General features: G+C 43.3%; 1 protein-coding gene across 1 annotated transcript; it reads left to right on the forward strand.

The window, feature by feature from the left end:
* The first annotated feature begins 6,107 nt into the window (after window positions 1–6,107).
* Window positions 6,108–49,420, forward strand: OPTN (optineurin). The gene is made up of 14 exons (XM_077474107.1): window positions 6,108–6,269; window positions 13,405–13,542; window positions 14,773–14,957; window positions 15,357–15,503; window positions 19,514–19,590; window positions 24,758–24,892; window positions 27,438–27,540; window positions 30,087–30,202; window positions 37,103–37,252; window positions 37,469–37,541; window positions 43,029–43,187; window positions 44,321–44,445; window positions 46,651–46,718; window positions 47,843–49,420. The coding sequence occupies exons 2-14, from the start codon at window positions 13,407–13,409 to the stop codon at window positions 47,953–47,955; spliced, it is 1,587 nt and encodes a 528-aa protein (XP_077330233.1). The 5' UTR covers window positions 6,108–6,269; window positions 13,405–13,406; the 3' UTR covers window positions 47,956–49,420.
* The last annotated feature ends 22,669 nt before the right edge of the window (window positions 49,421–72,089 follow it).

The raw sequence follows: 72,089 nt of genomic DNA on the forward strand, positions 1-72,089 counted from the left end.
AGATGTAAAGGAGGGCTCCGCTGCTGGGGGACACCAGATGAAAAGGAGGGCTCCGCTGATGGGTGACACCAGATGTAAAGGAGGGCTCCACTGCTGGGGACACCAGATGTAAAGGAGGGCTCCGCTGCTGGGGACACCAGATGTAAATGAGGGCTCCACTGATGGGGAGACAGATGTAAAAGGAGGGCTCCGCTGCCGGGGACACCAGATGTAAAGGAGGGCTCCGCTGCCAGGGACACCAGTTGTAAAAGGGGCTCCGCTGCCAGGGACACCAGATGAAAATGAGGGCTCCGCTGCCGGGGACACCAGATGTAAATGAGGGCTCCGCTGCTGGGGATACCAGATGTAAAGGAGGGCTTCACTGCCGTGGACACCAAATTTAAAGGATGGCTCCGCTGCCAGGGACACCAGATGTAAAGGAGTGCCCGACTGCCCCAGTTGAAGCAAGTTTATTGCGAAACATTTCGGGTACATAGCCTGCAGACTTTCTACGCTTTTTTTATTTATATCTGTATTTTTGTACCCTTCTTCATTGAGGGTTTGTACATACATGTATCTTGTTTTTTTAAATTTGTTTTAATAAAACATTTCCTATCGGATTAATCTGCTCTATGAAGAGGCTTTTTGTTTTTTTCCCTCTTTTTCTGTTTGCATTTTTTACGCACCTATTTGGGGTGTGATTGTCCTTTTTATCACCTTGGAGCCGAAAAAACGGATTGGATACCCCGAGATTGGATGGTGTATTGGCATAGCTGAGGTTTACATCACCTGGATGGAGGAATTGCTGTCTATCACAATTTGATGTCTGAATGACTCACCACCAAGGTGTGTGGGTCCACACCTTCGGGTAAGCGTATCCATTACCTTTCCTGTTTATAACGTGGTATCTGTATGAAGGGTGACATCCAGCTGCTGTCTTCACCTCTGGGGTATTTTGACGTGTGGCATTGCAACAGATCCTGACTACTCTCTACCGTGAAGTGATCATTTAGGATTATAGAGACTATTATCTTTTCTTATGTAGGGTCTTGGTATAGTCCCAGGCCACTTAGTACATCCATTATTTGAACTTTTTTTGTTTTTTCATGTCACGAGTCACAAAGACTTTTTCACACTTGTGTAGTTATACTAAGTGCACTTGCCTTTATTTGGTGTAGCTTGGCTACGCTATCTATTACATTTATATTTTTTGTGTGTTTTAATAACACATGTAAATGAGGGCTCCGCTGCTGGGGACACCAGATGTAAAGGAGGGCTCCACTGCCGGGGACACCAAATTTAAAGGATGTAAATGAGGGCTCTGCTGCCGGGAACACATATGTAAAGGAGGGCTCCGCTGCCGGGGACACCAGATGTAAAGGAGGGCTCCGCTGCCGGGAACACCAGATGTAAAGGAGGGCTCCACTGCCGGGGAACCAGATGTATATGAGGGCTCCACTGCCGGGGACACAGATGTAAAGGAGGGTTCTGCTGTCAGGGACACCAGATGTAAAGGAGGGCTGCGCTGCCAGGGACGCCAGATGTAAAGGAGGGCTCCGCTGCCGGGGATACCATATGTAAAGGAGGCCTCCGCTTCTGGGGACACCAGATGTAAAGGAGGGCTACGCTGCTGGGGACACCAGATGTAAAGGAGTGCTCCACTGCCGGGGACACCAAATTTAAAGGATGGCTCCACTTCTGGGGAACCAGATGTACAGGAGGGCTCCACTGCCGGGGACACCAGATGTATTGGAATCCTCCACTGCTGGGGACAACAAATTTAAAGGATGGCTCCACCGCCGGGGACACCAGATGTAAAGGAGGGCTCCGCTGCTGGAGACACCAGATGTAAAGGAGGGCTCCCCTGCTGGGAACAACAGATGTAAGGAGGGGCTCTTCTGCCGGGGACACCAGATGTAAATGAGGGCTCTGCTGCCGGGGACACCAGATGTAAGTGAGGACTCCACTGCCAGGGACACCAGATGTAAATGAGGGCTCCGCTGCCAGGGACACAGATGTAAAGGAAGGCTCAGCTGCTGGGGACACCAGATGTAAAGGAGGGCTCTGCTGCTGGGGACACCAGATGTAAACGAGTGCTACACTGCCGGGAACACCAAATTTAAAGGATGGCTCTGCTGCTGGAGACACCAGATGTAAAGGAGGGCTCCGCTGCCGGGGACACCAGATATAAAGGAGTGCTCCACTGCCGGGGACACCAAATTTAAAGGATAGCTCCGCTGCTGGGGACACCAGATGTAAAGGAGGGCTCTGCTGCTGGAGATACCAGATGTAAAGGAGGGGCTCTGCTGCCAGGGACACCAGATGTAAATGAGGGCTCCGCTGCCGGGGACACCAGATGTAAACGAGGGCTCCGCTGCTGGGGACAACAGATGTAAAGGAGGGCTCCGCTGCCGGGGACATCAGATGTAAATGAGTGCTCCACTGTCGGGGACACCAAATGTAAAGGAAGGCTCTGCTGCCTTGGGACACCAGATGTAAAGGAGGGTTCTGCTGCTGGGGACACCAGATGTAAAGGAGGGCTCCGCTGCTGGGGACACCATATGTAAAGGAGGCCTCCGCTTCTGGGGACACCAGATGTAAAGGAGGGCTACGCTGCTGGGGACACCAGATGTAAAGGAGTGCTCCACTGCCGGGGACACCAAATTTAAAGGATGGCTCCACTTCTGGGGAACCAGATGTACAGGAGGGCTCCCCTGCCGGGGACTCCAGATGTATTGGAATCCTCCACTGCTGGGGACAACAAATTTAAAAGATGGCTCCACCGCCGGGGACACCAGATGTAAAGGAGGGCTCCGCTGCTGGAGACACCAGATGTAAAGGAGGGCTCCCCTGCTGGGAACAACAGATGTAAGGAGGGGCTCTGCTGCCGGGGACACCAGATGTAAATGAGGGCTCTGCTGCCGGGGACACCAGATGTAAGTGAGGACTCCACTGCCAGGGACACCATATGTAAATGAGGGCTCCGCTGCCAGGGACACAGATGTAAAGGAAGGCTCAGCTGCTGGGGACACCAGATGTAAAGGAGGGCTCTGCTGCTGGGGACACCAGATGTAAACGAGTGCTACACTGCCGGGAACACCAAATTTAAAGGATGGCTCTGCTGCTGGAGACACCAGATGTAAAGGAGGGCTCCGCTGCCGGGGACACCAGATATAAAGGAGTGCTCCACTGCCGGGGACACCAAATTTAAAGGATAGCTCCGCTTCTGGGGACACCAGATGTAAAGGAGGGCTCTGCTGCTGGAGATACCAGATGTAAATGAGGGCTCCGCTGCCGGGGACACCAGATGTAAACGAGGGCTCCGCTGCTGGGGACAACAGATGTAAAGGAGGGCTCTGCTGCCGGGGACATCAGATGTAAATGAGTGCTCCACTGCCAGGGACACCAAATGTAAAGGAAGGCTCCGCTGCCTTGGGACACCAGATGTAAAGGAGGGCTCCGCTGCTGGGAACACTGGATGTAAAGGAGTGCTCCACTGCCGGGGACACCAAATTTAAAGGATGGCTCCGCTGCCAGGGACAGCAGATGTAAAGGAGGGCTCCACTACCGGGGACACCAGATGTAAACGAGTGCTCCACTGCCGGGGACACCAAATTTAAAGGATGGCTCCGCTGCCGGGGACACCAGATGTAAAGGAGGGCTCCGCTGCTGGGTACACCAGATGTAAAGGAGGGCTGCGTGCTGAGGACACCAGATGAAAAGGAGGGCTCCCCTGCCAGGAGACACCAGATGTAAAGGAGGGCTCCGCTGTCGGGAGACACCAGATGTAAAGGAGGGCTCAGCTGCTGGGTGACACCAGATGTAAAGGAGGGTTCCACTGCTGGGGATACCAGATGTAAAGGAGGGCTCCGCTGCCAGGGACACCAGATGTAAATAAGGGCTCTGCTGCCGGGGACACCAGATGTAAAGGAGGGGTCCGCTGTTGGGAACACTGGATGTAAAGGAGTGCTCCACTGCCGGGGACACCAGATGTAAATAATTGCTCTGGTGCCGGGAACACAGATGTAAAGGAGGGCTCCGCTGCCAGGGACACCAAATGTAAAGGAGGGCTCTGCTCCCGGGGACACCAGATGTAAAGGAGGGCTCCGCTGCCGGGTAACCAGATGTATATGAGGGCCCCGCTGCCGGGGACACAGATGTAAAGGAGGGCTCTGCTGCTGGGGACACCAGATGTAAAGGAGAGCTGCGCTGCTGGGGACACCAGATGTAAAGGAGGGCTCCACTGCCGGTGACACTAAATTTAAAGGATGGCTCCGCTGCCAGGGACACCAGATATAAAGGAGTGCTCCACTGCCAGGGACACCAAATTTAAAGGATGTCTCCACTGCTGAGGACACCAGATGTAAAGAATGGGCTCCGCTGCTGGAGACACCAGATGTAAAGGAAGGCTCCACTGCCGGGAACACCAGATGTAAGGAGGGGCTCTGCTGCCAGGGACACAGACCTGTAAGGAGAGCCTCTGCTTCTGGGGGCACCTGATGTAAGGACAGACTCTGCTGGGGGCACCTGATGTAAAGACAGACTCTGCTGGGGGCACCAGATGCAAGGACAAACTGTGCTGGGGGCACCTTATGGCATCTGGTGGGAGGCGACATGGCAGGTGACACGCTCAGGGGTCCCACTGATTCTAGATTATGGTGAGTTGAATTATTTCATTCTATATTACAATGTAATAATAGTAATAAAGTGCTTCAATCATCCTGTCACCATAACAACCATGGTGCCAGGATGATTGAAGCTCTAACACCAGGTGTTTGGAGTATCTTTATCTGCTGAAAACTTAAACTCTGGAATACACATTTCTATTGTAGTGTAGGATCAGGGCCTGCTGACCCTCCATTCCTCTTTCCTTCCCTCCTTCTTTCTCACTCCCTCCCAACCTCTTTCCCCCCTTTCTTTTGCCATCTCTCATTCATCTCAGACTCTAACCACACCCCCACTTGAACCACGCACATATAAGTCATGCCCACTATGTCATGTAAACCATGCCCATTTTTTGACATGCCACTTTTTTATGCCTACAAACACATGCCCCACCCCCTAATTATAATAAGACTCCGCTTACAGCCAAAAACATGTCCCTACACATTTTATTACAATGCTGGCAACTATGCATTAGTAGCTATAACTTCAGGTGTGTGCAGGACTCAAGTCCTGCGGGAACGCATGGGAATGGAGTTCCTGTTCTTTTTCCACAACAGGAACTCAGTTCCCGTTAGCAGCCCTGTCCTGCAAGACTTTGATGTATGCGAGCTGTGTGGCAGGTGCTACACCACCAGCTGCCAACAGAGCTTGCAATAGTAAGTGCCGCACACCTGACCATCCAGGCATTGCCAGTAGGGGGCCCCATGACAGCTTCCGGTTTGATCTATCTGTCAATCACAGCTAGCTGACGGGTAGATCAGGTCTAGCTGATGGGTAGATCAGCTATTCTGCTCACAGGACATGCAGGGAGAGAGGTGAGCTGAGGGAGGAACATCAGTTTGGGGTGGTAAGCTGAGCACAATACCTGGCAAAGTTTCATGCCAGGAGGGAAGTTTATATGGAAATATGTGAAGGGTTGGAATAGCAGCGAGTGTGTGTTGGAGCCCTGCAGAGTTTGCAGCCCCCCCAAGCTAACATACATCTCCTAAGCAGGAACACATCACTATCTCCCCAAGCATTCTGTCCAGATAATGTGCAGTTAGTTTATGACCTTTCCGTTTAACCCTGTGTTATCCAAACTCTGTTCAATGAAAAGTGTAAACTCACCACATAAACACTCTATATACAAAATAACATTCCCCAATAAATATCAGAACATGGTGTTCACATTTGCATGGAAGCACAATTGAATGAATGCGGATTATTCAGAGAATTGAGAATTGCCGTATTTATGTTTATTTAGGATTGTTTTTTTTTTTTTTATGTACTAACAGTTAGCTTCATACACACAATAATGGAGTGAAGTTCTCCCTCCTCAAGCCACCACCTGACTTGTGGCAACTCCCACCCTTGTGTTATCATTATCCAGCCTGCACTATGACTCAGTAAAACAAGCCTCGCCCGTCACTGGCATAGCCCATTCTACCCCCGCCCGCACCATCTCCGAGAACTAGAAAGTAGAAACTGGCAGCCAGTCACATGACCGAACAGCCGCGTCACATGGTCTGCCTGGGAATTACCCTTCGTCTTGACGGTGAAGTCAGATGACCCGGGGGGCGTGTCCTGAGCTGTAACCTGCGTGGTGTACAGAGAGAGGCGGAGAGTCTTAGGAAGGTGGGCAGCAGGTAAGTGTCCGGCAGGTGATGGGCTCTTCTTCGTCCTCCATAGGAATCAGCAGAAGTATGACAGCGCTGACCTTTACCACGTGATCGCGCACTATGCTCCGCTGTAGTGTTGTCATGCCCGGCCCTTCGTGGTTTATTTATATTTCCTCTACTAGACTCCTATACATCATGTGTGATACATGTGTACATGAGGGCTGTGCTCGGTGTGAGTGCTGCATGTCACTGATGACTGGAACCATGTATAGAGGTCACCTAACCTTCCCAGTACCTGGAAATTGTCCTGTCCCTCCAACATTGTCCTGTCCCTGTGTGTCCCCCCCAACATTGTCCTGTCCCTGTGTGTCCCCCCCAACATTGTCCTGTCCCTGTGCGTCCCCCCAACATTGTCCTGTCCCTGTGTGTGCGTCCCCCCCAACATTGTCCTGTCCCTGTGTGTGCGTCCCCCCCAACATTGTCCTGTCCCTGTGTGTGCGTCCCCCCAACATTGTCCTGTCCCTGTGTGTGTCCCCCCCCAACATTGTCCTGTCCCTGTGTGTGTCCCCCCCCAACATTGTCCTGTCCCTGTGTGTGTCCCCCCCCAACATTGTCCTGTCCCTGTGTGTGCCCCCCCCAACATTGTCCTGTCCCTGTGTGTGTCCCCCCCCAACATTGTCCTGTCCCTGTGTGTGTCCCCCCCCAACATTGTCCTGTCCCTGTGTGTGTCCCCCCCCAACATTGTCCTGTCCCTGTGTGTGTCCCCCCCCAACATTGTCCTGTCCCTGTGTGTGTCCCCCCCCAACATTGTCCTGTCCCTGTGTGTGTCCCCCCCCAACATTGTCCTGTCCCTGTGTGTGTCCCCCCCAACATTGTCCTGTCCCTGTGTGTGTCCCCCCCCCAACATTGTCCTGTCCCTGTGTGTGTCCCCCCCCAACATTGTCCTGTCCCTGTGTGTGTCCCCCCCCCCAACATTGTCCTGTCCCTGTGTGTGTCCCCCCCCAACATTGTCCTGTCCCTGTGTGTGTCCCCCCCCAACATTGTCCTGTCCCTGTGTGTGTCCCCCCCCAACATTGTCCTGTCCCTGTGTGTGTCCCCCCCCCAACATTGTCCTGTCCCTGTGTGTGCGTCCCCCCAACATTGTCCTGTCCCTGTGTGTGCGTCCCCCCAACATTGTCCTGTCCCTGTGTGTGCGTCCCCCCAACATTGTCCTGTCCCTGTGTGTGCGTCCCCCCAACATTGTCCTGTCCCTGTGTGTGCGTCCCCCCAACATTGTCCTGTCCCTGTGTGTGCGTCCCCCCAACATTGTCCTGTACCCCTGTGTTTCCCCCCAACATTGTCCTGTACCCCTGTGTTTCCCCCCAACATTGTCCTGTCCCCGCAACATTATCCTGTACCCCGTGTGTCCCTCCCCCAACATTGTCCTGTACCCCTGTGTTTCCCCCCAACATTGTCCTGTCCCCACAACATTATCCTGTACCCCCTGTGTGTCCCTGTCCCCGCAACATTATCCTGTACCCCCTGTGTGTCCCCCCCAACATTATCCTGTACCCCGTGTTTCCCCCCCAACATTGTCCTGTGTCCCCTCAACATTGTCCTGTACCCTTGTGTTTCCCCCCAACATTGTCCTGTACCCCCGTGTGTCCCCCGAACTTTGTCCTGTACCCCCAACATTGTCCTGTACCCCCGTGTGTCCCCCGAACTTTGTCCTGTACCCCCAACATTGTCCTGTAACCCCGTGTGTCCCCCAACATTGTCCTTGTCCCCCCAACATTGTCTTGTCCCCCTAACATTGTCCTGTACCCCGTGTGTCCCTCTAACATTGTCTTGTCCCCACAACCTTGTCCCATCCGTCTCCCCAACATTTTCTAGGGTCACGTCACCCCTAACATTGTCCGGTACCCCCCCCTGCATGTCACCCCCTAACATTGTCTGGTACCCCAGCGTGTCAACCAGACCATGGCACCAATTTGGGAGATCTCCCCTCACTTCCTGTATTGGTGAGGTGACATAGTCCCCATTAGGGAGATCTCCCCTCACTTCCTGTATTGGTGACATGGTCCCCCTCTGAGAGTTGGGCCGAGTGATGGGAACAAACCTCTGCGAGGGTTCCATTACTGTCCTCATGTTTGGTAGCTCTCACTTCTCAGGGTGTTGTCATTGCAAGGCTTAGCACTTCTGCTGTGATTGCTGTGTCTCTATCCTGGAAACACCCATAGCCCTCCCTATAGGGACACAGATAGCAAGAAAAACCCACCAGAAGTTCTACTTCTTCCTCACTCTATCCAGGTGAAAACAAAATGCTTTGGCGGGAGTTGGGCTTTAAAAATAGATGATGTGGACAGGCAGGGCTATTTAAAATTGTTATGAGACCTGAATCCCTATTTATATTTTGCACGGCACCGCTTGGCATTTTCCTAGCACATGAGAGCAGGGTGATATTACCAGAAGGTACTTGTGGACCAGCTGGGTGACGTGGAAGGACAGCACAGCACCCAAACAGCCCAAGAACGCGGCATCCTTCTCTTCCTGGGATAGCTTCTGTTTGGTCTAATGGCAGCTCTGATGGCATGTAATCTGGTTGGCAGCGGGTGAAGGCTTTCCAAGACAATGCCAATGATGTTCTTCTAGGCAGGATTAGCTCTAAATACTTCATCAATGTAACCATTTAGTGGATTCTGCTAACACTTCTATTGCAGTCACTTTGTTCTGATTAATAATTGACAAACTGAACTTGTACTATATGTCGTTTCCTGATTGCTGACTATAACATTACCACACCCTTCCTTAGCCAGCACGCTCTACCTGAATTACTTTGTATTTATTTGCAGAACTTTACTGCTCTTTCCTATTGCCTGATCACGCCCAAATAGAAGTTGCACTTCTCGCATGTACCTGGTGGACAGGTGCCCTGTAGTGATTGCTACGGATGGATGTTTTGTGGCCTTGCAGGTTCCATTCCTTAAACGGCACTGCAATGAATGTGTGAAATGTATTTATCTGGCATGCCAGTGGCTTGGTATCATCTTATTGTATGTCATCGTGAGCAGGAATGCTCTCTTGGCAAAGTGATCGTGTTTGTTTTTTCTCTTTTATAAGTAATCCTGCTTTCACTTTCAAGTACAACTCCAGTCTGGATTTTTTTTTTCTTCGCTTTTCTGCAGAGGGGTCCTGAGCCCACTTCTTCTTTCCTTTTTTTTTTTTTTTTTTTTCCCCTATTCATCACAACTCCATGATCTAGCAGGGCACCTTTTGTGTACCCTCCTTCACCAATAGCTTTGTTGAAACTTTTCTGGGATAAGCCCAACTAATTATAAAAATGCTTCCTCTCAACACCTATTCTGAGTAACCTGTGTAAGAAAGGCCTGTAGACTTACCTATTTTCAGACCCTTTAACCCCGGTCACGTGATCCAGCGGAAGTCCCGCCAACAGATAGGCCGTTAAAGCCTACAGGTGATGTCACCGATCCCAGGCATTGCCAGCTATTGTCAAGAGCACTCTCCTCTCCCCTGCAGCTGGCACTGGCTGACATAAGAGATCACGTGACCTAACTGAAGCAGCCTGATAATAAATAAGTATATATACATTTTTCTTACACAGATTAGTCTGCATAGGTGTTAGAGCTGCACAATTCTGGCTAAAATGAGAATCACTATTTTTTTGCTTAGAAGATACATCATGATATTCTCATGATTCTCGCAGTGTAACATCATCTTTCACATTTAAAACAAAAAATAAATTGGGCTAACTTTACTGTTTTTTTCTTTTTTTTTTTTTTAGTGTATTTTTTCCCAAAAATTGTGTTTGAAAGACCGCTTGGCAAATACAGTGTGACATAAAATATTGTAGCAATTGACATTTTATTCCCTAGGGTCTCTGCTAAAATATATATAATGTTTGGGAGTTCCAAGTAATTTTCTAGCAAAAAATATTGATTTTAGCTTAAACAAGTGTCAGAAAAAGATTTAGACTTTAAGTGGTTACACTTCCTGCATTTACACTTGTTTAAAAACTTGGCAGACTGCCTGGATTTTTTCTTTACACACAGAAGTTTCCCTTTGATCTAAGAAGGAAGTTAGTTACAATGTTTCATTTTAAAAACTTGACAGCCTGCCCAGATGTTTTCTTTTTGACAGCTCAGTGAGCAGGTAAGTCTCTTCACTTATTATATCAAAGAAGGCAAACCTGCAATAGAGGTCATCGGGGGGGGGGTAGACTCGAGATCACAATTTTTTTTTAACAATTAATTGTGCAGCTCTAATAGGTGTGAAGAGTATAACCTTTGTTTTATCGAATAGTGCATCCCCATCGTATAATGCTTCTGACGATCAGCGCAGGACGCAACTTCACTCCAGCTGATATGTTGATCAGCTGGCGTAACGTCAACAATGCACAGATCGTGGGAGGCATTACCCAACGATCTGCAAAGGGTGACTGTAATCATCAGATTCCGCCTGCCTCTGCTCATGTGGGATAATTCACCGATCACATGACAGACGGACGTCTGTGTGTTGCTCGATTACATTGTCCCTTTGCAGATCTTCATATAATGCCTCCGACAATCTTCGCATGAGCAGTGTTGACATCCTGCCAGCTGGTCACCATATCAACTGAAGTGATGTTGTGTTATGCACAGGTCATTGGAGGCATTATCCAATGGGATGCTCTTTTTCGATAGAACACCGGTAACACATCATTCAAAGGGTATACATTTATTGATACAGGTGCAGTACAGATGTACAACGGCTTGCGTGTTTCAGCTACAGAGCATTAATCATAGGTTAAAAAAATAAAAATGAAAGACAAAAATTTTTTGTGTATGTGTGAATATATTACAGTAAAACATAAAAAATAACTTTTTTCCATTTATTTTTTTTAAGTGATCACATTCCCTCTGTTTTCAGCTGCATAACAGTTAGGGGAGGAGACATGACAGCACGCTGTGCTTCCCAGTGGAAGGCTGTGCTTGAGGGACATGTTAGGACAAGTCTGATCATTGGAAGAGAGCAGGCTGAGTGCCCAGCACAGCTAGAGAATCGACCATGGTGTGCTTTCCTGCTTAATGTGGTCAGTTATTAATAGGAAAGCAGAGGGACTGGCAGAACACCAGCGATTTCACATAAAGGAAGCAATACAAAAGAGTAGACTTTCTCATACAAGTACATGGTACAGCAGACACGTATCAGGAATATGACATTTTGGGGCCACAGCATCCACTTCCAGCTGTAATTTTAAAGGAGTTGCAAACGCAGAAGGTTTTTTATTTTAATACATTAAGATAAAAAGCCTTCTGTGTGTATCAGCTTCCCCAGCAGACCCTAATTGCTTACCTGAGCCCTCTTTCTCCAACGATGTCCACGAGTGTCTAAGCCATCTGGAACACTCCTCTTGATTGGCTGAAACACAGAAGCGGCACCATTGGCTCCTGCAGCTGTCAATCAAAGTCAGTCGGCCACTCAGGGGAGAGAGGGTTGAGGCTGAGAACGGCCGAGAGCTACCAAGCACCGCCAAGATACAGGACATCCGCTCTGTATCTAGTCAGCACCATTTTTAAACGGCAAGCCAGCAAAGACACTGACAAGGCTGCAAATGACTGATGCCACATACACGCGATCGGAATTCCGGCCTGAAAAAGACAGATGAGAGCTTTTCATCGGAAAATGCGACCGTGTGTATGCTCCATCAGAATTTAGCTGTCCAAATTTCCGCCAGCCAAAAATTGATAGCATGTTCTCAATTTTCCCAACGGAAAAACTTTCTATCGGTAATTCCGATTGTGTGTATGCAATTCCGACACACCAAAAATCACGCATGCTCAGATTCAACTACGAGACGCAAGCTATTGGCTACTGGCTATTGAACTTCCTTTTTCTAGTCACGTCGTGTTGTATGTCACCGCGTTATAAATGATCGGAATTTGATGTGACTGGTTTGTGTGTATCCTGCAGATGCAGACAGATTTGTGCTTCGTGTATACATCATACTTGTGTACTAATATACTTGTCAGTCTTGTTTTCTGTATTAAGTTGAATATGGCTAGCGGTCATATAAACATGAATACTTGTCCTTGAGCACAAAGGCGTGTGTATGGTTTCCAGGCTGTCATCTGTTGTGATTAGAGGCTGTGGCCATCCCTGCACAATTCATCTCACATAAGTAAAAACTACTACCCTGTGTTCCCGAAAATAAGACCTAGCATGATTGTCGGTGATGGCTGCAATATAAGCCCTACCCCCCCAAATAAGCCCTAGGTAAAATCCTTGTAGGTCTTCTTTTCAGGGTAGGGCTTATATTTGGGGGAGCAGGGTATAGCTGTGCCAGCCATTCCTGCACAGGCTGCCTTCTTTCTTTTGAATTATTATTTATTTATTTTTTTTCCCTCACATGTAACTTTTTTTTTAACCCAAATATAATTTTATATCTAGACCCCGTAGAATCCTCAATGATATTGAAGACTGGGATTAGAAACTAGATAGGTCTTCTATTTATATAGTAGATCATATACCTTTTTTGCATTCCATATACAATCTTTATTTATAATTTTATTAAGGTAGCCATACATGTAAAGAGAGTAATCCAGGGGCACAGAATGTGGAAACATATTAAATAAATGGCACACCTACATCAAGGGAACCTGGAGTACAGCGTGAGGGCAAGAGGGCATATGCCGTGTCACTGGCAAATACACAGGGGGCCAATGCTGTCAGCTCAGGAGACCAAGGCCACCGAGTGGATGGTAACACGCACCGTCCTGGCTGCTACTCGTGCACCTTGCTCCACTACCATTAACATGGGGGGGGCTGCTATGCATTTCTAGGGTTACACCCACTTTGTCAGCCTGGATCAATGAGGATGAACACGGTGGTAAATAGGTAGCCATACATGGCTAACAGCGAATCGGATTCAATTGCTGCAACTGATGAATATAATAGATGGGAACGGAGATTTCTTCATCCACGTGTTTTAGGGAATCCTGTGAATTTTTTTTCACTGGAGGCTGAATGAGAGAAAATCATGTGTATGGCTAGCATTAGTTTTAGATGCTGTACTAGAATTTTGAAATGGGATTACCTTGTTGGTACTGCATGTGCTTATTATATTCTGGCTTTTGACAATGCATAAAAAAAATTATTTAATTTATTTTTAATTTTGTGATTGCAGAAATGGCCAACCAGGCTCTTGGGAATGAAATGGTGAATGGACACCTGGATCTCTCTCAGTATAGTCTGATAATTAAAAATGAAGCAGAGATGCTGGAACAGATTAAACAATTGCTTGTGGAAAACAACATACTGAAAGGTAACAAATTATTTATGCTTCTTGCTAATGACTCACTGATATCTACTAGTAATATACAGTACTCACCTCTGAAGCTAGGCTGAGTAATATTTTGTATAGAAATTTACATTTTATCATGTGGTCTTTGTCATTTTGGTTATCTGTATTTTAAATAAAAAAAAAAAAAAAAAATGCATTTTTTTTTAGATGAGAAAATCCAAAAGGGTGAGGATTTATTTATTAAAACTTTATCCTTTTAGGCCCCTTTCACACAGGTGGACTTCACCAGCGGATCCACCTACTCAGCAGGGGATCGGTCCGCTGATCCCTGCTGAGAAGCTGAATGACAGATCTGTCTCCTCTCCGCTTATGCAGAGCAGACACAGCCCGTTTTTCCTCTGAGCGGTCAGATATAAACAGACCCGCTTGTCTGTCTACAACCAATCTGATCTGCTAGAGGGATGGGGGGAACGTTCATCTGTTTGATCAGATTGGATCCGATGCAGGTGGGTGTAAACACACATGTTTGTTTACTTTTGCCGTTCCATAGCAGGCAATGGATGGTCCTATCGGGTCTGCCTGAAAGACTGACAGGCGGACCTCTTCGGGCCACCCTTGTATTTAAAAGTATGTCCACATCCCCCCCCTTTTTTTATTTATTTTTTTGACTGTAAATAGTTTCCAAAGTTTTAGGAAAGGGAACCTCTGCCGGGTGTTTATTACTATCTGGGTCTCTTCTGGGGATAGTTCACCTCATTTCTTATCTCAGTGACCAGCATTCCTACCATAGGAAGGAATGGTGAGGAAACTACTCTCCAAAGAGGAAAAAGATGGCAGCACAAACCTAACCGAGATTCCTCTTTACTCTGTCCAAAAAAAGGGTCTGGAGTTCTGCTTGCACACATGCAGTCCAGTGTATTTTTTATTTATTTTTTTCAGCATCAAAAATGCATAGATAGTAGATTTACATGGTTTCCAATGGCATAGTTCAAACCAGTGCGTTCCAGTTTCAGGAAAAAAAAAAAAAAAAACAGTATAACATACTACGTTTTTTCTGTACTGAAACATGGTAAAATGCACCTTATTTATGGTGAAGAAAAAAGAGGGGGAAAAACGCATTGCGCCAAGGAAACTCATCTGGAATGCGTTTCTATTGTGTGAACCTGTCCTAAGAACATTGTAGATTCCTGATAGGTTTCTGATGTCTAATGCAAGATTACACAAACGAATAAATGTGTATCTTCTGTTTAGAAACCATGAAACATAAAAATTTGGAAATGAAGGAGCGTCTTGAGGAGCTCTTAAAGAGGGAGGAGCAAGGACGGAGTGAGCCTGGAACTCCAGAATTTAAACAGCGTGCATTAGATCTTAGTAAAGAAAACGAATTACTGAAGAATGAAATCCAGCATTTAAAAGAGAAACATCTGCATGGACAGGTACTTGTCTTTTTGGTATTAATATTCGATATGTCGATGGGGTCCTGAGCCCAATATTAGGAAAAGCCTTCCATTTCATTTATTCGGGGGGGAAAAAAAATCCCTAGAGAGAATTTACATGGAAACCAATCAGCTTCTAGCTTTCATTTTCAATGCTTAGCTGAGCAAGCTGAAGATAGAAGCTGATTGGTTGCTATGCACAGCTACCTCCAAGATTCTGTTTTGGTTTGCTCAAGGTTTAGTAATTCCTCCCACACGTTCGATATTATTGATAGATTCCAAATTCAGAGGTCATTGCACAGCAGGTATAGTTTTATATGAATCTGCTTTAAGCCGTGTAATGTCTGCATATGTTCGCATTTGTGTCTTTTTTATTTAAGAATACATTTTGCCCCTTAGAGTGAAGATGAGAGCCTGAAACAGATGAAGGCACAGATTGTACGTCTTCAGACAGAGAAGGCCGATCTTCTTGGAATTATTTCGGAGCTGCAAGTGAAACTTAGTAGCTGTGCATCCGAAGACTCATTTGTTGAAATCAGAATTGCAGTAAGTTGACCTTTATTTCATTGAGAATTTCATGTATTTAAGCAACTTTATTCTTTCTCTGCAATAACATGTTCAGTGGTTTTGTTTTAGGCTGGATTCACACTAGAGATCACAGTGGCTGCCAGCAGGAGTCCGTTGCTTCTCCGTTCACCGCTCCAGGTCCAATTTCAGCCTGAAATTTTTGGCTGAATTTGGACCTGAAACGGACCAAAAGATGCACAGGACTCCTGTGCAATTTTCTCCAGAGCCGCTGTGGAGATGTGTGAGACGATCACAATCTCCTGACGTGTGAATTGGATGCTGGGAAACCCTCATCCAATTCCCATAAGTGTGAATGCAAACCCTAAGGCACACAGGACATTTTTGCTAACTCTCCTAGACTCCTTTCCTCCTGGCAGCAGCATCTTGGCAGAAAACTCTTGTAAAGGTGTAATGCATTTAGGCGCATCAAGTGATTGGGCTTTAATGCATATCAATGGCCAGAATAATAAATAATTCTGGCCTTTAAAATGAATTAATGCTCAAGATGCATTTAGACTCATTTACACTTGTCAAGCACCAGGGGTTGGACATAATTATGGAAACACAGTATGGTAAAAGATCAAAATCGTTACCTAAAAATGGTGTTGGACTGCCTTTGGCATCCAAGACCACCTGAGTCCTCGTAGGAATTGACAAATTTTGAGTCTTAAGGGAGATAATGGAATCTGATACCTCTTTAATATCTCCTTTTGAAACTGTACCTCGCGACACCATAAATAAATTGGCAACTTCAGTCACAGAGGCAATGGCTAAGTGAGCACCAACAACGATCGTATTGTTGGTCAACAAAACCATGGAATTTTGTCCAAAGGGTGTTGGCTCAAACTTGTCTTGCATACACACAGTCACACAAATGTTGGCCAACAATTACGAATGTAGTGACGTACTACGTGGTTTTTCAGCTATTTAGCGCCACCCTTTGGGCTCCTTCTGCTAATTTCGTATCAGTAGATGTTTGGCGAGTGAGCGGTTTTCTTTTCGCGTTTTTTCAGTTTGCACTTTTCATTTTGTGCTTTTCAGTTTTTCTGAACGGCCGTTCGTCAACTAGACATGTTGCGGAATCGGAGGAGATAACGCGTTATTTATTATTGACCTTGGAGTTATTGCTTTTGATATTATATTTTTTGGTCGAATAATGATTTGATTTGGTATATTTTTGGATGCATAAAATGCACTTTTTGGTTAAATTCTATTGGCAGATAGCCTGTCTAATTTTCTTTTCTTTTTTTAATGCACAATAAAAAAAATTGTGGAGAATAATACTTGGCTATGCGTTTTACTTCAAATGACAGTTTGGGAGTAGGCAGTAAAAATACAATGTAAAATTGACAAGGGACATCAACATAGTTGTATCTTTTGATCTTAAAAACTACGGGATAATGGTGTTGTGGTAACTTGCACAAATAAAAAAAAAAAAAAAAAAAAAAGCATATTATTCTTCTTGCCTTTGAAAATTAGTTTGCAATAACTCCATCAGTATCACCAGCAAAGCAGCTTCATTATTATCCCATTAAAGAAGAGAATGTGCGCTGCGTTTGGAGATTTCATAATTTACCACGTCACAAATGTTAATTCTCCATTACAAACGCTAGTTTATAAGAACGACTGCTTCTGCTTTCGAGCATGCCTGTTTGTACTTTGGATTTTTGTCTGGTGGACTTGTGTACACACGATCGGAAAATCCGACAACACACATTTGTTGGCGGAAAATGTGAAAACCTGCTAGCCAACATTTGTTGGCGGAAAGTCCAACAACAATTGTCCGATGGAGTGTACAGTCTTGCTTCCCTTTACTTCTGGTGGACACAGGAAAGAGTTAACAGTGGACCATACAGTCTTCAGCCAGTCCGTTAGCTTGGAGAAGGGTAGGGTGGAGTGGAGGGAAGAGCAGGGGGAGTGCCTTGCCATCCTAGGTACCAGGCTGTGTGTTTCAATTGAGGCGCACTGTGTAGGAAGGGGGGGGGGGGGGGCAGAATTCTAGTTCCTGCATGGCTCCCTAGGATACAGCAAGAGAGAGGGGCAACCTTGAAACATGAAACCTGGGGCAGCAGTAATGGCACTGGCTTAAACAGGAACATAAATAAGGATTACGAGATAAAGACGCTACATACACTCCATGATTAAATCTGCTAGTAAAAGTGTTTATAAAAATTATCAATCTAAAGCCGCGTACACACGGGCGGACTGTATGGCCAACTTAGTCCGTCGGACAATCCGACGGACAGTCCATCCTACTTTTGAATGAACGGACTTGACCACACAAGATGAACAAACAGTCCGTCGAAAGCTTGCGCGATGACGTGTACAGCACGTACGACTGGACTAGAAATAGGACGTCCAATACACAGCAATGCAACCTTTGGCCGTGTAAATCCTTTCTGAGCATGCGCCATACTTAGTCCGTCGAACTAGCCTACTCACGAGCGGACTGTCCGCTGAAACCAAAGTTGGACGGACAATATTACGGAAATTCCGAAATACTTAGTCCGCCAGACTGCACGCTGAAAAAGTCCGCTGAAGCCCACACACGAGCGGACTGTCCGCTGAAATGTGTTTCGACGGACTAAGTTGGCCAGACAGTCCACCCGTGTGTACGCGGCTTAAGTTGTATTTTCTGATGATACCAAATGGTAAAGTCACTGTGGGATAGCCTGGAATGGGGCTTTTATATGCTATTCACTACAATGATGCTACTGCAACTCTTAGGTCTGTAGCATGTATCGCTACCTGGAAAATGTAACCAAATGATAAAAAAAACCTTCAGCCTTTAGAACCATTTTAAATAATGATTTAAATAAAAAAAAAAAAAAGATATACCTCTAGGCTCACGTTTCACATATATTACATGTATTTCTACAAGGATACACATAATTGGCATAACAGATGGTCTTATGCCGTATACACATGATCGGAATTCCGGCCAGAAAAAGACAGATGAGAGCTTTTCATCGGAAAATGCGACCGTGTGTATGCTCCATCGGAATTCAGCTGTCCGAATTTCCGCCAGCCAAAAATTGATAGCATGTTCTCAATATTCCCGGCGGAAAAACTTTCTATCGGTAATTACGATCGTGTGTATGCAATTCCGACAAGCCAAAAATCACGCATGCTCAGATTCAACTAAGAGACAGAAGCTATTGGATACTGGCTATTGAACTTCCCTTTTCTAGTCACGTCGTACGTGTTGTACGTCACCGTGTTGTACGTCACCGTGTTTATAAATGATCGGAATTTGAAGTGACCGTGTGTAGGCAAGACCGCTTGAGCTGAATTCCGTTGGAGACATAATAACCAATGCAACAATAAAACAGAACTTTTATGTGTGTAGTTTAGTGACGCAATGTTGTAAATATTAGGCGACATCTGTGTAGTAAAGGTAGCTCTTTCAAGTGATGAAAAGCCTGCTCACTTTTAGTTGCTAGCTAAAAACATTGAACATCTTTGTAATGAATCCTGAGGTTCAAATTATCACATGTATTTTTTGCTTTTCCTTCTTTTAATGTACTGAGTTATTAGCAAGGAAAAAGTAGGCCCAAACTTGTCTAAAGAGGTTTCACGTGTTTTGCCCCCATCATAAAGACATTTGAGTATAGAAGAACTGCACACAGTCCAGCACCAGATATAGTAAATGTTACTACTGTGTGCTGGGTTTCTTTTATTATGCCTGCAGCAAGCACTGTTCACCTTACTCGGAGGATAGTTCTGGGCAAAGCATGAATCTTCTTGACCAGTGTGGCTCTCAATTAGAAAATCTCTGATGGCTCTACAGACCTAAAGTAAAAAGCCTAGAATAATGAAACAAAAGTATGCTTAAATTTGAGCATTCACATGGAATAATGACATGCAAAAAAAATATTCTTAATAAGTAAAATGTTTAATGTGGATACGTGTTGCCTTTTCATTTTTGGAAGCAGATGGGGGAAAAAAAATGCTTTTAGTAATTCTGGGTTTTTCTTTCAATGCTTTAGGGAAAGAGCCCTGAAAGCGAGGTGAAGGAGAGCAGGGCAGAGGATGACGCATCACATCCGGAAATGATTACATACAGGTGTGTATGTATTATGCTGCAGCCACATATGGAAATGCAAATCCTCCTCAATCCAAGTGGTGGAAACTATAAATATACACAATTCAACGTCTATCATTTACATTACTTTTCACTTTGTTCTCCTAAAATGTTTTATCTCTCATCTATGTCTTTAATTTCAATGTGAACATGTGGGACCAGTTTTTAATTTTTTTTATTTTTTTTTTTTTCCACATGTAATTATACAGTTGAGTATATCCACTGTATTGAGTGCGCCTACAATATTTCACTGCCATAAGGGTCCTTTCACACAGGGCGGACTCTGCCTGCAGTGCGCTTGCTCATCAGGGAATCAGTCCACTGAGCAGGCGGATGACAGGTCCTTGTCCATTCCACTTATGCAGAGGAGACATGGACATAACCCACTCTCATCTATGGGCGGTTGGATGTAAACAAACTGTAGGTCCATTTATACCCAACTGCTAAGGGGAAAGGATTCCCATCTGTCTGTTTTTATCGGATCAGATTGTATGTAGGCAGGTGTAAACGGACACGTCTGTTTACACCCACTGCTCCATAGAGGAGAATGGAGGTACTGATCGGGTCTGCCTGAAAAACAGCCAGGCAAACCTCGGAGCGTTTGTGTGAAAGGGGCCTAAAACTGAGCCTTAGTGCAGCAGAGGCAACATTAGTTGGGAAACAAGTAGAAGCATTCTTATAGCCTATCTCTGCTGAATATATCGGATGCAACTGAATGTTTTCAAAATGTTTGCAGTTGTATATTGATACATACATTGATGGATTTCGATAAGGCTGCCCGAAAACAAAAATTACCATATTTCCCCATCCACACAAACTAATAAAATGGGAGAATAGGAGCTGCTAATTTACGAGGAGGATTTAGATTTTGTGGAAATTTCAGCTCGCATGACTGGCTGGCAACTGTCCAGGGGTATTCCCTATATCGTAGGGACAGGGAGGTTAGGAAAGGGGGAGGAGTATGCCTGTACATTAAGAATGATTTGCAAGTGAATGTGAGACGGCATTACTTATGGAGCAAGGGAGGAAGTGGAATGCTTGTGGTTGGAGCTCCAAAGGGATGGGAAAATAATAGTGGGCGTATGCTACAGGACCCCTAACCTGAGGGATGAGTTGGAGTCTGACCTTCTATCACCGGCTGCTTTCACGCTGGGGCAGGGGGGCGCTAGCAGGAAAGCGCCGCTAATTTTAGCGGTGCTTTACCGCTGTTATAGCAGCGCTTTTCATGGCGCTAGTGAGGCGCTTTTAACCCCCTCTAGCGCCCACAAGCGCTTTCGGCAGCTGTGCCCATTGATTTCAATGGCAGGGGCGGTTTAGAAGCGGTGTATACAACGCTCCCACCCTGCCCTAAACATGCTGCATGGAGGACTTTTTTTTTTTTTTTTCCATGTCCTGCAAGCGCACTGCCCAAGTGTGAAAGCACTCAGGCTTTCACACTGGGGCTGCAGAAGAGGGAGTTTACAGGCGCTATTTTTATCGCAAAAAATGCCTGCAAAATGCCTCAGTGTGAAAGTAGCCTTAGGGATGGCGGCAAGGCAGGCCAATGTTATGATGGGGGATTTCAGTTATCTAGACCGCTCATCTAAAGCTCACCATTTCCTAAATGTCTTGCAGGATAATTTCATGAGTCAGTTGTTGAATGCACCAACAAGAGAGAATGCATTATTGGATCTACATCGTAACATAGTAAATAAAGTTTTTGGCTAGTGAATTCCAATGGGCAATAAATATAAAAGAGCTAAACTTAAAGCTGGGTGGTTAAACTATAGCATAAACATGCATATAAAAGAGAAAAAAAAGTATACAGTGGTGTGAAAAAGTGTTTGCCCCCTTCCTCATTTCCTGTTCCTTTGCATGTTTGTCACACTTAAGTGTTTCGGAACATCAAACCAATTTAAACAATAGTCAAGGACAACACAAGTAAACACAAAATGCAATTTGTAAATGAAGGTGTTTATTATTAAAGGGGAAAAAAAAATCCAAACCATCATGGCCCTGTGTGAAAAAGTGATTGCCCCCTAAACCTAATAACTGGTTGGGCCACCCTTAGCAGCAACAACTGCAACCAAGCGTTTGCGATAACGTGCAATGAGGCTTTTACAGCATCCTGGAGGAATTTTGGCCCACTCATCTTTGCAGAATTGTCCTAATTCAGTTACATTAGAGGGTTTTCGAGCATGAACGGCCTTTTTAAGGTCATACCACAACATCTCAATAGGATTCAGGTCAGGACTTTGGCTAGGCCACTCCAAAGTCTTCATTTTGTTTTTCTTCAGCCATTCGGTGGTGGACTTGCTGGTGTGTTTAGGATCATTGTCCTGCTGCAGAACCCAAGTTCGTTTCAGCTTGAGTATACGAACAGATGGTCGGACATTCTCCTTCAGGATCTCTTGGTAGACAGCAGAATTCATAGTTCCTTTTTATCACGGCAAGTCTTCCAGGTCCTGAAGCAGCAAAACAGCCCCAGACCATCACACTACCACCACCATATTTTACTGTTGGTATAATGTTCTTTTTATGAAATGCAGTGTTCCTTCTACGCCAGATATACTTGGACACACACCTTCCAAAGAGTTCCACTTTTGTCTCATCGGTCCACAGAATGTTGTCCCAAAAGTCTTGGGGATCATCAAGATGTGTTGTGGAGAAATTGAGACGAGCTTTGATGTTCTTTTTGCTCAGCAGTGGTTTTCTCCTTGGAACTCTGCCATGCAGACCATTTTTGCCCAGTCTTTTCCTGATGGTGGAGGCATGAACGCTGACCTAACTGAGGCAAGTGAGGCCTGCAGTTCCTTGGACGTTGTTGTGGGGTCTTTTGTGACCTCTTAGATGAGTCGTCGCTGCGCTCTTGGGGTAATTTTGGGCGGCCGGCCACTCCTGGGAAGGTTCACCACTGTTCCATGTCTTCGCCATTTGTGGATAATGGCTCTCACTGTGGTTCGCTGGATTCCCAAAGCTTTGGAAATGGCTTTATAACCCTTTCCAGACTGATAGATCTCAATTACTTTCTTTCTCAATTGTTCCTGAATTTCTTTGGGTCTCGGCATGATGTGTAGCTTTTAAGGATCTTCTGGTGGACCTTACTGTGTCAAGCAGCTCCTATTTAAGTGATGCCTTGATTGTGAACAGGTGTGGAAATAATCAGGCCTGGGTGTGGCTATAGAAATTGAACTCAGGTGTGGACAACCACAGTTATAGTATGTTTTAACAAGGGGGGCAATCACTTTTTCACACAGGGCCATGATGGTTTGGATTTTTTTTCACCTTTAATAATAAACACCTTCATTTACAAATTGCATTTTGTGTTTACTTGTGTTGTCCTTGACTATTGTTTAAATTGGTTTGATGTTCCGAAACACTTAAGTGTGACAAACATGCAAAGGAACAGGAAATGAGGAAGGGGGCAAACACTTTTTCACACCACTGTAAGTCTGTATAAGTAAAAGTGTAATGCTCACAAAATATAAGGATGATGGGTTGTCAGCATTTCAACAATACAAGGAAAGCAATATAAAGTGTAAGAACGCAATTGGGGCAGTTAAGATAGGCTATGAAAGGCACATTGCGGAGTAAAAATCCCAAGAAATGTTTTATATATATTAACAGTAAGAAAGTGAGGCCAGAGCATATTGGCTCCATAAAGGATGATGAAGGAAATTTGGTTACAAAAGACAAAGAGAAGGCAACGGTTTTAAATTCATTCTTTCACAAAGGAAAAGGGGGATATAGTAACCAAGACTGTAATGTTAATAACGCATCACAGAATGTACCCTTGTGGCGAACAGAAGCCAATGCTTTAGTAAGATAACAAACAGGAGGTGTCCGACATCTGGGACTGAGGACAGAAATTCTCCAGTCCCTTTCTCTGCAGCCTCAGAAAATGAATGAACAGGAGACAGAGGCTCCTCTCCATTCATAAACTGAAGCATCATAAACAGAGGTTACAATGTTTCAGTTATGACTAGACATGTTCATTTGGACAAGGAAGGAGCCGGTAAATGGCCGATTTATCGGCTCCTTCCTCCGCTCTCCATCCTGACAGATCCGGGGGGTACATAGGGGGAATGGAGGAGGAGCCGGAGAGACAGGAAGGATGCAGGGGGACCCAGAGGATGACACAGCAGGGGACCCAGAGGATAAAATAGATCGGGACACAGAACCAGGGAGGGGGACCCGGATGATAAAATGGATTGGTTCCCAGAGAGCCAGGGAGGGGGACCCGGATGATCGTATGGATTGGTTTCCAGAGAGCCAGGGAGGGGGACCCAGAGGATGACACGGGGAGCACAGAGGGGGACAGCCAGAGGTGATCCGTCCGTGGGGGGGGGGGGGGGGAGTTACAAACGCCGATCTCCCTGACAGCTGTGGGAGGGAGAAGAGGAGAATTGGCTGTCAGAAAAACCATTGGAGTATTGCAAATGTTTATTGCTGTGTAATGATTACCAGTGTCTGGTGAGCGATGGGAACTGTAAATTTTATCTTAGCTTAATGTTACAATATTAAATATCCATTGCATTGTTCAGTTTTTACAATAATGCAGTGCACTTAAAACTTTGCTTGAGTTGGTTGACTTAAATATCAGTTTTATTTAATAAGTGACAGTAGGGAATTATATAAGACAGCTGGTTAGTTTTACTAATCTTTACCCATGTAAAAGGAAGCTGGAAATGCCATATTTCATACAAGCATCATGTCATTGACTTGGGGCTATTTGTGTAATTCTGTATGTGAGGTGTGGCAATTACATGTGTAGTGTTGTGTGGATTCTAGAAATTCTTGACTTTAAAGGTATAGTTGGCTGCAGTCGTGCAGAGATGAGGAATCTTAATGTAATTCGTCAGTCACAGAATATCATGGATGGCCGCAGACTGAAGTAGAAAGCCAATTTTAAAATGTACTTTCCAAAATAATGTCAGGGTTTTTTTTTTTTTGTTTGTTTTTATATATATATATATATATATATATATATATATATATATATATATATATATATATATATATATATATATATATATATATATATATATATATATATATATATATATATATATATATATATACATATATACATATATACATTTTTCATAAAACTGAAATACTAGCAGCTATTGTATTTGGATATCTGAGTAGTTGTATTTTACTGTAATAGGACAACATCCTCCAATGAAGACAACTGTGGAAAGGAATCGGAAGAACTGGCAGTCAGCAACCTTCTCCATAGCTTGCGTGAGGAAACTGAAAAGTTTGATCGATTGCAGAGAGAGCTTGCAAGTGCAAATGAGAAGTGAGTCATTGTATTACCTTTTTGATTTTTTTAAGGGACTTCTGCAATTGGATAATGTTGTCTTTTTTCTTTCTTCTCCTTCTCCTCCTTTATTTTTTTTTTATAATTGTAAATCACATCACATCAGCAGTCAGTCCCTGCTCTACCAGAATTTAAAGTGCAAATGTTTATTCCTGTGTAATGATTACCAGTGTCTGGTGAGCTATGGGAGTATTACACTGGAACTGTAAATTTTTTGCTTTGCTTAACGTTGGGTAACAACAAAATTTAAATATGCATTGCATTGTTCAGTTTTTGCAACAATGCAGTGCACTTCAAATTGTATGCTTGTATTGGTTGTAGCTATCCGTTTTATTTAATAGGTGACCGTAGAGAATTGTATAACACAGCTGGTTAGTTTTACTAATTCTACTAGTTCTACCAATAGTTACTATTATGATTGCAGGAGAAGAAAAATTCAGTCACTAGACCAGCCTTTCTCAACCTTTTCAACACAGAGGAACTCTTGAAATAGTTCTCCGGTCTCGGGGGGAACCCCTGCTAAAAATTAGAAATCTACAATTCATGATACATTTAGTGTGATGGCTGTTGGGAAGAATGGTCCTTACACTTGTGCTCATTAGGAAGAATTGCCCCCTTACAGATAGCTAAAAAGGATCAATGGGATCTTGGGAACAGCGGGAACTTATCTGAGAGGCAGAAATTGCCCAATGCTGAAGGAACCCCTAGCAACCTCTGGAGGAACCCTGGTTGAGAATCGCTGCACTAGACATTAACATACATAAGTAGATTTAAAGTGAATGCATGAGGGCAAAAGTATGAAAGCGGCTTTTGCTAACTCACTTTTATGGTACTTGCACACAGTACTCATGTTTTGAACATCAGTATCCCTGCCCAAATGTTTGTGCGTATTTGCACAGAAAATAAATTCTACCTACCAGGATGCAATGTTATATTGAGGGGTGTATTGTATGTGACAAACTACTCGTATTTCTTTTTTTTTTTTCTCTGATTTATACACCGTGTATGTTTATGCATCTTATGCACAGGTACATTGAAAACAATAGTCTGCATTTACATCAGTTAAAAAAAAGACCTTTATACCTAAAAATGCTAAGTTTTGAGGCAGCAGTGTGCAAGAGAGCTGCTGATCTGAATCTGGTATGAAGTTGGCAAAATCTAAAACGCCAGAATCTGAATCTGGACTTAGAGCCTGCAAGTCAATTGATACATATACCAATGCTTCTTCGAAATTACCAGTAACCAGCAGGAAGCTATCAAGCTGGATCTCTCATTGAAGTGTTGGGCTATATTCACAGAGGCGATTTGGCCTGGTGTGATTAGTAGTGTCAGGAATCGGAGATTCCAGCTGCAGTTCTAAGTGGCTAGGTGTGGCCTGCCAGCCCCGTTAACTATAATGACAAGTCACCGGTGGCTGCAGCTATTCGCTGCTCTTTATACAGCCAGCAATTACCTGCTAAAATTTTTGTCCTACGTGAACTCAGCGTCTGATTTTTGTTTAATTACGGTTTTCGTATGAAAAGAATTGTAAGCGCAAGACTACGCATGCTCAGAAACAAAAGAATACATACAAAAATTAATCGACACATTACGTCACTTCTGAGGTTTTATTCAGTCGTACAAGAATTGTCGTATGGCGAGTAACCTCTTCATTTTCGACATGAGACTAGCATGCAACAAAAAACGGATGTTTGGTTGTCCGAAAATCTGATTGTGTGTACGAGGCTTTAGGGCTTGTTCAGACTATCATTCTTGCTTGATGGGGCGATAAGGAGGTGATATGACACCTCCGCCCTTCCTGTTTTAACTCTGAAAATGCTGACCCACTGCGCAATGGGGGTGTAGTAAAACCGCAGCTTAAGTGCCTGCATTTACCACCCCCTGGCCACCCATGTGAATGAACCATTAAGATTGCCAGGAATATTTACTTTAGCATTAAGATAACAATAATATTCTTATTCAAATAGTTTTTTGATAACTGGGGATATCCTATACACATATAACCCTAGCAAATCTAAAACGCCCTCTTTTGTAATGTAATTGTGAATTGTTTAAACTATTGTTCAGTAAAGCCAGCCATAGACCATTTTGAATCTTGGACAGTTCAGTAGGGACCGGGCAAGATTCAAACCATGTATGAGATTGCTGATTGCACCCAAGTTGATTTATCAATCAATTTGGGTACAGCCAGCATGTCACATTTTTCATGGGATTATTGCCAGTGCATATCAATAATCACTGTGTTCTCCCAGCAGAAACGGCTCCCCGTGCCCCCCGCCGGGGATAGCTCACCAGAAGGGATTTCCCTGTCAGCACTGTGTTGATGGGGAAATTGAGCGATTCCCATGGTTGCAGAAAAAAATCGCATCATCTATGGCCTAGAGTCTGATTTGTGTAAAAGTCACAGTACCAATCAGCTGGAGTAAAACGTAGTCACAGAAAATGAATATCTGCTTTTAAAGTATGGGCCTAGTTATGTATGCCTCCTCTAAAGAATGTTATTTAAATATCTTTTGTTTATTAGACTGTCGGATCTTGAAAAAAAAACAATACAGTACATGCATAAAGAAACGGAAACCGAGCCAATAGTGGAGCAAACTGATGAAGAGAGACAGGCTGCAGAACTTGTAAGTAAACTGGAAATAACTGGCCTTGTGTGTCAAAATATCAGAACTATAAAGTGTGTATTATCCATTGCAACTAATCAAATGCACGTCTTTACTGCAAGCATGATTGTAACTCATAACAACCATTTTTCCATGTATCCCCATGCCAGTGTTGTAAATGTGCGGTGTGATTTGTCAACCTTTTTTAATTGTAGGAATATCTGTTTTAATACTTTTCACCCAGCTATGAAGTCCCTCATTCAGAGACCTCCCTCATGTGCAAACAATTTTTTGATTTAGTAAATTAAGAAAAAAAGTTGTAAATTATTGTCGCTACAGACAATTTTTTTTTTTTTTGTACTATTAACCCTTTCATAGGGGGGCAAAACGAATCCTAATGCGTGAACACAGTTTTGCAACTTTGACATGTGTAAGACCCCTTTCACACTACAGCGCGCGCTAAAGCGCCAGTCGTTTTTGCCGTGCTTTAGCAGTGCTTTTCACCCACTAGCGGGGTGGATTTTAACTTTAAAAAAAAAAGTCCAGTTTTGCGGCGCTGCCCATTTATTGCAATGGGCAGGGGTGTTTTGGGAGCTCTATTTACAGCGCTCCCAACCCGCCCCAAAGATGCTGCTTGCAGGACTTTTTATAACGTCCTGCAAGCGCACCGCCCCAGTGTGAAAGCACACATTGCAAAGAATGAGAGGCAATTCAGGTCCTTTGTTAAAGTCTATTTCTAGTGCTAAAACGCCTGAAAAATGCCTCAGTGTAAAAGGGGTGTTAGAAAAACTGTACATCACAACTACTTTGAGTTTTCAGATGGATTATATCTTGTTTTCAGTACAAATTGGGCTTTCATTTGGTGGTAAATGGTAATGAATATCTCTCTGATTTTTATTTTTTGTTCTGTTTTTCTTTCTTGCTGTTATATCCTACTGCCAAAGAACAAACGAAAATGACTTCTCCTGATGTTTAAAAAATGCCAGCACTACGTTTTTGAATGGCGTGTATACACTATTTTTGGCATTTGTTCAGTAAAAACACCCCCTATAATGTAAAAAAGCTAAATGCTTGTTATTGTTTAGCAGTGTTTTTTGTTTTTATAGCTCAACAGCTTTTGCTCCTGGATGCACAGGCTGTCATTTTTTTTTTTCTATTGCCCCTAAACGCTTATGCCTCCAAATGCCTCTGAAAGTTTGTGTACATGGACACAAAGGCTAACAAAAAAATAAATAAAAATGTCAGACACCCCTAACAGCAGCTGTAAAAACATCCTGTATGTATGAGCCCTAAAAGTGCACAAAATATGTAAACGGCACCAGAAAACACAACTAATGTCCAATGTATCAATGAGCCCTGTTGAAATAATAGTTGCTTAAGATACAAAAGGCAGGTGAACAATCGCTGGTGCCACTAGTAAGGCTGGCTATAGACGTTTCGAATATCAGCCAGTTCCGTAGGAACCAGCCAAGATTTGAACAGTATATAGGCAGGATGAATATACCAAGTCGGTCGATCAACTTTGCGTACAACCAGTCTGACGGATTTCACATGCGTGTTTTTTTTTTTTTTCACTAGCGGCTGGCATAATTGCTAGCAATAATCACTATATTATATCACAGCCCCCCCCAATTGAAGAATACAATGTCTCAGAAAGGAGAGATTTCCCTTTCAGTGCAGTCTGTGTTGAAGGGGGAACCGTGCAAATTTATTTCCTGCAAAATATGCACCATCTATGGCCTGCCTAACAGATTAACACATGACCCCCACATGGATGTACACGCACCACAATGGATGAACCTTCGATTACTAGATCGGTCTCGCTGCTTTTTTTTTTTTTTTGGTTGGACCCACTGTGTATCTCACCAACTTGACCATTCACATGTACAGTACCAGGATGTGAGTTCTTCCAATGCAATCCACTGCCACTGAAAAAAATGTATCGGGGGGGGGAGGTTAATTGCGCAAAGCAGCTGCCTTTTATTAAACCATCTAAAACCTTACAATTACACCGCACTCACGTGTGTGTGCCTAGGGGGTGGCACTTGGTACATACACCGCTTTTTGTCAAGATGACCATCACCGCCCCCAAGACCAGAAGCCGATGTGATGTCGTCAGAAGTGTGATCATTTATAAAGAGAACTCTAACTTTTATGTTAAAAAAAAAATAAATAAAAAAAAAAAGTTGCCTAGATGCCTACCAGACCTTTTTGCAACCATAACTAAATTTTTTTTTTTTTTTTTGTGTATTTTCAAGGCAATTCCTTTTAGCAAGTAAACGGTTACCTGGGTTGGTTTGGAACTGAGCTCAGGTAGCCCATAAAAACTCTTCCTTTGTGCGCTGAAGATATTGTTCATACTTCTCAAATTAAATCAAATCCAATTTTAGGTCTGATGTTCCAAACAAAAAAAAAACCACGAACTGGAAAAGTCAATTTTGCGCTCATTCTGGACATTAGACCCCATACCTTGATTGCATAGTCACAGTTGAATGTATATGGTTATATTGTGTTCATGGTGGTAAAGATTACTACTATATCTGAATGATGTGAATTCTGTTTTCCAGCTATCTGGGGAAGTAGAGATGCTTAAACAAAAGGTGGAAGTCCTCAATAAAGAACTTTATGAGACAAATGAGAAGTTAAATGGGGCTCAGCTGATTAAGAATAAGCTGGAAGACAGGTAAACCTAATGATGCTCATTTTATAGGCAAGAGATAATTGAGAGTGAGGTTTGAGATGGGTTAATGGACTTTGGCGCCCAAGCCATCCCATTAAGTGAATGTTTATACACATGGAGGACCAACACTATCCAGCATGTAGGAACATTTAACTCTGTGTTATTAAAACTGAAAATTTATATCAAATACTTACCGTAATTTTCCTTTCCTGATGGACTCCATGGCAGCCTACGTATGGGTTAATCCCGCCTCTCCTACCTCATAGGACCCCACTCCCATAAATCTTTGCTTCTGTACAGAGACTGTGTTCCGTAATCTAGCCTACTCCAGCAAATGGGAGGGAACTCCTGCTGCCATGGAGTCCATCAGGAAAGGAAAATTACGGTAAGTATTTGATATAAATTTTCCGTTTTCCTGACAGACTCCATGGCAGCCTACGTATGGGAAATAACTAGCCATACACACCCGGTGGGAAATTGCTGGTTAACAGAAAAAGGTTTAATTGGCACCGTCAACAGATAAGAAGACATGTAAACCAAAATTAACCGAAGATAAAGAAGCCAGCTCAACACAATAATGTGTCATAAAGGTATTAATTGATGACCATGAGGCCGCTTTACAGATCACTTCCAGAGAAACATGACGAGCAGCCGCCCATGATGTTGAAACGCTCCTGGTAGAATGAGCCGTCACCGCCTCTGGAGGAGCCAAACCCTTAGCTTTATAAGCCCCTTTAATAGCCTGAACAATCCAAGCTGCAATGGTTCTTGGAAAAAGCAGGCAATCCCTTACTCTTTCCATGAAAGTAAACAAAAAGATGATCAGAAATCCGAAAGGGAGCTGTGGTTTCTAAGTATTGTTTTAGAACTTCTCCAACATCTAAAGGATGAATTTTCGAATCTCTGGAAGTCCGAAAAGTTGGAAGAACAATCTCCTGGTTCTCATGAAATACAGATGTGACCTTAGGATTTGACCCTAACATGGGAACCAAGACCACACGATCCGGAAAGAACGTCAGAAAGGGTCCTTTGCAACCCAGAGAGCTGATCTCTGAGACCCTCTTGGTCGATGTTATGGCCACCAGGAAGGCAGCTTTGAGAGAGAGAGCCTTAATAGATAATTGAACCATATGCTCAGGCCTTTCCTCTGAAAAGAAATCCAGGACAAAAGGAAGATCCCACTTGGAGAAGCTTGGTTTTTTCTGGGGTCTGAGTCTTATTGCTCCCCTGAAAAACTGTCTGATAAGACGGTGTTTGGCCCAGGAGACGCCAGTAAATGCCGAAATTGCTGAAATTTGAACTCGTAAGTAACTCACTGATAGTGATAGGTCTAGTCCTGTCTGTAGGAAACCCAAAATGTCTTGAATCTTTGGATCACTACAGGAACCGCCAGTGGAAGAAATATAATCAGCAAACTTTGCCCAAATTCTTTTATAGACCTTATTAGTACCTGGCCTTCTAGCGTTCAGTAAAGTAGTGATAGCGGTACTTGGACACCCTAATGCTTCCAACCATCCCCTTTCAAGAACTAGACCATCAGATGAAGATGGGACGGGCATGGGTGAAGAGATGTTCCCTGTAGCAGGAGATCTGTCCTGGAAGGGAGAGGAACTGGATCCCAAAAACTCAGCTGCATTAGGAGCGGAAACCACGGCCTGTTGGGCCAAAATGGAGCAACTGTCACCACCTCTACTTTCTCCCACCTGAGTCTTGAAAGGAATCGCAGGATGACCGGAACTGGGGGAAAGGCATAAGCTGTGCGAAACCTCCATTGATCCGTCAGTGCATCCATACCGAAGGCCTGGGGACAATGACACCTCGTATAATATTTCTCCAGCTTGAAATTGCATGGGGAGGCAAACAGGTCCACTTCTGGCAAGATCCCCAGAGACGGAATCCATGTGAATACCTCGGGATGGAGAGACCACTCGTTGTCCAGGGAGAACCTTGAGAGGAAGTCCGCCTGGACATTCTGAATTCCGGGGAGGTAAACCGCCGTCAGATTTGCCAAGTTCATCTGAGCCCAGGACATGATCGGGCTTACTTCCTTCAGCAGAGAGAGACTGCGGGTGCCCCCTTGTCTCTTGATATAAGATACTGCTGTCGTGTTGTCCAGCCTTAGGAGAACCGAGGTCCCCGAAATCGGGTGAGAAAAAGCTTAAAGAGCACAGAGAACAGCACGAAGCTCTAGAACATTCGAAACTACGTCTCAGGCTGGAAACTCCCATACGCCTTGGGCTATTTCTGACAGACACAGGGCGCCCCAGCCCCTGTTGCTGGCGTCCGTCGTTACCGTGATCCAAGAGACGGGAGCTATGGAATGGCAATTGAGGAGGTTCTTTCGTTGAAGAGACTCTCCCGCATGGAGGGGGTTATCCTGACAAGATGGTCTCGAGACCCTTGGTCCCATTGTAGAAGAAAACTCTTCTGAAAGGGACGCATCCTCCATTGTGCCCACTTTATCATGGGGGCTGTGGATACCATAGTGCCAATTATCTTGAGGCACTGCGAGGCTCTGAGAAGAGGAGAATGCAATGCAAGCTGAATCCTGCCTCGGATCACTGGAATTTTCTCCAACAGCAGGGAAATGGTATTCTTTACCGTGTTGAACTGGGCTCTGAGAAAAATCCGAGACTGAGTTGGATCCAAATGACTTTTTCCCCCGTTCAACAGCCAACCGAATTCCGTGAGTGTAGAGATGACTTGAGTCCGATGTATAAGCAACAGTAGATCGTCTAGGTAATGGTGTAATCGTATACCTTTGATCCTGATTAGTGCTACTACAGCCAGTAAGAGCTTCGAAAACACTTGAGGCGATGTTGTAAGCCCGAACGGGAGACATACAAATTGAAGATGTAATTGGCCCACTGCGAACCGAAGGTACTTCTGAAACTCTTTTGTGATCGGAACATGGAAATCAACCAGTCGCCTGGTTGTATTGACTGACGTATTGTTAGTAATGTCTCTATCTTGAATTTTTCCTTCTTGATGAAGGAGTTCAGATGCGTTAAGTCGATGACTGGTCTCAAAGAGCCATTCTTTTTGAGGACCATAAAAAGTGGGGAGTAGACCCCTTGAAATCTCTCCTTGGTTGGGACCGGAATGGCAGCACCTTGGGCCAACAGGGAGTCTGTGTAAGACAGGAGTACTTTCTTTTTTCTTCCACAAGTGGTAAGATTGTAGGAACAAACTGATAAATGGGCGGACTGTTGAACACCCAAGAATGACCTGAGTAGACCGCCTTGACAGTCCAATAGTCTTGAATCGAGGCTGCCCAGACGTGCCGGAAATGAAGTAGCCGAGCCCCTACTTGCTCCGTCTGGACAGGCCCCATATCAAAAGGACTTAGAAGCCTCTCGTCCCCCTGATGTAGTTGACTTAGAGGATTTTTGGCCTGAAGACTGACTTCTTCTCCAGTTCTTCCTAAATTCCCAACCAGGCCTGTACCGACGAGCATCTCTAGCACGCTCCTGTTCTTGTCTAGGCTGGACTTTCCTCTGATTCAAAAGGCGACGATCCTGGGGTAAGAACCCTGATTTACACCATGCCTGCTTAGAGGCAGGATCTGCAACCCACGGACGAAGCCACAAAGCGTGCTTCGCAGTAACTGAGGAGAGCATGACACGTGCCACTAGACGGATAATATCAAGGGATGCTTCTCCCAAAAAGACTGATGCTAACTTCAGTTCATGTACTGGTGAACTCCGGATAAGTTCTTCCGAAAAGCTTCCCAAAGCTGCACCAACATCATCCGACCAAGACTCCATGGCTTTAGACACTGCCGCAAGAGCCAGAGCTGGCTTACAGGCCATGCCTGCAGTGATATAGATACGTTTTAGGTCGGTGTCAATCTTCCTCTCTAGACCATCCTTGAACGAAACTGTATCTTCAAGAGGGAGTGTAACATGCCTGACCAGACGCATTAGTGCCGCATCAATAAGAGGGGCTGAATCCAGATATTTAACGTCTTCACTTTTAAACTGGTACATTTTGGCAATCTTGGAAATCAAGGAGTTCTTCCTCTCCACTTTTCCCCATTCGTCTGAAATCTCCCCGAGCTCACCCAAGAAGGGGAAATTCGGGCGATCCTTCTTAAGGTGTTTAAAGTACTTCCTCTGTTTAGAGGGTGCTTCAACTGGATCTTCCCATTTTAGAGCATCCTTGACCGCTCTGACCAGCTGCGGAACAAGAGAAAAATCGAAACCTGCAGTCGATTCATCAATCTCACTATCCGAAGATTCACTTGGGGAGACACTGTGTCTGGAGGGACCCGGAATTACAGGGTCTGCGTCTACATCGACTAGAGCTGTAACAGAAGGAGGATTAAACATCCGATCAGACTCTGCTTTGTTCAGAGACTCTTGAACCACCTTCCTGACCAATGCTTCCACTTGCTGGTCTCCGGCTCCTCTTTCCTTCATAGCTCTAGAATAACAAGACTCGCAGAGAGATTTACCCTCTGGAACGTGAGTTTTACAACCCCAGCAGGCTTTCTCTGAGTGGCTGGAACGGTGGGTTGAATGATGACCAGATCCAGATCTTGACCTATCTTTACGGTGTCTGGAGAGTGACCTAGAGCGTCTAGAACTTGACGTAGAATGACGATGTTGTAACCTAGACTGGTCAGTATCTTTGCGTGCTGACAAATAACGTTCAGACCTAGAAGGGCTAAATAGAAAATAAAAATACTACAGCAAGAGAAAATAAAGTAGTTACCCAAAATAAAACCAGCAGAAGGAAATTATAATCCTACCTGCAGCGTAAGGGTTGGCCACTGGGGGGGCGATGATACGTCCATAATGAAAATGTCTGTATGCTGTAGAGATTTGAAAACACCATAAGCATCCAAAACGAATCAATAGTAGAGCTTACTGGCAAACAGAACATACCTCCAAGCAAGACACACAGCACACCGGGAAGCCGCCGTTCTCCCGCAGAGCAATCCCAACCATAGCTGTATCTGACAGCTTTTTGAATGTTGGCGCCGATGGTGACGTCACGACGCCCCCCCGGCATCGGCCAGCGGAGTTCGCGCGCATGCGCGACCACCGCCGTCTTCCGAAAACCGCGTACGTTCGAACCAAGCCTCGATCCGAACGAGGCCTGCGCAGAATGAACGTAAGAGGCGGCGGACTGGAACGCAGATGCGCTCCAGCCACCATACATACAAGGAAATGGCACGGAAAAGACAAACACACAAAAACAGGCTGCCATAATGAGAAATAATTAAACCAATACGATACCACCACAGCACGATCCCGATCCATCGTGCAGTGGGTGGAGTACCCCCAGTCAGGAACGGGACATCAAAACAGAGGCCTCCTGCTAATAGCAAAGGATGTATGGCCAGATTGCCGCTTGCCTGCCAATGGCAGGTTAGTAAGCTCTTCATGGCATCGCATATATCGCCCGTCTCCACCCGGCTAATAGCTGGGACTGCTGGAATCCATAACCACCATCAGGATCTTCGTGCAAACAGGACTGGACCGGAACTCTTCATAAGGTAAGCAAACACCTTGGTCCTAGGAGGAGGACCAAAAAAGGAACAGTCTCTGTACAGAAGCAAAGATTTATGGGAGTGGGGTCCTATGAGGTAGGAGAGGCGGGATTAACCCATATGTAGGCTGCCATGGAGTCTGTCAGGAAAGCTGTTTTAACAGGTTTGGCATCCAGCAAACCTGTACTTTGCTCATGCAGTCAGTTTAAGCCAAACTTTTAGGGCTCTGTTCAGACTGTTGTAGTGCGGTACTGCACATACGTGTTGCAGTCCATTCATTTTGCATGGATTGCCATCGCACTGAAAAGCATATTTTAATGGACATGAGTGTATTCCTGCTGATTTTGAAGCATTTTTTTAGATGTTTTACAGGTGTACTCAGGCATTTAAAAAAACGTTTTTGCATGTGTATCAGGCTTAAGAAGTTTGTTTCCTAAGGTGGGCAAGAGGAGGACAGCAGTTCTTCAGGTGTTAAAACACACACACGCTTATTGCGTGTTTACGGGTGCTCGTATTGAAAACTATAGGACCAAAAAATACCTAGATACACTCAAAAAAGCTACTGTACTTTAATGAGCGTAGGGCATAGAGCACAGGTTTGACCGAGTGTACAAGTGTGTACAGCAGGAGTGCTCGAGGGCCACTTAAGTGATTTGCTAATTGGTCACAGGCCACAATTAAATGAAATAAAATGGTTGTGAATTTTTTTATGGGGTCATCATTTCCTATGGGAGCAGTCCTCATTAGATGTTTGTTTTTTAATCCGAATCGATGAACTGACCTTTTGCTCTTTCAGTTTCTGTTGGCATCACTGGCTGTTAGATTCCTGTGCCAGGCTGAGTGAAACCTGAGTGATTCTGCATATTGAGCATATTAGGGCGTACAGAATTAAGCAGAAAAATGTTGTGACTGTGGGCTTTCACAACTATTCATATATTAGCCTTTTGAATGGTTGATATTTTCCAGAGTGCTGAAATATTTTATCCGCACATGCCTTAATGCCTAGGGAGCAAACTAGTAGTAGTATTTATTCATTACAGATACTCGTACAGCGTCATCAATTTACGCAGCGATTTACACATATATTGTACACTCACATCAATCCCTGCCTTTAAGGAGCATAAAATCTAAAGTACCTTACTCACATTCATACATGCACATCCTAGGGCCAATTTATCTAGGAGCCAGTTAACCTACCAGCATGTCGTTGGAGTGTGGGAGGAAACCCACCCAGGTACAGGGAGAACATGCCAACTCCAGGCAGGTAAGTGCTGTGATTGGGCCAACAACCTCAGTGCTGCCAAGATATACTAGAAGGAATCAATATATTCTATATGATGCAATTTAAAAATGACTACCTTTCACACTTAATCTTAGTATGGCACTTTTGTTTCTCTACTTTCCAGATGTTTTTCTCTTGAGAAGAAGCTTGCAGATAACCAGTTTGATGTGGATGAGAGACAGAAACTTCTATGTTCTGTCAAAACATTGGAGCTCCAAGTGGAGAGCTTGAAGTCTGAAATCAAAATGGAGCAGAGCAAAACTGAAGAACAAAAGTAAGTGTGATCTGACTTGAAATGCCTAGCTCAAACCAGTGGCTGCCTATTCAGTATAATTGCAAAACAAATACATCCCATGTTTTTTCATCTACGACTTCATTCCAGTTTTAATATTGTTTTTTTCAGGAAAACTAGAACCTAAAGTTTATCACTTTTTCCTGTGTCTTTGTCTTGTATATTTACAAATGACTTGCACTTGTTTTTTTTAAAAAGGAGGCTGATGTCGGCTCTGCAGGAATCATTTAACAAACAGAAATTGGACTACGAGCTGTTAAAAAAAGCAGAGGTAAATTCATGGGACATGTTATGAAGATCATGAAATGTGTTTTTTTTTTTTTATAGTGAATTCTTTGTTTGCTTGAAATGTAGTATGCCAGATCTTTACATTGTGATCTGTAAAGGTATATTGAGGCACCATTCATTGCTATGGGGGCAGCTGAGCTGCAGCTCCGCGTGTCCATTCAGACACGGAGCTTACATTTAGCCCCACCCCCTCTTTCTTCTGATGGGCTCCCGCGGCTGTCATAGTCAGTTAGCCAATGGCACCCCTGCCGTGTCTCAGACAATCAGGAAGGAGAATCTCGGATGGCCGAGGGATTTGTGGACATAAATGGATCTCAGGTAAGTATTTAGGGGGCTGGGGAGGCTGCTGCACACAAGGCTTTTTATCTTCATGTATAGAATGCATGAAGATTAAAAAAAAAAAAAACCTTCTGCCTTTACAACTCCTTTAAAACAAAATGCATGTTAACATCACACACCAGAACAAAAAGATCTGAGTGGGCCCTGAATGTATATTCATAGTATTGCTTTTTTGAGAATGTCAAAAAATAGTAAAATTTTTATTCGTGTTGAGCCGAAGAATGGAGGATTTATATACATTCATACTTTAAAATAAGTTATTTACAATGTGCACTGTGATATGTTTTGTTGCATGTTCCAGTGCAAGTTAAATGCATGGGCGTGAGAAAATATATACATTTTTTTTTTTCAATAGGGACCATTTACAGAAATGAGTTATGTTGAAGTTCACTGGAAACAAATACAGAATTCTGCACTTTCTGGTGCATTTTCTAATTTTCCAATTATTTCAAGTCTGCACCAAAAATGCATGTCAATCTCTTAGGATCTATTCACATCTGTGTTAGGGGAACGCACATAGAAATGCGTACAAAGTGTGCGTCACTCTTGCAGTGCCATTAAATGTTAATGATACCCCAAACGTTGATGGGAAACATGCATTTTGATGGTAAAGAAACACACAAACCAGATTGCAGCAAAATTCTCCTATGTTTGTTATGACGCAAATCGAATAGAAAGATTTTTTTTTTTTTTTTTTAGGTTTTAGTTATTTGCAATGTGTCTCCACTAGTCGCAAGGAAGAAAAGATTTAAAAATGTATTACTGAAACTGGTTGTTACAAAATTTCAGTTAAGCCCCATACACACTATCAGATTTTCTGCTGATTTTTTTTTTTTTTCCATCAGATTTACCAAAACCATATAATATGAGGTCAAACCTTAGGGGTTTCAATGTGTATGCAATCAGACAGGCCCTTGCATTACATGGTTTTGGTAAACCCGAAGGAAAAAAATCCGCAGACAATCTGATAGTGTGTATGGGGCTTTAGCCTACTTTGTTTGACTACGTCCTGACCGCTGTAGCTCGTTTGTTCGTGGATGCCCTCCCACAACTGTTCTCCCAGAACCACACCCCCCGTGCACATTTAGACACAGCTGATCACAGATCAGGGTAAAGGGCCAATCACAGCGGCCCTTTACCATGTGATTAGCTGTGTCCAATCACAGCTGATCACATGTAAACAAACTTGCTAGTTATCTGCATTCCTTTCCTCACATGCTACACAGCGTAACAAGAGCCTGTAATCGGCAAGTTTGATAAGGGACATTTGCACTGATGATCAGTGTCTTGATGATCAGTGCAGCCCCCCAACAGTGCCAATTGGTGCCCATCAATGCCGCATATCAGTGCAGCCTCATCAGCGCACACTAGTGAAGGAGAAAAATTGCTTATTTCCAAAATTTTCTAACCGAAACTAAAACTTTTTTTTTTTTTTTTTTTTTAGTTTTTGTTAAAATAAAATATTGGTGATTAACCGCTTGCCGACCGGCTCACGACTGCTCAGGTCGGTAGAAGGGCACGTACAGGCAGATAAACGTACCTGTACGTTGCCCTTTAAGAAGAGGTTTGCAGGCACATGTCGCGACCTCCATGAGTGTGATCGCGGGTCCCGCGGCCTCTGTCTGTGGGAATCCCGCAACAGTCTCACTGAGAGGAAGAACGGGGAAGAGCTGATGTAAACGGGCATTTCGTCGTTCTAACTAGTGACAAGACACTGATCACCGCTCCCAGTAATCGGGTGATCAGTGTCAAGTCACACACAGAACCCCCCACACACACACACAATCACTCCCTAGGACACACTTAACCCCTACAGCGCCACCTGGTGGTTAAACCCTTCACTGGCAGTCACATTTACACAGTAATCAATACATTTTTAATCGCACTGATCACTGTATAAATGTGAATGGTGCCCAATCTGTCCGCCATAATGTTGCAGTCACGATAAAAATCGCAGATCGCCGCCATTACTAGTAAAAAATGATTAATAATGCCTTAAAAATAACTTTTGCGCAAACAAATCAATAAACGCTTATTGCAATATTTGTTTTGTAAAAAAAAAAAAAATAATGTAGAAGAATACGTATCGGCCAAAACTGAGGAAAAAATTTTTTTTTATATATATCTTTTGGGGATATTTATTATAGAATAATGTAAAAAATAATTTGTTTTATAGCGCAAAAAATAAAAACCGCAAAGGTGATAAAATAGCAACAAAAGAGCTCTATTTGTGGGGGGAAAAAAGGATGTCAATTTTGTTTGTTAGCCATGTCGCACGACCGCGCAATTATCAGTTAAAGTGGCGCAGTGCCGAATGGCAAAAAAAAACGCTCTGGTCTTTTGCCAACCAAATGGTCCAGGGCTTAAGTGATTAAATACCACCAAAAGAAAGCTCTGGCTCAAGAAAATAACAATTTTGTATGGGTACAGTGTAGCATGAACGCACAATTGTCCTTCAAAGTGCAACAGCGCTGGAAGCTGAAAATTGACCTGCGCAGAAAGGAGGTGAAAGTGCCCGGTATTGAAGTGATTAATTAGAAATGTGGCATTGGCCAGGCAGGAGATATACACCAGGCATAGACAGAAAAGCTTTTACAATACAGCAGGAAGGAGATGTAATAACAGGCATGGGCTTGTACCAAGTGTCTACCAATAGACTGTTTTGTTAGTAGTAAGCAGAAGTCCCCACTGATAAAGAAGTCCTGTAGCTCTTTTGTGGCTGTTAGGCCACAGCTGGGTGCATTGCTGTACATGTGTGCTTTCACTGATAAACTTTGAGTCTTTTTCATGGCTTTAGGAGGTTGCTGAATGACATGTCCCATAAATGTCAGTTCTTTTGTAGGTGGCATATGATAACCAGTAATAAATTGTGCCAACCAAAGAGTTACATAGGCCGGCTGCTCTAACAGTTGACCATTTTTACAGTATGTGGAAGAGAGTAACGCAGTCACTTCTACAATGCTCCATTTATGGTGAGGGAGCACAGAGAAAGTGGCCACGTTGTGGTCTTCATTTCTGATTTTGTTTCTGTACACACAGCATTAGCTAATTAGCAAAGTGAGCTGCTGATTATAGATTTTCTCCTGCTGTGACCTGATTTTGGTAGTGGGCATTTTGTGGTTCGAGATTAGGTTTTCAGCTGCTGAGTGAGCAGTGCTATATGAACGTTATGCTGGCCATACATGGTCGAATTTCAAACTAATTTTCTTTTCAAAAGCAGAGGTTTTTTTGGGGGGTTTTTTGTGATCCGATGGTGCCACCATTTATTTTCGAAATTCGGCCAACCAAGCCTTCAATTTCACCCCATGTTGCTACAGAAAAGAAATTTCATGGCCAGGAATCTTCTTCTTTTCTCTCCGTAAATTTTTATTTTCTTACATTTCTCACACAATTCTCCCATCGATTAGAAAATAATTAGATTTCCGCACGAAAATCGGTTGTTGCAGCCCACTAATGGTGAGAAATTCGTACGAAAATTCTTAGATACGATTTTCGAAAGAAAATTCTTTAGAAACTCGAACCGTGTATGGCCGGCATTAACTGATAATGTTACAGTGATTATATATTCTAAGCACTAAAATATATAAACAAAAAAAATTAAAATTGCCCCAATTTTTAACCACCTTAGCTCCGGAAGATTTTTACCCCCTTGATGACAGGTCATTTTGTTGGTATTTAGCACTGCACTACTTTAACTGGTAATTGCGTGGTCATGCAACATTGTACCCAAACCAAATTTATATCTTTTTTTTTTTTTTTCCCCAGACAAATAGTTTTCTTTTGGTGGTATTTGATCACCACTGGGTGAAAATGATGAAAAAAAGTTTACTTTCTGCTACAGAGCATGTCCATTAAAAAAGAGTCACGTTTCTTAAGTTTTGGCCAAAAAGTGTATAGTGATTGGTTTGTGTATATGTGTGTGTGTGTGTGTGTGTGTGTGTGTGTGTGTGTGTGTGTGTGTATATATATATATATATATATATATATATATATATATATATATATATATATATATATATATATATATATGTGTATGTATATATATATATATATATATGTGTATGTATATATATATATATATATATATATATATATATATGTATATATATATATATGTATATATATATATATATATATATATATATATATAAATTTTTATATACTAGTAATGGTGGTGATCAGTGACCTTTTTTTTTTTTTTTTTTTATTTATAGTGGGACTGTGATAGTGCTGCGGGCAATCTGAAACTGAAACAAAGAGATTGTTCCCTCGGTACAGATGTACAGAGCCCTGTTGTGTTTGACAATGCAGGGCTGTGGGCTGTGATTGATTGGTCTCAGCAGGTCCCAACTGTGAATTATTGGCTGGTAGCTGCTGACAAAATCCTGCTGTGTCTAATCTCGCAAACCCTGAACCTGGAAGGAGGAGGCAACGTACAGGTACATCGCTGTGCCTGTAGGAGTCGCCCGTCCACCGTACAATGCAAAAGACTGCCCCAAAGTGGTTAAAGGGGTTGTAAAGGTAAATGTTTTTTCACCTTAATGCATTAAGGTGAAAAAACATCTGAGACTGCCGGCGCCCCCAATCCCCCCCCCCCCCCCCCCCCCCGTTTTACTTACCAGACACCGCAAAAATCCCGTGCTCGCCCCCACCATCCGCTTCGCCGCTCAGCCTGGCTGCTGATTGGCTGGAGTGGATGGATTGAAAGCAGCGCAGCCATTGGCTCGTGCTGCTGTCAATCACATCCAATGACGCAGGGCGCCGGGGGCAGGGCCGTGTGATACAGCGAGCGGCTATAGCCGCCGGCTGTATCACGGGAGCACGCCCGCAGGTGCTTCTCACCATGCGAGGGAGCTCGCATGAACGTGAGAAGTACCTGCTGGAGGAAGCAGAGACAGCCGCCGAGGGACCCCAGAAGAGCAGATTCGGGGCCACTCTGTGCAAAACGAGCTGCACAGTGGAGGTAAGTATTACATGTTTGTTATTTTAAAAAAATAAAAAATTTTACTTTACAATCCCTTTAAACTATCTGTCACAAATATATTTTCTCTACAGTCTTCAAAACAAAACAATTTAAATTGGCGTTTTTTCATCACATAATGTCACCAATTGTGCTTTTTTTTTTGTCTAGGCCGAGAAGGTGCCAAAAGCACAGTTGACACATTTATTAGGAAAGCTGGATGAATGTGAAAAAGCTCTGGCTAAAAAACAGCAAGAGATCGATGAGCTGCAGAAGGAAGTCAACAAACATACAGAAGATGCTGAGACAATAGCACTTCTCAAAGCTCAGGTATGCTAAATCAGAACTACTTTTACTTGCTGTGTTGTTTGCAAGGTGACAAAACTCCAGAATAGCCGGATCACTGTAGAAGCTAATCCAAAACTGACACTTAGAACCCTTTCGCTTGGGGGTGTCGGCAGTAAAGCGCCACTATTTTTAGCAAAGGTTTTTGACCACTAGTTACTGCTAGCGGCAGACAAAGGGTTGAAAGCGCCTACAAATCTGCAGCACCGCCCACTGATTTCAATGGACAGGGACGCTTTAGGAATGGTGTATACACCGCTCCTAAAGAGCCTCAAAGATGTTGCTTGCAGGACTTTTTTTGACGTCCTGCCAGCACACCGCTCCAGTGTAGCAAAGCAGTACAGAAGTCCTAAACCTTTGAGAGTTGCTAAAGCAGTCCAACTACAGGATGGGTAACATGGCAAACAAATGCTAATAGGACCAACACAAAAACAAAACTGGGAACTGTCTGCAGCTCAAAGGGACCACCTGAAGCACCTTACACCGAAGTTGGCATCAGATGAAGCCAAAACTTTCATCTGATAGAACTTGGGGAACGTACAAAAAGAAGACCCAATGGCAACCTTGTAAATCCAAGAAACTGTTTGCTGGTGCCAAAAAACCCAGGGAACTTTTACAGATCTTGTGGCGTTCACCTTGCATCTACTGGAACCTGATCCTTGAGGCCATAGGCTTTTGATGGTGGTGCATGGAGAAATTGGTGAACTCTTTTGGGGTTTATCCAGGATGACAAAAAAGGGAATTACCCTTTCTGAAAGAAGCAATGGCTGAGAGACTCCTAAAGCCTTAACTTCATCCAAACAATAGAGGGAAATTTCCTTTTGGCAAACTAGAGCCAGACAGAGGGATGGAAGAACAGTGTCTTGGTTGAGGTGAAAGACAAACTACCTTCGGAAAGAAGGCAGTAATAAGTCTTGAGGCCACCTTGTCCCCAGCTCAAAACCATAAGGGCTCCTTGTTTAATTCTGAAACTAGTATTGCAGAGCTGGTAGCTACAAGACACCACCTTGTGGGTGACAGTAATGTCTCTTAATGGAAGCTAGGTTAAAATAAGAGAATTACAGTAAAGTGTATTGCAGTTCATTAGCGCACGGTTTATACATATATCTTATTTATAGGTTGATGTCTACTGTTCTGATTTTCATGCGGAGAGAGAAGCCAGGCAAAATATTCATCAAGAAAAGGAGGACTTGGCAACACAGCTGGCACTCATGTTGGAAGAAAATGAATCTCTGAAGGGAATGTAGGTATTCATTGATTGTAAATAATAGCTTAAAATTAAAAAAACAACATATTTGAATGAACCCCAGGCTAAATATTATTGCAGTATAGTTTGATAGAGCAGCACTAGCCAACTTGAGGTTCAGCACCTCACATTACCCTTTAGTGTGTGTATATGTATGTATGTGTAATATATAATTACTCTTGTGTGGCCCCCCCAACAAATCCTTGAGCACTGCAGATATATACATACACCCGTATTTATCGGTGCCTCGGAGGGGGCGGGACAAGTGCTGACAGATTACATACAGGAGAATCTCCAGTTTACTCGGCAGCCTCCAATAGGAAGTCACGTTTTTGTATTAAAGAGGTTGACAAGTAAACAGGAGATTCTCCTGTATGTCTATCTGTCGGCGCTCGTCCTGTCCCCTCTGAGGCTGCAGATGGGCATCAATCAGGCTGCATTCATGGCAATGGTGAGGCTGCACTGATAGGTACTGACTCTTATTTTGCTTTACAGTTCTTTAAACTTCCCTCTTAAAGTGAATGTGCGTGTTATACGCTGATAAATATGGTATATCCAAATAACATGCCCAAGCTCATCTCTTCACCACACACAGCCACGAGAAATCTTGTTGGGTAGTGTATTAGTGCTCGGACGAACACGCTTTTTTTTTTTTTTTTTTTTTTTTTTTTTTTATTTACACACAAATTTTATTGGTTCAAAGAACGTCAGGCAAAATGTTTGTCCCTCCTTTGAAAAAAAGTTTGGACACCCCTACTTTAGACTTTGTATACGACAGTAAGTTATGATACTTTTACATTGAATATAAATGACACAAGCTGTGGTTTTTCAAACCCCTCCATACTGCATTATGGAATGGCTGACATGTCCTGCGCTAGTCAAGTTATTACATACACTATAGTGTCAAAAGTGTTGGGACACCTGCCTTTACACGCAAATGAACATTAATGGCATCTTAGTCTTGGTCCGTAGGGCTCAATGCTGAGTTGGCCCACCCTTTGCAGCTATAACAGTTTCAACTCTTCTGGAAAGGCTGTGCACAAGGTTTAGAGGTGTGTGTCTATGGGCATGTTTGGCCATTCTTCCAAAAGCGCATTTGTGAGGTCAGGCACTGATGTTGGATGAGAAGGCCTGGCTTGCAGTCTCTGCTCCAATTCATCCCAAAGGTGTTCTATTGGGTTGGGGTCAGGACCCTGTGCAGGCCAGTCAAGTTCCTTCACCCTAAACTCACTCATCCATGTCTTTATGGACCTTGTTTTGTGCACTGGTCCAAATCATTTGGTGGTGAGTGGGGGGGGGGGGATTATTTTTCAGGGATCGGGCTTGGCCCCTTAGTTCCAGTGAAGGGAACTCTTAGAGTGTCAGCGTACCAAGACATTTTGGACAATTTCATGCTCCCAACTTTGTGGCAACAGTTTGGGGATAGCCCCATCGTATTCCAACTTGACTGCGCACTAGTGCACAAAGCAAGGTCCATAAAGTTGTGGAGGAACTTGACTTGCATGCACAGGGTCCTGACCTCAACCCGATAGAACACCTTTGGGACAAATTAGAGCAGAGACTGTGAGCCAGGCCTTCTTGTCCAACATCGGTGCCTAACCTCACAAATGCGCTTCTGGAAGAATAGTCAAACATTCCCATAAACACACTCCTAAACATTGTGGACAGCCTTCCCATACGAGTTGAAGTTGTAGGTTCAAGGGTAGGCCAACTCAATTTTGAACCCTACGGACTAAAACTGCGTTGCCATTAAAGTTCAAGTGCATTTAAAGGCAGGTGTCCCAATACTTTTTGACAATATAGTGTATTTAAGGGCTGAAACCTGCTGCTGGCTGTCCTAGTTGTAAAGTTCCATCCTCACCAGTAATCTTCCATTGCTCTAAGGAGTTACAGCCACTTGACCTGTCATAGGCACTCAAGAGTGCCAACTGTGCTTACCCACCCCCCCTCGGTGAACGAAAGGTCCGCAGCCCCCATTCATAGGAGCGATTTTCATTGATGAATGCTACAGTACAGCTTCTTTGAATGTGTTGTATGGGGAAAGACTCTTAATGAGTGCCTATGACAATTTCTGCACCTGTTAACCCCCACAGATTATTGTGTATTAGGATTGGAGGACTAAAGATTTTGATTTAGGATGGTTGGCATCAGCACAAGGAACATTTCTCAATAAATGTAACTAAATAAAATATTTTCTTTCAGGCATTCTATAGAGCAGCTTCAGAGACGCCATGTGCCTTCATCAGAAGGTCCCCACCTCATGTCAAGAGGTAAAGTACTGCAAAAATGTCAAAGTCATTCTCTGTTGAACATTTTCAGCTATTTTCCATGGTGCATAATAATATATACCTAGAGTGGCTAAAACATGTTTGCTGTTCATGCAGTCTGTGTAAGGCTTTTTTTTTTTTTCCCCCTCTCATTCCTGTCTTGATACAACATAGTAAGTAAAGGTGTAATCTCTCTAAAGCAGGGATATGCAATTGGCGGACCTCCAGCTGTTGCAGAACTACAAGTCCCATGAGGCATTGCAAGACTCTGACAGCCACAAGCACGACACCCAGAGGCAGAGTCATGATGGGAGTTGTAGTTTTGCAACAGCTGGAGGTCCGCTAATTGCAGATCCCTGCTCTAAATGAAGGAAATTCCCTCTCAGTTGCAACTAGACTAATGTCCTCATTGGAGGAGTTGCTATTCCTGTTAACAGTGATATCCATTTTTTTTTTTTTTTTTTTTTTAATACAGTAACAGAGAGCATGCTTCTCCCTAGATGGTCACAGACAACAAAGACCTGACAGGGGTTCGAACCCTTTCCTACACTATGCACAATGAAAACAGAGCTTGGATATTTGAAAAATTAGTTAAACTTGAAAACCAGACTTTTTGTGTTTTGCATATTTTAATTTAATTTAAAGCTGCAATAGGAGGAAAAAAGTGAGCAGCAATACTTAACCTTTGTTCTCATTCTCTACCCAATCTGCTCCTCTCCCGGTATGAGCATGGGCCCTCAACGTGCTTGCATGCAATGCAGGACCTCTGATCCTGCAATGTAAGTTCTCATTTTGGAGAGGCTGTGACTGGATAAATTACAAAAAGAGTGACTTGGGAGTATTGTTTTCTATACCTTTTCCCCAGATGAAAATGGTATTTTAAGTTTGCAGTGTAGGGGACACTAAATATTTTTTTTTTTTTTTAGTACAGACTGGAGTAAACAGTTACATGGGGCAAGCAATGGCTGCAAAAATGGCAGAATATGGAAGTACCAGACATTAAGAAATGTGGTTGTTACTAAAAGATGTACAAACTTAACATACTAGCATTTTATTGCATTAAAGCTATGGTAATCGCTTCCTTGCTATATTTACACTTCCTAAGTCTACAAATATGATATTTGCAGGAGCGGAGAGCGTGGAGCAGCCAAGCCTACATATACATACATGTCCTAAGTGTCAGCTGACGGTACCAGATATGGACACGCTGCAGATTCATGTCATGGAGTGCATCACTTAAATGAACGCTGCAGAGAGCTTCGGAATACTTTAACTGCAAAAAATCACGTTTGTGTTATCTGTTGGACAAGCCTGTTTTCAAATCTATTTTAAGACCTGTAATTTACATAGCTTAAGGTTGTTCATATGTAATTTATACAACTGTATACTTAAATTATCCAGGACTGTGCACTGCCCAAAAAAAAAAACAGGCTTAAAGTATCTGGCAAATACTCTATGTGCAAAAAACAGACAGACAACCTAACAAAAATGTTGGCTCACAAGTTAAAGTTGTATACCATCACTTAGATTGCTGCTTTATATGACAATTTGCGCTTTCATTGATAAGAGCTCTCACTACACCTATAGCTTTCCTACCTGGTTGCCTTTTCTCCCTTGTCCATTTTAGACTGGGTTCATACTAGTGCGAATTGGATGCTGACTTTCTGCATCCAATTTGCATAGTAGGAGATTGTGACTGGGTCTCTATGAAGTTGGTTCACATATCTCTGAGCGGGTCCGGTGCGAATTGCACAGGAGTCCTGTGCGTCTTTTGGTCCGTTTTAGGTTCTGAATTTGGCCCAAAATTCGGGCCATCAGACCTGAAACGGTGAATGGAGACGCACCGGACCCCTCCTGTGAGCTAGAGCGTGCTGCCGCATGAACCCAGCCTTATAGAACACTTTGTATTTTGTGATTGTCCACAGAATCCAAAGCGCTCTGTGATTCTATAAAATAGCAGGACGGAAAGTGTCAAGTCTCCTGCCTGGAGTACTGGAAGCATAGCAAAAGCTATACTATCAGAGCTCAGTGAAAGTTCATTGCAGCTATCCAAAGGGTGACATACCTATCCTGAGATTTAACTATCTGTAACACAGCAGATATACAACTCCAGGATTTTTTACATTTAATCTGTATTGCAAACATGTACACCAGGCAAATGGGGATTCTTATGCATCTAAAGCTCAAACATCAGCTTCAGAGTGCTTAGTTTTACATATTCCATAGTCAAACTTTGCTGCCTCACATGTTGCGGTCACGGCTGTCTTAATATGCAGTAATACTTTTCAGTCCACCTTGACACAGTATAGATTCTTTTGGATAAGTCCATAAAGCTGCTCACAAACCCTATGCTAGAGGCAATTAACAAAAAAGAGCCAAAGTTCAGTTTATGGCATTATTACTTGCATATCCTCAAGTTTCCTTTTACAGTATTTGTTCATTCTCTATTTCCTGTTTGTTTCTAATCACTTGTAATTGTTAGAGATTTGCACTGTCTGGGAGCTTCTATACATCATAATTCATAACTGACAGAAAACGACTTTAATACTTAAGACAGACTTGACTTTTGGCAGGTAGATTATTGTATAATATAATGTAAAGAGTGATCTGTCATTTTTACAGCTGTGTAAATTTGAAGGTTTACCTGTTCGAATTCTTATGTAAATAAATTCTATACACAGTAAAAAATTTATTTTGAATTCATACATTTTATTTGATTGCTCTGTTTTCATTTACAAGTCAGTCTTTATGTGAATGTATACAAAACATTACTGTAATGGTAACATATCCTCTTAGTGAGCTTGTGGCCTGGATCATGGTTTTTAGATTAAATTACACACAACTTTAAGGATTATTTTGTACATATACGTTATGTACACCTCTAAGGCTCGGTTCACACAGGGGCAACACGACTTTTGGACGCGACTTACAACACTACTTTAAGTCGCCCCAGGCCAGGCGACTTGCCGTGGCCAATCAGAGAATGAGCTCTCGGGGGGAACTCCTTTTGAGAGCTGATAATTCTCCGAGAGTCGCCTCTGTATAGACGGAGATCCGACTTGGAGGCGACCTCCATTGAAATCAATGGGTACCAGTCGCCTACAAGTCGGATTGAAGTAGTACAGGAACCTTTTCTGAAGTCGGAGCGAATTCAGTAGTGTGCATTAAGACTGCTCTCATTCACTTTGATTTCTACATGTTGTGCGACCTGAGGTGACTTGGGGCAACTTGAAGTCGGATCTGAGTCGCTCCTGTGTGAACCGGCACTTACGCTATGCAGGAACTGAATGTGAATTCTTGTGTAAAAAGACCAGGTATTTAACTGAGGTTTAGTTGATCTCAGAGTGCCAAGCCATTTTTTCACCCAATGGAAAAAGTAGGACACTGAACATGGGGATAATTGGGAATTTTTAGGGACATAAAATATTTAGAAATTACCCTTTCATTTGGCAAAAATAAATACATTTGTTCCTAATAAAAAAATACTGTTTATTTATTACAAGTACTTGTATAGCGCCATCAATTTACACAGTGCTCAACATACACACTCGCAGGCCACTTTATTAGGTACACCTGTTCAATTGCTTGGTAACACAAATTGCTAATCAGCACGGCAACTCAATGTATTTAGGCATCTAGACATGAAGACAATTCACAGAAGTTCAAATCGAACATCAGAAAGGGGATTTAAGTGACTTTGAATGTAGTATGGTTGTGGGCTGGTCTGAGTATTACAAAATCTGCTGATCTACTGCAATTTTCACACACAACCATCTCTAGGGTTTAGAGAATGGTCCAAAAAAAAAAAATATCCAGTGAGTGACTGTGGAAGAAAATTCTTGGTTTGAAGTCAGAGGAGAATGGGCAGACTGGTTTGAGATGACAGAAAGGCAACAGTAACTCAAATAACCACTCATGACAACCAATGTATGCAGAATACAGGCAGTCCCCGAGTTACAAATGACTCCTACTTACGAACGGCCTCAAACGCTGGCAACTTGTGCTCCACACTGGTCCTGGACATCTTTGAGCACACATCCCACACTGCATGGTCAGAAGAGGCCCAGATAGCATAACAAGCGCCCAGAAAATCCCACATCCATGCACAGGCAGAAGTTACTTACAAATGCAGTGTTCCGACATACGAACAAACCTACAGTCCTTATGTGTTCATAACTCTGGGACTGCCTGTACCATCTCTGAATGCACAACACATCAAATCTTAAAGCAGATGGGCTACAGCAGCAGAAGACCAGACCGGGTGCCATTCCTGTCTGCTAAGAACAGGAAACTGCCTATAATTCGCACAGGCTGACCAAAAGAAGATTGGAAATATGTTGCCTGATCTGATGAGTCTCGATTTCAGATTGTAGAGTCAGAAATTGGCTTAAACATGAAAGCGTGGATTCAGGCTGGCGGTGATGTAATGGCGTGGGGGAGATTTTCTTGCCACACTTTGGTACCAATTAATCATAGGTTAAATGCCACAGCCTACCCAAGTATTGTTGCTGACTATGTCCATCCCTTTATGACTACAGTATACCAATCTTCTGATGGCTATTTCCAGCAGGTTAACGCACCACTACATCACAAAGCATAAATCCTCTCACCAATGGTTTCTTGAACATGACGATGAGTTGACCATAACCCAATGGCCTCCACAGTCACCAGATCTCACTCCAATAGAGCAGTGGTTCTCAACCTCCGTCCTCAAGTACCCTCAATAGTCCATGTTTTTCTTTACTTTTGCACAGCTGCTTAAATCAATATCAATGACATGGTATTGATAAGAGCTATTTTATCTAAGAGAAGTTCCCAAATCATAGCACGTTGGGGGTATTTGAGGACTGTGGTTGAGAACCACTGCATTACAGCACCTTTGGGATGTGGTAGAACCAGGAGATTTGCATTATGGACGTGCAGCCGACAAATCTGCAGGAACTGTGTGATGGTGTCAATATGAACCAAAATCTCTGAGGAATGTTTCAATCGCCTTTCTTGAATCTATGACACAAAGAATTAAAGCAGTTCTAAAGGCAAAAGAGGGGCCAACCCGGTACTAGGAAGGTGTACCTAATAAAGTGGCCAGTGAGTATATTGTACACTCACTCACATCAGTCCCTGCCCCCAAGGAGCTTACAATCTAAGGTCCCCAACGCACATTCATACATATACATGCTAGGGCCAATTTAGACAGAAGCCAATTAACCTTGCAGCATGTCTTTGGAATGTGAGAGGAAACCGGAGTTCCTGGGGAAAACCTGCCCAGGGAGAACATTCTGACTACACATTTAAAACTGAAGGCCAGTTGCTTCTGGAAACTGCATTTTTATGTTCAGATTTACTTAAGACCCTATCTTTATACTTCTTATTGCAGTGCTCAACTTACAGCAACTAGATTTATGATATGGATGGGGTGATAATATGAAAACTGTATACCAAAATATTGGGGGGGAAAAACCCCAGCTTTCTTACATTTATTCATACAAAAACAAAATAAAGAATACTTTATTTACAGTACTGTAGGCTAAATGGTTCAATTGTAAGCTTCGAGTTGCAATGAAGTCATTTTTTGCATTGCATCAGGATCCATTTAAAAAAAAAAAAAAAGAGAGAGAACATACCCTCACTACCTAGTATTTAATGCTAGATTTGTCTAAATGCAATGAAGGATTGTAAGCTATCATGGGAATAGATAAACAGATGACAGTAAGGCAGGTTGCAGGAAAGAAATTAACTTGATTCCCCCATTAAACACAGATAGTGCCGACAGAGGACTCCCTCCTGCCAAGCCATCGTCTTCTCCCAGTGGGGGAAGCCAGTGATTTTTGCTAGCGGCTATACCAGCCACTAGTGATAGTCACAAGTGAAATCCAGCAGGCTGGTTGTACCCAAGTTTACAGATTGATCAGCTTGGTATATTCAGCCCACTCATACACAGTTTGAATTGATTTGAACAGTCTATGGCTGGCATAAGGACCTGCTCCTAGCAAGGATTGTCGGAACACCTACATTGCATAAACAAATTAAAACTGTATAGGTCTAGACAGTGTTTGTTTTGCAAGTGTTCTATGTTTATTTGCTATAGTAGTTTTTTCAATATAGGATTTCCTTAGTTCATAATAAATGGAGGTAACGAAACGCACCAGCTGAAAGTGATGATTGTCCATGCCCAGCTCAGTTTGTGCTATGTGTTCTTGGAGATCAAATATATCTGCTGAACCCAATGTAAGTAGCGCATGGTGCTGCAGCCTGAGGACAGATATCCTATGCTTGGAGTTGTCATGATTCAGCATACGATGCACATCTTTCTCCAATACTTGCAGAGTCCGAATTGTTCCATTTGAGGGCACAAAATAAGCTGTACCTTCTTTAACTTGCAGTAAGTGATAAGCATTTGTAAAATCCGGTGGGTATTGTTCAGTCACAAGTGCCCATCTGCACTTGTTACAAGACAGCTGGCTAAAGGCTTTCCTCACAACCCAGCCTGCAAAGTACATTTCAGAATTGTTTACTGCCACGGATAACAAATTGGAGGAATAGATGTGATCGGGCAGCTCAATACTGGTGTCTGCAAACGGAGAGGAAACATTTTGTCCATAACCACAGAGACTCGGATCTATACTTGCATCTCCAAAGCTAGCTTCGGTTTCCTCCAAATCTGTATCTACAAGTCCACACTGTAGCAAAAGCTTTTCTACAGCACACCTTACCTCAAAAGCAGTAGGGCTTACATCAGATCCATCTAAAATGACAGAGAAAGTAATCGGATTGTGCTATACATCAAATCAAAAAAATTAGCACTTAGCTGCTTTCCAAAATGGGCCAGTTCAAAGAATGTGCAGGTCCCCCAATTGCTTGCCTGCTGATTACTACAGCTAAACTGCTGTTTTCACATGCACATCCTTATTTATGAATGTGATGAATTTCCTCAAACCCTAATGTTCTTTTTTTTAAACTCCAGTTTTGCTATGGGGCCAGGCACTTTCACCACCTTCCTGCCCAGGCCCATTTTCTGCTTTTAGAGTTGTTGCACTTTGACCATTTTGGTCATGCTACACTGTACCCAAATTAAATTTGTATAATTTTTTTTTTTCAAACAAATAGAGCTCTCTTTTGGTGTTATCAAATCACCACTGGGTTTTCTATTTTTTGCTAAATGAAAAAAGACCATACATTTTTTTTTTTTCATTTCCGATAAATTTTGATAATAAATCTTCATAAATTAGGCCAAAATGTATTTCTCTTTCGTTCATTGACAGACACAGCGCTCCATTATTCAGAACCATAGGGTTATACTGCCCCTTACAGGAGTAGGACACTAGGCAGAAAAAAAGACTTGGCTACGCCTATGGGCAGTCCTAGGTAGTATACACCCCCCTCTCTGCTATAGGCCTTCAGTTTTTTCCTAGTCAGGAGTAAGGACCTAGTTCCATGCTGGGATCTCTAGTCCTGGGAATTTTTTTGTTTTGTCATATCCTCTCCCCAGTGGGGAGGGGATGTCTGGGAGCGTTACCTGTACACTTCACTGGATCGGTAAGTACGGGACCCCCGCCTCTCCTACCCTGAATGGGGTGCGGGTACTCCCCTGGGGTGGTCTGTCCCTCCGGGGTTCTCCTACACCCCCCCTCCCTTTCCCTAGGTGAAGCCCAGGCTTCTTGCCTAGGTGCTTTTGGACACACTGTGCCCCCCCTCCACCCTCAGGGTTGCTACTGGGAGGGGTATCCCTTGGGCCCACCTTCTGCAGTGGTTGGGCCTAGGAGGCTACGATCGTAGGACTGCCTGCGACGGCCCTCCCGTAATTTAGGCCATGGCTATGCGGCCTACTGACAGAGTGCTGGGTAAGCAGCGAAGGCCGTCGATTTTTAAATTCGGGTGTTCGTCCTCCATTCAGAAGCTCTGATCGGCCCGGTCCCCCCGTGAGCCATGCACTCACAGCAGCGAACAAAAATTTAGGCCGCGGCCTCCTAACAGGAGTGGTGCTATGGGGGCTCTGAGGGCGATCTGCCTTTGGGGGTCTGTTAGGTGGGCCCGGTGTGGGTGCTCCCTGTGCGGGGCCTCAGTGGTGCCTTGTGTGGATAGCATCTGTTGGCACCCCCTGTGCAGCCTGGGTCTCGGTGGCCCAATCCTGAGGTTTTTTTTCTGGTGGCGCTTAGGCATATAGTCTAGTAAATGGCACCTCCCATCCTCCCCTATTTCCTGTGTCTCGAACGATCCTATATTTGGCTCTGCCCCCATGGACGTGGCCCAGCTTGCGGGGTTGGTGGCCACGCTCCCTGTCCTGTCAGGGAGTGAGGATGATTCCTCCGCAACTGCAGTGGTGCATGAAAAGGAGCTGGTTGTTGCACTTCTTACATTTGTGAGGGAACTTTTCAAGATGGGGGATGCGGCAGAGGGCCAGTTCCCCTTTGGCACCCATAAGCTGTCTTGCATGATGAAAGCTCGCCCTTCTCCCTCTTATTTTGCCAAATTTGTCTATGAAGACTGAGTGTCCAAAGTACCCCTTTGTGCTTCCAAATACGCTTGCTGCGAGGTACCCCTTTGAGGCGTCTCTCCTTCAGAAATGGACTGTTCCACCAGTAGTGTCTCTAGGCTGCTCAAGGCAACCATGATTCCAACAGATGAATCTCTGGCTTCTAAAAATCCAGCCGACATACCTGGAGGGGGAACAGAATCCCCTTGCCTTTGCTGCATCAGTGGACCTTTTGGTCTAGGTGCTGCAGTTTGTCTGCTATGCCTCCTGGCCGCAGTTCCCCTGGTTGCTGAACTCTGTTTCCACAGTGATGCTTAGACATGTATTGTGGGGGGCTACCCTGGATGACATTACGAGTTTTTGATTTTGTCCAGTTACAAGACTGTTTGGGGAATACGGCCGGAAAACTTTGTTTTTTTTGCTTACAATGTGTGTCTGTCGCTGGACCATTTGCGGTTTTCCTTGTGGGGCTGTGCAAGCCCTGTTGCTTCAGAGTGTGATGTCCCAAACAGTTTCAGGGGTTTTATTCAAACCTGTTCACAGTCCAAAAGATGGAGGGCATGGTACATCCAATTCTGGACCTCAAGGCCCTGACCTGCCTGGTGTGGGTACAGAAGTTCAGGATGGAGTCAGTCCACATGGCAGTGGCACCTCTTCATCAAGGGGACTTTCTGGCTTCTATCGACATCACAAATGCTTACTTACGCATTCCACTATGTGCCCCGACCCAGCACTTCCTCCGTTTTGCTGAGCATTATCAGCGCGTGGTGTTGCCCTTTGGTCTTGTCACCTCTCCTCAGGTGTTCACGAGGTGTTTGCCTCGGATCTGATGTGATTACCTCAGTGGGGGTTTGCGGTCCTGGGCTGCCTGGACTATCGTCTTCTGCGAGTCCTCGACTACCAGGAGGGGAAACGTAGCTCCTATACAAACCTTGACAGATTTCAGTCTGAAGTCTACTTAGGCCCCCTCCAGAATATTGGATTATCTGAGTCTGACCCGGGTTTCAGCTGTGGCCAGAGTGTTAATTCCCCTGGACAAACTCCACATGTTGCATGCTGCATTTTCATTTACTGTTGTCCGGCAGGTGGGCCTCCCTGCGGACCTGCATGTGGGTGTTGGGTCTGATGGTAGCTACCCTTTGAGGCGATTCTATTTGCACAGTTCCATACAAGCTCCCTCTTCAGGGAGATCCTGGCATAATGGGACAAGTGCCCAAGGTCTCTGGACAATGGGATTTGGCTGAGCCAGGAAACTAGCAGTTCCCTGGTTTGGCTGCTTCGCTTTCCAGTTCTTTGGTGGGGTAAATACTTTCTCCCCTTGTATTGAACAGGGTGACCACCAATGCCAGGCTGTCTGGGTGGGGAGGTGTCCTGGGACTGAGCTCTGCTCAGGGTCGTTGGACGCTGGTGGAATCCGGACTACCGAGCAATATCCTGGAATTTCTAGCAATCAGACTATGTCTGGATCATGGACGGATCAACATTGGGGGCTCCCAGTACAGATCCAGCCGGACAATGCAACGGCAGTGGCTTATGTCAATCACCAGGGCAGGCCAAGTACAGTGTTGGCAGCCCTGGCAGTAGCCAGTATCCTCCGGTGGGCAGGACGTCTCATTCCAGCCCTCTCCGACGTGCGCATTCCAGGAGTGGAATTCTGACATGCAGATGCCTCAGTCAGCTAGGGTTGGACCACGGGGTGGGCCCTGCACCGGGCCATGTTTCATCGGATATGTCTCCGGTGGGGCATTCCTGAGGTAGATCTGTTTGCGTCCTGGCTCAACAGAATGGTATGAAGGTTTCTGGCAAGGTCACGGGATGCTCTGGTGGGCACCTCAATCACACTGGTGGCCCATGAGGGCTGTAACGTTTGCTCTACTCCTTTCCTCCTCTCTAGCTTCTGCTCTGGCTTTTGCGCAGGATCGCTGCCATGGGGATTCCGGTCATTCTATTGGCTCCAGATGGGTCCCGTTGGTCTGGGTACCCAGTCCGGCTGCGCCTGGTCACCAGTGTTCCTTGGCGATTGTCTCTCAGGGAGGATCTACTGACCCAAGGACCGTTTTGCCATCCTGCTTTAGAGTCTCTGGTTTTAACGGCCTGGCTGTGATGAGCCAGTTGCTGCAGTTCCGACTCGGCTGATGGCTAGGGAATCTACCTCCTAGGAGGTTCTACCTCCAGATGTGGAAAGTGCATATATCCTGGTGTAAGTCACCGGACATTAATCCTCTTTCTTTCTCGGTGGCTCCGATTCCGGCCTCCCTTCATGGGGGGGGGTTGGGCATGAATGGGCCTTGAGTACCGTGGGATCTGAACTTGGTGACTTCTACAGAAGCCTCTCTTTCAATATATTCAGGAGATTCCACTGCTTACTCTGTCTCGGAAGGTGGCCATCACCTCTGCTCGCAGGGTGTCAGAAATGGTTACACAAGGTTAAGGTGGTTCTTCACCCTTTTCCATCATTCCTTCCTCAGATTTCCCTTTGAATAAGGACATTGTAAAGTCTTCCTCGTGTCCCTGGTCAACACATCCTAAAGAATATGCCTTTATCTGCCCTGGATGTGGTTTGGGGGATTTGGGTGTATTTGGCAGCCACTGAGTCTTTTTGGAGGCCAGACTCACTGTGCTTATGGATGGGCCAAGAAAGGGACTATCTGCTCCTTCTGTGACCATTTCTGGAATGATCAGGCAGATGATGACTCTGGCCTATTCTGTCAGGAATCGGGTTCCTCCTTTCCCTGTTACAGTTCATTCTTCTCAGGCGCTTAGTCCTCTTGGGCCTTCTGTCATCAGGCGTTCGTTGCACAAGATTGCAAGGCGGCCACTTGGTCATCGGTGTACACTTTCACAACGTTCTATGAAGTGGATGTGTTGGCATCTGTGGATGCCTCTTTTGGTCGCAAGGTTTTGCAGGCTGCTGTTTAAAGGGTCTATTTCCTCTTGAAGGGGTATAGTTCAGGATGTGCTTCAGTTTGTTCTGTGTTAAGTGCCTGTTTCCTGGTTGGCTTTTGTGTTAGCCTTGGGATTTTTCATTGTCCCACCCCTTATGTTTGGCACAGCTTTGGGACATTCCTATAGTTCTGAATAATGGAGCGCCGTGTCTATCAATGAACGAAAGAGAAAATTGGATTTTTGACGTACCGTAAAGTCCATTTCTCTGAGTTCATTAACAGACACAGCACCCGCCCCTCTAAGGAGTTTTAATACTTCTGACACTGCTTGTTACTAAACTTAAGGCCTATAGCAGAGAGGGTAGGGAATACCACCTAGGACTCCCCATAGGCACAGCCAAGTCTGTTTTTCTGCCTAGTGACCTACTCATGTAGGTCAATCCTGATGTGCTGACGACCCATCTATTTTTTTTTTTTTTTTTTTTAAAGGCCCAAAAAGGGCAGGACAGTACACATATCCCCTAAAATGACCCCTTTTTTAAACATAGTCCAAGGTATTTAGTAAGAGGCATGGCAAGCTTTTTGAAGTTTTACTTAACTTCTTATTCATAGAACAGGTGTGGTGATAATTAGAGACACTGACTGGTTACAGTATGTGTGGGGGGAAAAAAAACTATTGTTTAAAACAATTGAAAAAACAAAAAACTGAAAAATAAATAAATTTAAAACACACTGTGACCAGAGCAAATACAGTGTTACTATAGTTACATTCTGGGGAAGTAATCCAGGTTTGTTTTTTTCCACATTATGATTGCTTATACCAGTACATTTCACTGGAATAATCAACCATTTTTACTGAATAAAACTGATTCAGTGTTTTGTTGTGACTGGCCACAGCAGTCCCATTGTACAGGGACTGTGGCTGTACCATGTGATCACTGACCAATAATAGCTAGAAACATAATTGTACACAATGAATAGTATGAAAGCAAGCCATCTATTGTTTACAAATGCCATGTAATCTGCTGTGGTCACAACGATCACATGGTACCGGCAGCAGACTGCTACACTGATCAGTCATTAGCTGTGTCCAGCAGACACAGCTGGTGACAGATTGTGCCGCAGCATGGCCCCAGGCATGTTCCAGGAGGATGTCCTATGATTTCCACCGAAAGTCCAGCCCAGCTGTCTTTTTGCTATAGGCTGGCCAGGAAGTTGTTAAAAGTTAGGTCCATCTTTCTGACCATGTTTCATGTTACACCCTACATATAGGGTGTAATATGAAACATGGTCAGAGTCCACAGCCCTCCAACCTTCTTCTCCCCACCAGCTCCTGCCAATTCTTCTTTATATGGACACTTTCAGTAAGGTAAATGTATTAAATTTAGAAAGCAACTGCACTTGGCTGGGTAGGATGAAATCCTATAAAGGGGTTTCCCTGCTCTGCAGGACCTCAGTTAAATTCGACCTAAGATACAGTGCCTTGAAAAAGTTTTCATACCCTTTAAATTTTGTCATTTTACAACCAAAAAAGGCAACAGAGATATGTGAAACAGCTCCATAGAGAGCCGGTCACAATCTCATGTGATGCAAATTGGATGCAGGGAAACCCACATGCAATTCACATAGGTGTGAACCCAACCTAAAGGCGCTACAGAAATCTACAGCTCAGGTGGGAGAAACTGTCCACAGGACAACTATTAGTTGTGCACTCCACCAATCTGGCCTTTATGGAAGAGTGGCAAGAAGAAATCAATGAGAAGTCCCATTTGCAGTTTGTGAGAAGCCATGTGGGAGACACAAAAAAAATGTGGAAGATTTTTTTTTTTGGCATAAAAGCAAAACGCTATGTGTGGCAGGAAAATGAACACTGCACATCATCCTGAACACACCATCCCCACCGTGAAATGTGGTGGCAGCATCATGTTGTGGGGATGCTTTTCTTCAGCAGGGACAGGGAAGCCGGTCAAGATGGATGGAGCCAAATACAGGGCAATCGTAGAAGAAAACCTGTTAGAGTCTGCAAAAGACTTGAGACCAAGGTGGAGGTTCACTTTCCAGCAGAACAACGACCCTAAACATACAGCCAGAATTACAATGGAATGGTTTAGATCAAAGCATATTCTCCTGTGTTAGAATAGCCCAGTCAAAGTCAAGACCTAAATCCAATTGAGAATCTGTGGCAAGACTTGAAAAATCGCTGTCGCTCTCTAGCCAACCTGACAGAGCTTGAGCTATTTTGCAAAGAAGAATGGGCAAAAATTTCACGCTAGATGTGCAAAGCTGGTAAAGACTTGCAGCGAAAGTTGGTTCTACAAAGTATTGACTCAGAGGGGCCGAATACAAATACACACCACGCTTTTCACTTTTTTTTTTTTCTTTTAATTATGAGAAACAATTTATCATTTTCCGACCACTTCACAATTATGTACCACTTTGTGTTCTATCACATAAAATCCCCAAAAATGCATTTACATTTTTGGTTGTAACATAGGGGTATGAATACTTTTTCAAGGCACTATATGAAGATCACCCAGGCCTCTAAGCCTTTGCTCTATTAGGACAGTGCCATAGGTGCCATGTATAAAAGGGATGTCTTTCGTTTTGTAAAAGGTTAGCGATTACTAATGGTAAAGCATTAATATGTTGAGACTCACATCTGAATAAAACATGAATAAGGAGTATATCGGTGCCTTGCAAAATTATTCAACCCCCTTGGTGTCTCTTTTGCTGCAATACAACCTGGAATTAAAATGTGATGTACACAACATGACTGTGAAGGTGAAAAAAAGCAAAATGCTGTTTTATTGTGACACAAACAATAAAATAAGACACAAAACCAAGAATTTAACTCAAACAAAAGTCAATACTTTGTAGAATCACCTTTTGCTGCAATTACAGCTGCAAGTCCCTTGGGGTACGTCTATCAGCTTAGCACATCTAGGCTAAGCTGGGATTTTTGCAAATTTTACAGGGCAAAACTTCACCACCTAGCTGGGTTGCATATGGTGTACTGGACCACAGATTCTTGATTGGATTGAAGGCTTTACATTGACTAAATGTTTCCCTTTAAACCACTCTGGTATAGTTTTAGCAGCATGCACGGGGTCACCCACCTGCTGGAAGGTGAACCTCCATCTCCAATCTCTGGTAGACTGATAAAGGTTTTCTTCAAGAATATTCCGTATTTAGTGCCTTCCATCTTTTCTGCAATCCTGACCAGTTTCAGTTCCTGCTATTGGAGTGCATTCTCACAGCATGATGCTGCTGCCACCACCTTGCCCGACTATAGGGATGGTGTTCTCATCTGACCATGAAACCTTCTTCCATGCGTTTTGGAAATCTGCCTTTGGTGATCTCTGCTCTGTGGAGTTTATGGCTTAAGGTGGTCTTATGCACAGACACTCCTATTTCCACTGTGGAACTTTACAGCTCCTTCAATGTTCCCTTTTGTTGTTTTTGTTGCATCTCTGATTAATGCCTTTCTTGCTTGGTCTGTGAGTTTTGGTGGCCAGTCTTCTCTTGTCAGGTTTGTAGTGGTACTTTATTCTTTCCATTTTGTTAGAAGGGATTTAATGGTGCCCTATAAGATGTTCATACTTTTGGAATATTTTTTTTATTTTTATTACCCAACATTGATCTATATTTCTCCACAACTTTTTCTCTGCCTTGTTTGGAGATCTCCTTGGTCTTCATATGTTGCTCGATTAGTGGTGTGTGCAGACCTGGGGGCCTTATAGAACAGTTGTATTATATGTACACTGACATCTTGTTGCATATTGATTGCACATAGTAGGGTTATCTATTATGCAAGGTTAAGCTACGTTAATTGGTTTTACCAGATCTTTTTTTTAGTCTCCATTCACACCTGAGCGTATCGAATTACTGGCGTTTTTTTAGGCTGGGTTCACACTATTGTGAATTAGATGTGGGGAAACAGCAGGAGGTTTTGACCGGCTCTCTATGGAGCCGGTTCACATATCTCCACTGTGGCTCTGGTGCAAATTTGCACAGGAGTCCTGTGTGTATTTTGGTCTGTTTCAGGTGCGAATTCAGCCAAAAATTCGGGCCAAAAAATTGGACCTGAAATGGTGAACGGGGATGCACCAGACCCCTGCTGTCAGCCGCATGCAAAGATAGTGTGAACTCTTTTTTTTTATTTATTTTCATTTTTTTATAGCTTTTTAAAAGTGTATTACAAGTGTTTTACAGCTTCAGGCATTTTTGTTTAACCAATAGGAAGTACTAGGGGGAGCAGACGGAGAGGAAATTAGGGGTGGAGAGCTGCTATTTGAGTGTTTTACAAGCGTTTTTTCTGCTCAAGTCAGGCGTTCCTATTAAATTCTATGGGGCCAAAAAGAAGCTCATGTACTATTTTGCTTCAGGCGACAGAACGCTCATATGTGAACAGGGGCCATTGAAATGAATGGAATTTTGCTTGTTGGGTGTTTTGGAGCTTCAGAGCTGAGTGTTTTACAAGCTGAAAATCGCTCAGGTGTGAACAGGGTCTTAGGGGTTTCATGGCAAAGGTGTGTGTGCACACATTTTTTTTTTGTCTTGTTTGCGGCACAATAAAAAATATTTTGCACCTGCAAAGCCGCAGGCATGTTCATCACATGGTACAAAGCCCCCCCAAAAATCTAAAATGTATTGTGTGTGTAATGCAACATAACAGGAAACCACTAAAGAGGTTGCACTTTCACAAGGGATTGTAAGGGACAAAGTATAGAAAAATTTGAAAAAACAAAACAAAAAACACACTGTCTTGTATAAAATAGTGAAAGCTGACAGCACATCACATAGTCTGTGAATAAGTCAACGAATAAAACAATATAGTGCAGCGCTAATGAAAAAGTGAAATAAATTATGAAATTATTTTCCAAAAAGATATGGTATATAAATGTGCAAAAATTACACAATAGATTACACAACAATAATGATAAAGTTAGGCAAACCAACAGTGTTAGTGCATATAAAGTCCATAGCATCCACATAATATGGCAATGAATAATGTGACTGTGAATCTGGGTGAACTGGTTGTCTGTAAATAATCCACCACTGTAAGGAAAGAGGCTTACCAAACAGGTTGAACCCAGCTAGGCATATGCCTGATGGGTCAACCAAGCTTTTGGTGTAACACACCCAAGGAAAGGTACAGCAACCATGACTTCCAATGTAAACCAATCTGGTAAGGATCCGTTACAGTAATGACATTAATAGGTATCCACCATAGGTATAACAGCCAAAATTCATGAGCTGTACCTCTCAGTATGACATATGGCAAAAGGAGAAAATTTGGGCCACATTGTGTGATTCCATTTTAAGTGTAAAACATTTATTGAAAAATAGTAAAATGGTCACTCACATTTGAGAAGACATTAAAAGCATGTGGATAAAACCAAGTAACACAGTGGCATCAGCAGAGCCCATCCCAACGTTTCGTCCTCGTAAGGCATTTCACCCCAGAGGATGCCTTATTAGGACGAAACGTCGGGATGGGCTCTGTTGCGGTTCATTAGCGCTGTACTATATTATTTTATTGTAAGGGACAATGTCAAGGTCTTTGTATAACTGTACCTAAATCTAATATAAAATTACTCACCTTTGGGCCGGAGACTACTGAAAAATCTCTTGAGGTAATATGTGCTGAATCTGTGTGTGGTGACATATTCCTGCTCTGCCAGCAGATGTGGCAATAGTGCAGACAGTGAAATAATATTCACAAGCAGACCAATGATATACCACCCTCTGAAAAAAGAAGAGAACAATTAGGGGGATGCAAGAAGAAAAATGTAAGTCAGTGGAAAACTTAAACTGACAAAATTTGGTTTAAAGAGTTTGTTAATCCCAAAAACAAAAAAATGCATCCTTCTACTTTAAAGCATGTTATATGACAGTGCTTGTCCTGTGTCATTTGGCCCTCTGTAACACCTAAAAAACCTGGCTGATCCTGCCAGTTTCTCCCCACCCCTCTGTAAACTGACCACGGTGTATATTGGCTGCTGAGACCAGACACTGTGGTCAGTTTACATGCCTCTTTCATCAGCAGTCTGCTATCTGCTCCTGTGTCCTCCACCCCCTTCCCCTCTCTGTGAATGATTTATAAATATAAATGCTGTAAATACCTAATTTAAGAGCAAAGATTGCAATCACATGACCAGCCAGCTCTCTCCTCCTCTCCTCCTGACAGACTTCAGCAGGGAAATCTTAGCCCCACCTGCTGCATCTCTTAGAGGAGAAAAGGAGAAAGCTGGCCACGTGATCGCAATCTCGGCACTAAAATTAGGTATTTGCAGCATTAATTTTTATAAATCACGCAAAAAATAAAAAATAATAATCGCTAGAAAGTTACTCAGAACCCTCAAACTTTATATGTTTTAAACAGAGGCCCAAGAGAATAAAATGAATGGTAGGTGTTGAAATATTTTTATACGTCACATGGTATTTGTGTAACGCTTTTACAAATGCAATTAACAAAATTGGGTGACACTTTCAAAATTTTTACAGGTAGCCAGTCTAGAGTTAGAGAGGAGGTCTAGCGCTAGAATTATCACTCATTCATGGAGATACCTCATGTGTGGTGCGAACACTTTACAAATACAGGAGAGATATACATATGCATTTGTTTCTGCGTTCAAGCATGAGGGGATGGAGGTGCTTTAAAAAGTATATATATATTTATACACGGTCCCTTTATTTTGGAGCCCAGGCTGAGATTGTCATACACCTCCTCACAGGGTTTTGTGCGACTTTCAGTACTTCCTTTCCCTACTGGATGATTTGCGCTGGAATGAGCTCTCTCCCTGTTGCACTCCTTGCAGTTTGTCATGCAAGAGGACCTGACGGAGCCTTATTTTTTGTTGCGTGTCATGAGCAAACTTTACTAAAAAGCGTTAAAAGCATGTATAGGAATACAATCATGTTTAAAATCACTTTTGGACAGCCCGTCGTCGTTATACGCCTGTTACTTTGACATTAAATACAGAAGTAATGGCAACAGATAGCTGCCATAACCCCGGTATTTTCTTAAACCGTGGGCAGTCCACTTTAAGATGAAAGTGGTCTCCACTGTGGATTCGTCACATGATCACTTTTATGGGCAGCGGGAGAGGTGTGTCCCCCCCACCGCCGCATTCTAGTCGTCTCCGCTGCTTACCGGAGCTGTTGGTAGTGCCAGAGACAATCCAATCCCTTCCCCTCAGAGGCACCAAAACCCCTTTCCCATTGAGGCGGTTTCTAGCTTTTAGGCTCAAGAAATAGCACCTGTAAACCGCCTCCCATTCATTTCAGTGTGACTTTTCACACTGGGGTGGTGCACTTGCGGGACATGAGGAAAAAGTCCTGCAAGCAGCATCTTTGGGGCAAATTTGAAGCGCTGTATACAGCGTTTCCAAAAAGCCCTGCCCATTAAAAATGAATGGTCAGCACTTCCAAAGTGCCTGAAAAGCGATTTGGAAACGCAGCAACATGGGAGCTTTTAATCCCTTCTTTGGCCGCCAGCAGGGAATAAAAGCACCACCACTATCGGGCCGAAAAGCATCGCTAAAACAAAGCGCACGGCAGCCCCAGTGTGAAAGGGGTCTAAGTTGAGTGAAGGAATTATGGACCCCATTCGACTAAAGTTTATGCACTAATTTAAAAGGAATTATGGTGTTAAATGCGGAGCTAAACCAATAATAGCATCCCAACACAAGTACTTGAGTGATTGAAACGAATCAAAGTATACAAAGCAATGACGTCATCAGTCGAATGGGCAACTTAACACAAAAAAAATAAAAATCCATGCACTATTTTTTGTATGTTATCATGTTAGCTGCAGTCATGTGTACCACTCACTTTTTGAGTGAACGGGCCAATTCTGACACTTCTCTCATATATGTGAAAAAAAAATTATGTATATATTTTTTTTTTTTTTAGCAGAGACCCTAGAGAATAAAATGGTGATTGTTGCAATTTTTTATGTTACATGGTATTTGCGCAGCGGTTTAGCTAAAAGAAAAATTTTGGGGGGGTGGAATACACTTTAATTTCAAAACACACAATATATAACCCAATTTTTGTAAAATATGAAAGATGATGCTATGCCAAGTAAAGAGATACCCAACATGTCATGCTTTAAAAACGTACGCACGCTCAAGGCAAACTATGGTAGTTAAAAATCTCCATGGGCGATGCTTAAAATTTTTTGCAGAGTTACACTGGGAGATCTAGAGGTAGAATATTTGCTCTCACTCTGACGTTTGCGGCGATACATCACATGTGTTGTTTGAACACCAATGACATATGTGTTGACCACTGCGCGCAATTTTTTTCGTGATCACTTTTATTCCTATCACAAGGTATGGAAACATCCCCAGTGATAGAAATAAGCAGCGACGGGTCCTCTTTATGGAGAGATCTGGGGGACAATAAGACCCCACATGGCTCCTCTACAATGTAAAGCATTAGATAAAATAAAAATAAAGAAATGGCCTTGTTTACATTGGGTCGGAACCAGAAGTCGCTACGGTCCTCCTAGACCAGGGATATGCAATTAGCGGACCTCCAGCTGTTGCAGAACTACAAGTCCCATGAGGTATAGCAAGACTTTGACAGCCACAAGCATGACACCCAGAGGCAGAGGCATGATGGGATTTGTAGTTTTGCAATAGCTGCAGGTCCGCTAATTGCATATCCCCATCCTAGACCATAACAATGCCAAGGTTATGGCATATTGCTGCAGCTACAACCTCGGTATTCCACTTCCGACCTAGGACGTCTTTTGTCTATGGCCCAGTTGGCAAGTGGTTAAATCAGAATTTTGTGTCACTTTAAAGGTATAAAGCTGTCTCCATCTATGACAGTAGGACAATAGTTTCATATTATAGTAGTTGTTACCTTGAGGCCTGGAAAAGGAAGTCTACGTCACTGGTCATCAGAGTCAATAAATATTCTCGGGTCTCTTGGAGGATCTGGAGCTTTTCCTCTATGTTAAAGTAATTGATTGAGCCTTTGTTACCCTGTAGCCGTAAACTGCTGCTATTGAAGATGTCAAATAATTGACCGATTATCTAGAAATAAAAAGTTAAACCACACTTCAGGAATGCTATGAGCTAATGTCAAACAAAGCTGGCATCTCAAAATAAAACAAATTCACAGAATTATTATTTTTAAAACAAAGATAATGACTTCAGTTGCACAAGCTAAATACTTGTACCCTTTGTGACTTTTCCTCAGCCGCCTATACATGTAGCCTTGGCTGTCAATCAGCATGATATAATTGGGGGTAATTAGTAAGGTAATGGGTGTCTTTATCAGCTATTCCCATTGATAAGAAAAAGTGTTAATTGGCTGTAATGAGTGATTTCAACAGTTGGACAAAATTCTTTTTTTTTTTTATTATTTATATTAATATTTTAAATAAAGCTAATGTTCTTTGTAAAACCATGAAACATACCTGAATAAAATTGACAGTAGCTTGTGAATAATCAAAGTCTTTACACTTCAGTTCGTGTATCAGTTTCAATGCATCAGCTACTGTGTTGCTTAGCTTGTTAACCAGTAAAGGCATCTTAGCAAGCAGAGGGAACATCCTGGAACATCTGGGCATATTGATCAGTTCATTAATATACTCCCACGTAATAGTTCCATCTGGACCCTGTAAAGAACCGAGCTCTTCTACCATGTTAGTAACGGTCTTTAGTTCATAGCACATATCAAACATTATATAATGCTTAAAATCATTATTAGGCAGAGAGAAGTGTGTCTGCAGGTTCCAGGGGTCTGCAAATGTACAGCCCAGCAGAGTACACATCTCTTCATTACGTGGACATCTCTCCATGGACACAGCGACCACCTCAAAGCCATTCTCACATAGTTCATACAGAGCGTGACAAAGCAGTTGTTTCTGGGCTTGTGCAGTTAAGGATTTGACAAAAAAGTATGCAAAAGGAACTTTCCAGTGTCCAGCAGTGCCTACAAGCATGAACACAAGCACCTCATTGGCCACTTCCTGATTTCCACTTCCTCCTGCACCCAAGTTTACAAAGCCAACAAATTGATTTCTTTGTGAATCAAAGACAACATTTTGCTGAATAGGTATTGTGTCCATGACAATACACACACGGGTATACAGATGGGGCTGGGTTCCTCTTCTCTCTAGCAAGGCTTCAATCACACATGAATTCATTCCGGGACCTTCACAGTCTGACTTAAGCCACCTGGGGACAGAAAAAGCTTTAAAGTAAAATAAGGGTAGCTCAAAACTTAATATTTATACCACTTATAAGGTAAATAACCTAATATTAACCAGCCCCCCTGCATGTTGCACAGCCCCAATGCACATTACACAGCCCCCTTCATTATACAGCCTCCCGCCTTATATATTGCACAGCCCCCTGCACTCACAGGAGACCCCCAGGCTTCTGGGACAGCCCTGCCAGCATATTCTAAAGTTAAAAATAAATCACTTTAAATAAGTGCCCCTTTTTATAGATCTTTCCTACATTGTGTCACTGTCATTGTAAACCTCTAAATACCCTATTGACTCCATTCTTTCATGGCCAGTCACATCACCGCTCTCCTCCTCCACTTTAAAGCTACACTTGGAGAAGGAGCGGGAGGAGGAGAGCGGACAGAAAGAACGGAGCCAATAAGGTATTGACAGGCACTGTTTTTCAATGACAGTGACACAATGTAGAAGGGATCTATAAAAAGGGGCTGGCAGTGATTATTTCTTAAATTTGAGTACATTGGCAAGCCTGTCCCAGGGCCAGGAGAAGCGGGGCGGCTGGCCCGACACCCCCTACCCCCAATGTGTGGCACCCAGGCAGACTGCCCTCCCCCCATTGGTTAAAAAAATAAATAAAATCAGCGCATAACACGCGCGCATTGTTTTCACTCTATTTTCAGGGGGAAAAAAAGTGTGTGATAAATACAGTAAGTACCTGTAATAAAAATAAATATATATTATACATACTTTATATATATATATATATATATATATATATATATGCACACGCACACACACACACACACGCACACATAGTTTACATCCATTTTATTCATGTATTAAGTTCAGGACTTTTTTCCCCCCCCCCCCCATTTTCCTTCAGCCTGCAAGTGATGAACATAAAATAGAACAGCTTTCTACTGGCCCATAAAACATGTTCAGAAACATGCCTGTCTTGGCGTACAGGGGTGACAAGTGCGGTAAAATCATGCAAATAGAATCGCGGGGCGCCCGCCGCTAAAAAGAAGTTCATGTACTTCTTTTGGGCGCCAGGCATCCCACGATTCTGTTCAGGCAATTTTACTGTGATTGTCACCCGACAAATCGCTATAAAATCGTGCTGCGTTTGGGGTGCTATAGAAAGTGACGGGCATTACACGTGTGTCCCGCGATTTTCCGGTATTGCGATTCCGCCGATTCAGAATGCGGAGATGTGAACGGAGCCCAGAGAAGGAAAACAAATCACCTAAAGCAGACATGACCATCTGGCTTAGTTATACACAGGTTGTCAACCAGCATGTTTTGCACACTGAATGCTCCATGTGTTAAATGTTTAATTGTAAAATGGAATTACAGGGGGTCCCCGACTTACGAACCACTCCTACTTATGAACAGGGCGCTGCGGGACCCTCTGCCATTCTGCGAATGTGCGGCCAGACGGAGCCTCGGAAAATGACGGAAATGTCCGTAATTTGCCACGGATGCGCCGAACGGCATTCAACGGAACATCGGAAATGTCCGTAATTGTCGTTCTGCGCATGCACGGCCGACTTACAAACATTTCTGGATTACAAAACAGGAAGAAAGTCCCTAACAGGGTCCTAACCCGGGGACCCCCTGTAAAATGTAAAATGAAATTAGAATTAAAATGTTTAATTGTAAATGAAATAGAAATTGAAAATGCATATAACACATTTTAGTTTGTAAACAGGACAAATTAAAAAAATATCCAAAATTTCATTGCACTTTACCAGAACACAAAACAATCAAAATGAATTGTGCATCAAAGAGACTAAGGCTCTCTCTCTTTAAGAGTGGTATACATGATACATTCAATGAAGTTCTTGGTCTGCAGTGGTCAGGTCCTACCAAAAGTGATCCAAGGAAGAAAAAATGGCAAACTGGCGATAGGGTCATGAGCATCCAAAGGTATTGATCATTGATGAAGGTAGGGAGCAAAGGCTGCTGTAGCTCAAATTGCTGAAAAAGTTAATGCTTGTTTCGACAGAAAAGTGTCAGAATACACTGTGCATCGCAGTTTGTTGCGTATGGGGCTGTGTAGCTACAGAACGGTCAGGGTGATAATACTGACCCATGACCATAGCCCAAGCATCTACAATTGGCAGGTGAGCATCAGAACTGGACAACAGGAGCAATAGGTGGTGTCCTGGTCTGATGAATTCAAGAATTGTTATAAATTCGAGCATCTGTGGGATGTGCTGGAAAAAGAAGTCCAATCCATGGAGGCCCCACCTCACAACTTATGGGACTTAAAGGTTCTGCTACTTAAGGCTTAGTGCCAGATACCACAGAATACCTTCAGAGGTCTAGTGGAGTCCATGGCCCGATGGGTCATGGTAGGTGGTCATGTTATGGCTGGTCCATGTATATTTTTTCTTTTTGAAGCTGGAAAAATGTGAAAATTTTGCATATGAATATGAAGACTAAGCACTTAGCTAATTTTATTCGTTTTCCTTACTCTACTTACTGCTGTGATCATAAAACTCCTGAAATGTACACACAAGTGAAAGTATCAAAAGCAGCGACACCCTCTCCTATTTTTTCATTTGGAGATGCTCTCCTTGCCTTATCATGAAAAATACCATAATTCAAGTGTACACACATGTGAGTGTGCGTCAGAACAGTTAGACCTTCCCCTCCTCAGAAAGCATTTTCAATCAGAGACAGAATATCTGAAAGGAAACACCTTTTTGCTATGTTCTTTTGAAAATCAGTTTAAAAATACATCCAAAACCATTAGAGCTTCTCTATAATAAAAAAAATGTACTCACTTGCAAAGTCTTTGGGGCCCTGGTAGTGGCAGCTTGATTTCCTTCCGCAAATATTTATAAGACAGCGGGTCATTAAGGTGTAGAGTCAGGGAAAATAGGCGCTGTTGTGCTGAATACTCAGATTCTGGTTTTTTAAATAGTTCCAGGGGAATGTCTAGAGACACAAAATGTTTGCTTCAAATAATCATTTAAAATTAATATATTATTTCATTGTTCATCAAAAGCCATACTGTATGTAAATGCAAATTTTAAGCCAGCCCTCATATACCCCCTCCTCTAACCGACATTTCCTGAGAAAGCAAAACACAGGCCCAGTTAAAACTAGAGGTCGACCGATATATCGGCCGATATTTGGCGTTTTTTAATTAATCGGCATCGGCCGATTGTGCTGTTAAAAAAGGCCGATGATATATTCAGCACGACTTGCAAATGACTTCAGTAATAGAAGTCAGTGCAAGTTGCCTGGAGACTTGAGTGAAGAGACTTGTCTTCTCTCTGGGCAGTCTGCCAAGAAAAGATCAAAAAGATACAATGTTTACACTTCTGAATGAATGAATTCATCTCAGTGTGTAGAGTTCTCAGTTTAACCATTTAAAGACTAAATTTTTTTTGACACTTGATGCTTACAAATAAAAATCCTGTATTTTCTGCTAGAAATTCACTTAGAACCCCCAAAACTTATATATATATTTTTTAGCAGAGATCCTAGGGAATAAAATGGCGGTTGTTGCAATATTTTATGTCACACGGTATTTGCGCAGCGGTCTTTCAAACAATTTTTTTGGGAAAAAATACACAGATTTAAAAAAAAAAAAAAAAAACAGTAAAGTTAGCCCATTTTTTTCATCCAAAAGTTTTGATTACCTGTTTTTGTGTAATATATATATATATATATATATATATATATATATATATATATATATATATATATATATATATATATATATATATATATATATATATATATATATATATATATATAAAAAATAAAAAATTATATTATATATATATTTC

This window comes from Lithobates pipiens, unplaced genomic scaffold (assembly GCF_037356315.1).
Source record: "Lithobates pipiens isolate NorthernLeopardFrog02 unplaced genomic scaffold, aLitPip1_a1.2 Scaffold_8, whole genome shotgun sequence".
NCBI lineage: Eukaryota > Metazoa > Chordata > Amphibia > Anura > Ranidae > Lithobates > Lithobates pipiens.

Excerpts from the sequence above, each read along its gene's own strand:
- OPTN (XM_077474107.1), top strand. The coding sequence starts at position 13,407 with ATGGCCAACCAGGCTCTTGGGAATGAAATGGTGAATGGACACCTGGAT. Across the intron at positions 15,504-19,513 it reads TTGTTGAAATCAGAATTGCA|GGAAAGAGCCCTGAAAGCGA; the intron begins GTAAGTTGACCT and ends TCAATGCTTTAG. Across the intron at positions 24,893-27,437 it reads CTTGCAAGTGCAAATGAGAA|ACTGTCGGATCTTGAAAAAA; the intron begins GTGAGTCATTGT and ends TTTGTTTATTAG.